Source organism: Ricinus communis, chromosome 5 (genome assembly GCF_019578655.1).
Source record: "Ricinus communis isolate WT05 ecotype wild-type chromosome 5, ASM1957865v1, whole genome shotgun sequence".
Classification (NCBI taxonomy): Eukaryota; Viridiplantae; Streptophyta; class Magnoliopsida; order Malpighiales; family Euphorbiaceae; genus Ricinus; species Ricinus communis.
In genome coordinates, this window is record NC_063260.1 from 25,661,119 (window position 1) to 25,718,141 (window position 57,023).

General features: G+C 31.9%; 7 protein-coding genes across 7 annotated transcripts; 5 read left to right on the forward strand and 2 right to left on the reverse strand.

Annotated features, from left to right (window-relative positions):
* Positions 1-5,199: 5,199 nt before the first annotated feature.
* On the forward strand, positions 5,200-5,958 carry LOC8287424 (protein SPIRAL1-like 5). The gene is made up of 2 exons (XM_002509803.4): positions 5,200-5,504; positions 5,642-5,958. The coding sequence occupies exons 1-2, from the start codon at positions 5,277-5,279 to the stop codon at positions 5,714-5,716; spliced, it is 303 nt and encodes a 100-aa protein (XP_002509849.1). The 5' UTR covers positions 5,200-5,276; the 3' UTR covers positions 5,717-5,958.
* Positions 5,959-11,165: 5,207 nt separating this feature from the next.
* Positions 11,166-14,332, forward strand: LOC8287425 (probable polygalacturonase). Its single transcript, XM_002509804.4, has 6 exons — positions 11,166-11,430; positions 11,587-11,919; positions 12,727-12,847; positions 12,936-13,110; positions 13,186-13,256; positions 13,438-14,332. Exons 1-6 carry the CDS (start codon positions 11,398-11,400, stop codon positions 14,145-14,147), a joined length of 1,443 nt encoding a protein of 480 aa, XP_002509850.1. The 5' UTR covers positions 11,166-11,397; the 3' UTR covers positions 14,148-14,332.
* Positions 14,333-14,439: 107 nt separating this feature from the next.
* On the reverse strand, positions 14,440-17,914 carry LOC8287426 (mitogen-activated protein kinase homolog MMK2). The gene is made up of 6 exons (XM_002509805.4): positions 17,526-17,914; positions 16,941-17,070; positions 16,301-16,438; positions 15,861-16,193; positions 15,083-15,266; positions 14,440-14,982 (listed from the first exon to the last, which is right to left on the reverse strand). The coding sequence occupies exons 1-6, from the start codon at positions 17,726-17,728 to the stop codon at positions 14,807-14,809; spliced, it is 1,164 nt and encodes a 387-aa protein (XP_002509851.1). The 5' UTR covers positions 17,729-17,914; the 3' UTR covers positions 14,440-14,806.
* A 3,518-nt stretch (positions 17,915-21,432) lies between these two features.
* Positions 21,433-24,528, forward strand: LOC8287427 (heat shock protein 83). Its single transcript, XM_002509806.4, has 4 exons — positions 21,433-21,833; positions 22,092-22,233; positions 22,317-22,597; positions 22,755-24,528. Exons 1-4 carry the CDS (start codon positions 21,690-21,692, stop codon positions 24,297-24,299), a joined length of 2,112 nt encoding a protein of 703 aa, XP_002509852.1. The 5' UTR covers positions 21,433-21,689; the 3' UTR covers positions 24,300-24,528.
* A 55-nt stretch (positions 24,529-24,583) lies between these two features.
* Positions 24,584-33,418, reverse strand: LOC8287428. The gene is made up of 8 exons (XM_048373614.1): positions 33,271-33,418; positions 33,026-33,155; positions 31,602-32,334; positions 26,733-26,792; positions 26,572-26,620; positions 25,972-26,251; positions 25,620-25,752; positions 24,584-24,856 (listed from the first exon to the last, which is right to left on the reverse strand). Exons 1-8 carry the CDS (start codon positions 33,401-33,403, stop codon positions 24,779-24,781), a joined length of 1,596 nt encoding a protein of 531 aa, XP_048229571.1. The 5' UTR covers positions 33,404-33,418; the 3' UTR covers positions 24,584-24,778.
* Positions 33,419-43,205: 9,787 nt separating this feature from the next.
* LOC8287430 (protein ROH1) lies at positions 43,206-45,021 on the forward strand. The gene has a single exon (XM_002509809.4). It carries the CDS (start codon positions 43,352-43,354, stop codon positions 44,528-44,530), a length of 1,179 nt encoding a protein of 392 aa, XP_002509855.1. The 5' UTR covers positions 43,206-43,351; the 3' UTR covers positions 44,531-45,021.
* Positions 45,022-51,601: 6,580 nt separating this feature from the next.
* On the forward strand, positions 51,602-56,580 carry LOC8287431 (monodehydroascorbate reductase, chloroplastic/mitochondrial). Its single transcript, XM_002509810.4, has 17 exons — positions 51,602-51,779; positions 51,862-52,030; positions 52,119-52,218; positions 52,370-52,447; positions 52,663-52,734; positions 53,042-53,160; positions 53,243-53,327; positions 53,582-53,671; positions 54,190-54,291; positions 54,420-54,509; positions 54,628-54,708; positions 55,076-55,147; positions 55,216-55,310; positions 55,477-55,565; positions 55,668-55,730; positions 55,850-55,890; positions 56,090-56,580. The coding sequence occupies exons 1-17, from the start codon at positions 51,770-51,772 to the stop codon at positions 56,213-56,215; spliced, it is 1,482 nt and encodes a 493-aa protein (XP_002509856.1). The 5' UTR covers positions 51,602-51,769; the 3' UTR covers positions 56,216-56,580.
* The last annotated feature ends 443 nt before the right edge of the window (positions 56,581-57,023 follow it).

A 57,023-nucleotide genomic window follows, 5' to 3' on the forward strand; every position in this document is an offset into this window, starting at 1 on the left:
AGCTGTGAGCTTGGATTCTCTATTAGGAATGGGCTACTGGTAACACTTTCAGTAGTCTCTGAGGCAACGTAATAATACTGCAGGCCTATCTGGTGTATTGTTTTGTCTTTAAAAATTTGGATTCCAGCTAGCTAATATCGTTGTTGAATTTGCTTATTATTATTATTATTATTTTAAACACCTCTAAATAGGACTTCAAATAAATCAAGCTGTCGTTTACTAGATCGTGAATTATTTACGAGCTCACAAGTTGAATTTAATTTTATATCAAATTTTTAATTAATTTATTTAGATTTTAGAATTTAATACATATGATATTTTATAGAATTATAAATTTTATAATTACATATTTGGTAAACTCTAATTTACTTAATGAGTTTTACTTTGAATTTGAATTTAAAATTATATACGAACCGAATTTGAGTTTGGCTCATTTATATAAATATTAAAATAATTATAAGCCGAGTTCGAACTTATTAAATTTGAGCTAGAGCTAAAGTTAAATTTTAAAATAAAAAATTATCAAATTTCAACCAAGTTAGAGCTTAATTAATTTTATTTTAGCCTAGCTGGGCTCAGTGGTTTCCATCCCTGCCTTTAAGCCACCACCATAACTTATTAAGGGAACTCTAATAAGCTATAGACCAACGCCAATCAAAGATTTGGACCATTTTCTTACTCTCTATCTCCTATCCTAAGCTAAGAATAAAACAGTACAACCATGGCTGGCAATCATAATACCTTCAAAAGCTGTGAATCTCGACGGAGAAGATATTAAAATATTATTTTCAATTTTATTATTTTTATTTAATTTTTTTCTCTCATGTATTTTATTCAAATGAAATGAATTCTTAAATAAACTTTAACTAAACATAGCATTAGAATTTATTTTCTTATATTTATAAAATTAATTATAACTAAATAGAATTAATTCTATCAAAATTGACAGATCATCGAATGAATCCCCAACTTATGATTTTTTGCTTGTTATTATAAAAATATTCCTGATTCAAGACATACCTAAATTAGAACATAATATATATGAAGAACATTTCTGAAAATTTAAAATCTTAATCTAAATTTCATACATAAAAAAAAATACATAAAGTACATTTTATTTAAAACGAATTTTATATTTATCATACAATATTCCAAACATCAAATCTTATTTTAAAAATGGTTCTTCTAGAACTATTTGTAATTAAAATAAAATTCATAATAAAATTCTGAAATAAATACAATCTAAAACAGTGATTTCTTTTGTATAAATACGTTAATTTGATAGAAATGATTTAATTTGGATTGAATTGGAGTGATTAATTTTATATATTATGTTAAAAACGTATGTGATATCACTGAAACAGAAAAATAAAATAAACAATTATCTTGCATAATATTTGAAGCTGTCAAATAATTAAGAGAAAAAGTATTTCACTTATTAATTTATTAATATTATTGAGTCGAAATTACTCAAATAATTCTATTAAAAGTTTATTTGTAAGTAAAATAAATCTGCCACATAAGAACTAAACATAATATATAAAAAAAAAAAGTGATTTCCTTATGCATAAATACGTTAGTTCAAAATTATTAATTTCACTTGGATTATATTGAAGTACTGATTGATATCATCCGAATTGAAAAACAAATATATGATTTTTGAAGCAGTCATAAAATTAAAAGAAAAAAAAAAGAATTGTACTTATTAATTTCTTAATATTTTTAAATTAAAAATAGAAAAGTAAAACTCAAATTTAAAACTCTATTTCAGTTAATATATATGTCTACCAATCATATTAAGCCATAAATACTTTTGTTGATGTCAAACTAATATTATTTTTCCAGCAGGGATCGAGATTCAATGCTAAATTATATATAATATAACGTTTAGATTTATTTTTGTATTAGGGTGTTGAATTTAGGTAAAAGGGAGTGACTCACCTAAAAAGTCTTATACCCACTTTAATAATTAGTTGGGGAATATTGTCAAATGACAAATATAATAATGCTTAATCAGACCGACATTAATTAAGTTTGGTGTTTTGGCTGTGGTGTTGAATACTCGAGTTGTGTTCGTTCCTGTGGTGGCCTGTTTGGTACTGGTCTGCTCTATCCTCTTTTTCTTCGTTTCACTGATTACATATTTATATATAACCGAATCCTTTACTTATTTCATGATCATCAATATGAGGTTTGATCTGAGCATTAATCCTATCGGCTTTTGCTACTAGATTTCCGATTTCCTGTGAAGCTTTTAGTAAACATGGCCTAATTGAATTATAAAGAATCACTCTAGGCGTAGACAAGTTTCATAGTTAAAGGGTAATTAGTTTTGAAAGATTCGCAGACCTGGCTCAAAATCAAATGGAAACTTTATTTATTTTATTTCTAAAAGGCTAGTACATAAATAGAATCATTTTGAAGTACAGAAAAAGATTACTTTTTAGGCGGACTAGGAACTGTTGAATGGCATTTGAGGTTGAATCTTAACCCCACTGGCTCGGCATTTCAATCACATATAAATCTTTATAGGGCCATAGACATCATAATAGTGTCTGTTCCATCACATTCACCCACTGCGAAAACATTTCAAACACATAAAGCCATTCACAACCTGACTGGACCTTAGACATGCTTTATGGGGCTCTCCTTTGTTGGATCTCTCTCATTACTATTCTTGGAAAAAAAGTTTGATAGATTCTATATTTAATCATTTAGATTTGAATGTATTGTTAATCTATATCAGTTTACCTTTTCCATCTTGTTTTCTTTGATTGCCACATGTATATATTGTGTATCACATTTCTTGATGAGGATCTTTATGTTCTAGCTAATGGCTATAATTTCTTGATCAAGCTAAAGATCAAAGGTGCCGCTCATAACCAGAAAAAATAATAATAATAATAATAATAATAATTCAAATTAAGGCGTTGCCAATTAAATGTATTAAAATATATTCTATAGTCTTACTTCTCTTTTTAATTTATAGAAAGTTAAATAGTCTTAAATACTCAACAAATTAAAATAAAATAACAGTTTACAGTGGTGGACTGAGGATAATTATTTTTGCATTTAATATCTTCATCTAACTCTTAATTTTTATTTAAAGATTTCCAAAACTCATATATAATACAATGAAATTTACAAAATAATCAAAGTAAGAATAGATCATTCTCTTTATTAGAGATTACTCTAACTCTTAAATTATTATTATAATATTTAGGCTCATAGAGATTACTTGAGCTAGGTGAGAATTTTCTGTATTTATATATAGAACTTGTTCGAATGAGACTACAATGGAGAATAATATTGTAAATATCAAAAAATGTATATTTTTCTATTTTATTAGAGGTGAAAAAACATGGATCAATAACTCTTCCATAATGAGTCTCTTAACTCATCAAGAATTTCATATTAACTCGTCAAAAATTTCAGGTTCGAATGATTAAGTATCAATGTTCATTTATAAATTTAGTAAATTTCTAACTGCGAAAGCATTTAAGGATATTAGTAGCATTCTTAAAACCAACCATTTGTTTCAAAAGGATTCCTTTGGCCTACAAGCTCCCTTCCAACCGTACTATGTCTATCTAAATTGAGGTATAGTTCACTTCTTTCTTCTTTCCTTTTTATTGATTGAGGAGTCCAAGTCATTATGGGTCCAAGTTGGAACACCAGGGCCAACCAAAGCTATTATATGACTTTAATGTTTCCCTGTTAAAACCGCATATTAAATTGTTAATCTTTTTTTAACCCTGCTTAATTGTTTCTGTTAACTCCTAATTAACGTCGTTTATCCCAAGCCACATACAGCTTCTTTCCTGTTGTTTTCTTTTTTTAGATTGGTGACAGTTAAAAACATAGTTCACAGTAATATTCACATGAATAATTTTTCTTGTACTTTTCATGGTGAGGTTGCATCACCTTTTACGTATGATTAATTATAATTTGCTTGATTAGACTGAGAGTTGCACGATCGCTAAGTTCTGGCTATAGCTACCTAAGATGCCAAAGCAATATTTGCAGCAGCAGCCAAATGGGTCCAGTGGTAACCATGTATGAAGGAATATCTGTATAATAATTGATGTTACTTAAACTAGGGTTAATCAATTTGCTACTTGTCCGAATCAGATATCCAGTCCACTGATCTCAAAAATTATGGTTGACAATTGCTCTAATATCATATTGAGCCCACCAGAAATTTGACAGTTAACCAACTTATTCCATGCTAATCAATTGTTACAAAATCTTTTTTCTTCTCTCATGTAGTTCAGTAGTTGTGCGTAATTACTTCAAAAAACTTGTTGCTACTTTCATGTCTAATATACCTGGCCAAAATATAAAGTGACAAGAAATTCATGAAAGGAGAATATCAAGAAATTTTATGCTAACTTCTTTTATTACAATGCAAAAGTTAAATGGGATCACACGATGGCAAAAAATGATACAAGAATACATGCGATATGTTTCTTGTTTGGTCTAATGTGGCAAGTACAACTACTATGGTGGCTTTATATGGACACATCTTCATTCATGGGTCTATATTCGTTTTTGAAAATTAACGACCAACCACTATATTGCCTCTTCATGTTTCAGTTAAACCTACAACTAATTCATTTTCTATTTGTTTTATGAACAATCCATTAGCAGCTAGCTTCTTGGTAAAAGACAGTGTGTATATGCATATTTATGTACATTCATATTCTTCTTTTTAGCTATAACTAAATCAAGGGTCATGATTTTATCTCTCACTATAGCATAAATTTCTCACAGAGCATTGGAAAATTGTCCTTAATTAAATTGCTGCTTGCACCTAGTACATTACAAAGAAACTAAACTTATTTTAGCCAGTTCATGGAAGCATTGTGGAAGATCCACTACAATCTGCTTTGGTCTAATTTAATGCATGGTTAACTACTGTATAATGGTTCTCGTCGATGTTTGTATGTTGATATAGAAACCATAGCACACATGAAAAATAGATGACGATGATGCCCTCTTTAATGGAAAAATAAAAAAGGAAGCTAAAGTCTTACCATCCTTGTAGTTAGGTCTCACTGTGCAATAATGGACATTGATGATCAATTAGGTATATGATCAAGCGTATATCATATCATGAGTCATGATTACCACACATACACATATCTCATATACTACAGCTAATAACACATACAAACTCCACTATATATTAGGGTTAAACATCTTCCCTTTTCTTTCTCTCTTTACTTTGTAGTTGGTATTACATATCATTAACAGATCTTGATTACTAATTAGCCATGAGTAGAGGTGGAAGCTACGGTGGCGGTCAGAGTTCTTTAGGCTACCTTTTCGGGTCTGATGAGAATCCAACTACACCACCGCCTTCCCAGACTGTTAACCTACCTCCTTATGGTGTTGATGTGATCCCTGAAAAGAATAATCCAAATAATCTTTCTGCTGAAAAAGGCAAGGTGTCGAACAACTATCACCGAGCTCAAGGCCAGAATACTGGCAACTTTATTACTGTAAGTTAAGCTACGCAAAAACTCCTAATTAATTGTATCTTTCTAAGTTTTGTATTATTAATTGTCCCTGAAGATGATTGTGGTATCCTTACTCTTTTTAATAAATGTATTGACCTAGCTAATACATGATTTATTAGGATCGTCCGTCCACAAAGGTGAAGTCTGTTCCCGGAGGAGATTCATCTCTTGGGTACCTCTTTGGAGATAAGTGAGGTTTTTTCCTTTCTTTCAATTTCTCCAAACTTTAGTAAGGGAATTAAGCCTCAGTAGCATGTGGGTTTCAAGTAGAAAGTGAAAATAAGGAATTATCCATTCCCGTCATTGTTGAATTTGTAACTAAAGTGTAGCAAATATGCTGTCTTCTTCTAATAGATGTAGACTTATATGCAAATCAGTCAGCTTAATTATGTGTGGCTTTGCTATTATAATAAGAGAAGCTAGTTGTTTCTGTTAATGTGGGGATTCCCAAATACTCTCATTTGCTCAGTTATGAAGTTTGAAGTTTATTTTTCATGCCCAAATTAGGAAATGGATAAAATAAAAACCTTCCCATTTATTTGTTCCCGGCCGATGGAGATTTATAATTTCAGTAGTCCCAAATTTTTGTGGATTTAGATGATGACACATTAGGTTTAGGCCATATAGATTTGTTAATTCAATACTCAACATTCTAAAAAGAAGAATAAAGTAGCATGCCCACTCTCAAATGGTATTGAATTCTATGTTCTTTGATTCGGGTTGCTGCTCATCACCATTCAGCATCAAATAGACAATAAATTAACTTATCATAACACATTAGTTGAGAAATTCCAATTTCAAAACACTTCTTCTCTTAATTTTAACTAAATGTGTTGTTATAATAGATTAATTGTCATAGTCTTGTGCCAAACAAATAAGAAAACTGCAGTTAAAACTTGGTACTCTCTTTCAAGGGAAAGAGTTTATTGTATATATAGATTTTTAATTATAACGATTATCTGTGTGAAATAAATCAATCCAATTTAAAAATCGTAACTATATAACATGTGCCTAATGTCAAATTAATATATATTATATCAAACTCTTCAACCTATATGTTTTCTTTCTCCAATTTGGAATCTGTTATCTAATATTTCTTTTATCAGGGGGAATAAAAGTTTTGGATGGGAATTGAATCAATTCTTTATACCACCAAATTATGTTTCTTTGTACGTTGAGACATAAAATATATGTATGAAACATAAAATAAGCTATCTCTAATTTGCACATAAATATAAATATAGACTATAGAGGTTCATCTGTCCCATTTGTGTTTTTGACAAAGCAATATGCAGGAATTAATGATTGAGGCTGTTCTATTTATATTATATTATCACGACTGCATGTTCTTATTGTTAATGTCAGCATGGTTGAGATAAATCATTTTTGAAAATACTTCTTTTATAAATTTCTTTTTTTATATTTTGCTCTAAAATTGAATAAAACATACAATAAATTTCTTCTGACGATATTATCAGACATCATTTCAAGATTGATAAATGTATATATGAAATGAAAAATCTCAAACAAATCAGCCAAGTTTTGTTTATTGATATGTGGTTCTTGATTGGAAGAGTATCAATGGTAACTCCATAGAATCTATGTAACATGAAAGAAGGTAGAGGAACACCGAACTGTTATACCTAACCATTACAGAATAATAAAATATAGACGATTCAAATAGGCCTCTTTGCTGTCCTTAAACTAGTGATGTTATACTAACTTATCAAAACATAATCCCTAATCCTAAGGAACCTCGTATTGCTTACTCATTGGATATGATTCATATTTCCTTGGAATTATTTCTTATCACCTGTGGAACAAACTTTATTACATTGTTGATTTAGATGTTCGACTATCATGAGTTCCTCATTAATTGTGGGAGAGTATTTTATATTCAGTGTATTAGTAACCTTTCATTAATTATAGAAATATTTATGTTCAGTGTGTCAAATGCCAAAGTATTCCCTTAAAATGATATGGATAAATATCTTTATAGCTCATTGACTAAGATAATAAAAGCATGCAAAACCACTGGTTTGAACATATGAAAGCACAAAATTTATTTCCTCAGCAGATTGAGAAACATTCACTAACAGAACAAAATGCTGTAAATGTTTTTGCAGGTTTTCCGTATAACTATGTGTGCTTAAATTTTAGGTAGGCGTCTAGAATTCTGTCTTTTCTTGCTATTATCGGATGCGAGTGTTTTCCTCTTAAAAACCTTGATTTACAACAAGTACAGAACGTATGCTATTATGAGTCATTTTCTGGGTGGATTTTGATTATATCCTATATGCTATTGTGTACCTGATCATGTATCTATATCTTGTTTGCAATCTCAATCTTTCTATTCGAAATTAGTATTTAAGAATGTTTTTCTTAAAAAAAAAACAAGTAATTTAAGGTTAGAAAATGAAATCTCAATCATTAAAGCATTTTGAGTTCCAGTATTAAGATGTGATAATTAAGGAGATATTAAAAGTAAGCACTGCATTCAATGAAGTGGGACTATAATAATAGTTCATCAAGTAAAATGGTGTTTTTTATTTAAATTGATTTCTCTATAATATTACCATGCTTATGGCACTTAAATGTTATGGTTGTGGCCAGACAGTTTCAGATTTATTAATGTTGTGGCTCACGTTGGCTTTTTTTCCTATTGTTTCTATTACCGGTAATAAAAATGTACTTACAAAAAAGAAAAACAGTAAAATGGTATTAGCTGTTGAGGAATTGAAAATGAGTATGTTTGCACTAAATAATCCTTGTACTCCTCTGTGGAAGTCAGTCCTTTCTTTAATTGTTATCTTTGTGTGTTTAATAATATGCAGAGTTAATACCCAAGAGTCATATATGATGGTTTTGTTTCCAGTGATTTAAGCCCTAATTGATGTCCACGCCTAAGTATATCTTATCTTATTACTAGTTCATTCGCATTGGATAATATTAATTGCATACCTGTGTATGTTCCATGGTTTCCAGTTTTAGTGTTTGTCAAAACAAAATAAAATTAATTAATTCGCTACAACTTTCAGAAATAGGAATGGCCTTCAAGATTGGTAATTTTGCTGTGGCAGCTGCTACAGAATACCATTTAAATGGCATATGATATGATTGACCATCGACATGCAAGTTTTTGTTTTACTTGCTTGAACATGGGATTAGTTGGGCTGGGCTGGCTCAAATGACACATTCGTACATTGAAGAGCTCTGCTTTGATCTTCATGTCCTAAACCCTGCATAAAGCCCATATTAGCACACCCACCAATATTAAGTATGGGACCAAAGTCCTGTGATATGAGCAGTTCTCCAAGCGAGCAAGTGCGAGACAAAAGCTAAAAAACTTTATGTAGAAAATCTAATATCCGTACCAAATGTTGGTAGGTTTGATGCATGTACAGCAAAATGATAAACAATTAAGCATTGACTAATTTGTTTTCAGTGTGATAATTGTTTTTTAATATGGAGTGTTGCCACAATGTAAATGATTGGATATTATCTTTGTTTCTGAACTAAATTGAATCATATTTGAATAGTAAATTAAAACAAGTTCACTTACCAACTGAATTATTTTTTGATTCTACGTTAACAAGGTTGAATTTCTTGATTCGAGAGATTCATATGGCAAATATTCCTCCCTTTCTAACCGAGAGTTTTATTGATGCAAACTGATAAGAGGAAGAATAGAGACATAACCCAAAGCAGAGGATGGGATCCTCCTTAAAACATGCCTTAAATGTCTCCTTACATTTTGTCATCAGCAGTAACCTATCAGAAGAAAGTGACGACAACCCAAGAAATATAAACAAGAAGAAGTGGGACTCGTGTAAAAGCACTAAAGAAAGCAACCTTATGCTTCACTATATACCAACCATCCCACTATCCATCTCTCAATATTTTGGATTTCAATTCTCACGGGTGGACTATTTGCTTACTCAAAACTTCTCCCTTTATGTTTTCTTTTGGCTCATTTTTTTTATTTTTTTATTTATTCATGAGAGACCAATAAATACTGAATTAATGCAGCCGTTTTTTTATGCTAGTTATAAAGGTAAAAACTCACTTAGTGAAGAGTTGAGATTTTAAACTTAAAATTTCTATCTTCCAAGAGCATGCACCCTTGCTATTTGAATTAAATTTCAAATATTGAATCATTCTTATTTTAGTATAAAGTAAAAATTTAAAATTTAAAAGTTAAAATAGAAAAAAAAGTGAAAAGAACAAAAAACATGGATATATATTTTTTAAGAATCAATTATTACTTCTCTAATATATTTATTATAGTGAAGATCTTTACATGGACTGATTAAGAAAAAAAAGAAAGATATTCACAAAGAGAAAGGGTGAAGAGAGAGTTTACCCCTTTGTTTTCAAGGTGGCTTCGCCCCCACTTTAGTCATACCTAAAGAAAGTAGATGCAAAATAACTTTCATTTTTACATACGCTAGTAATTACCAGTGTTTATCTAAATTAAAAACATAGAATTGTTGTCTTCTTGTCAATTCAAACAAGTAAGATAGTAAATTACTCAAATTATTACTATATATGATTTTAGCATTAGAAAAAAAAAAAGATTTAATGAGGCTTAAATATTAATTTTTTGCATTTAGACAATCTCAATTTTATTATTATTTTTATTGTAAGACTATAGAGAGGGAGAGAGAAATAGGTGGAGATTCATATTCTTTCAGTATAAGTAATAAGCAATAAATGACATCACGTGGAATTTTGTTTTCTTTCACTCCAAAAACATAGCCCGTGAAAGGCAATAATATTATAAGAAATATATATGTTCACGGGTTGCCAATTGCAAGTACACAATGGCAAAAGGTGGGGGATATGTATCGACCAAATGCTCTTCCAAAATCCCACTCATCTCCTCTTTTTTATTTTCTTTCTCGAGTGCTATTCTCTTCCGATAATCACTGGCTTCTTTCAAAAGTTGAGACACTTCACACCATTATCATCTTTGGCATTTGCTTTAGTGGAAGTCGGATAATGACCACCGCTGAAAGTTGGATAATTTCAGGCGCCACCATGGCTTTGTGTCATACTGCCATGTGGAACCCATATGGTAGAGAACTTGTACATCTAAAATTTTAGTTTCACCTAATGCCTACCCACAAAATGGACTAGAGATAGATAAATGGGGAAATCACTACCTCAAAATAGATTACAGTCTCTAACTAATATGATAAGATTACAGCATGCAGCTATAAACTAACAAAATTGGATTGTCAAGAAATGTGATTTTTTTTTTTCCAATTACAGAAAAGACTTTAATTTTTTAACCTCGAGTTAGAAAAATCCATTTTGTCCTGTTTCGATGTACACTTTTAAATTTTCTAAACCAACTTTACTCGCTAACTTTTGAAAAAAGAAGCCCTATAAAAAACTTAACTACCATGTGCCATGGGAATTCCATTTGTGGCAATTTACAGTTGGGAAGAAATAATTGTATTTAGTAGTCTAATCTATGGAGAGGCTTTAAAGCTTTTTTTTTTTTTTCTTGATGGACATATAAAATGTGATGAGTCGTAATATTTTTGTTTGGCATGAAAGTGATTAGTAAATATTGATTACAATTTATGTCTGTGCCGACCGGCCTTGGCTGCATGTACATTGAAGTTAAAGAAATTGACAATTTCTTTCTTACAAGACTCGCATCTGTTATAGAGTTTAGTTTGTTTCTAACTTCAAGCAATCAAACATCAAAACAGAAAAAAAGGGTTAACTTTGTAATTTTAGATCAAACATTTAAAGAATTGCTATTTATATAGACTGGTGCATTGGCCACATCGAATTTGTACGCATATATAAACAACATCCGCCTCCCCAACAAAATCAAAGCTACTCTCTCTCTTTTTGCACAATGGAGTTGTCGACAAGTCCAAAAACATCTCTGGTAAATATTCCTTCCGTTTTTGTTTCTCTTTTCGCACTCATTTATGCTGTGAATTGTGATTCTTTTTCTTGGTTCTTATGCAATGGAAAAGAATCATATTCTTGATTGTCTTTCTTGCTCTTTCTTTCTCTCATGTAATTCTTTGGACGGGGGCAGGTAATGGATACTATCTTAGTAGTTGGTCTTTTGCTCTGTCTTTGTACAAATGGAGTTGATAGCAGAAAACGTCCCAAATTAGCCTGTTTTGAGTATGCAGCTATAAGTTGCAGGGCTCATGAGGCATCATTGGAAGATTTTGGGGGAGTTGGTGATGGACAGACTTCAAATACTAAAGCTTTTCAAGCTGCAATTGATCACCTTAGCCAGTTTTCTTATGATGGCGGATCCCAACTTTATGTTCCTCCGGGAAAATGGTTGACTGGAAGTTTCAATCTCACTAGTCATTTTACTCTCTTTCTTGACAAGGATGCTGTTCTTCTTGCTTCTCAGGTTAGTAATTCTCATTAAATAATTGATTTGATGAATGTCTTTCTTTCTTTCTACAAAAGTTGTCTTTTAGTATAGCCCACAAGGCTAAGTCATGCAATTCTTGAGTATTATCTTTTCGTGCTCTTTGCTATCCAATATGACTGCTTGTTTATCGTAATATTGAAAGTGAGAGTGACAATCAGGATGCAAATCTCGCAGATAATGTATCGGAAAACTTCACCAGAATAACAGAGGGAATTAATTAATTTTCCAATGCTTCAATCACACACCTTTGGTGATAGGTAGTTAGATTCACTTTGTAAAAATGGGGCCAACGTCGAGCTTAGAATAGGACAGTAATTACTGAGAAGAAACTTCAGCCATAAATCTTGTGGACCTAAAATGAAAAGTGCATCTTGGAATAGCCTAACAGAAAAAGAAAATGGGGTCAGCTCCACAAGCCAAACAGTTTAATTGTCAAGGCCAAAAAAGTTATGTTTTCTACTCTCCTCATAATTCAAGTAGAGGTGGCATTTGAAAATGATCATAAAGACAAAGAAAACAAGAGGTGTATATCAGCCTTAATGATATGCTTAATTTGGATTCTTCTGATATGGCACTCTATACATTTCCTTTAGCCCTCTTCATGATTTCTGACTGCAATTTATGGTTTTCCAAACTTTGCTCAGCGAGAAATGACATTTGGTTCAAATACCATTGCAGGTGATACCATAGCTTTAAATATAAAGTGAGGGAAAATTGAGTAATTACTAAATTGTCATCTAATTATGTGCTTAACATGTCCCGCACTTTGGAAATTTTGATTAGGATGAGAGTGAATGGCCTGTGATTGAACCGTTGCCATCCTATGGTAGAGGAAGGGATACAGAAGGTGGAAGATACAGCAGTCTCATTTTCGGAACAAACCTTACTGATGTTGTAATAACAGGTAGGACCTTCTAGTAAATAAAATGACACTGTTAAAAAGCTATCAACAATCTCTTACATGTTGATTATGGACATATGGCTTTCTTTAGGAGCCAATGGCACTATTGATGGTCAGGGCGATCTCTGGTGGAAAAAGTTTCATAATGGAGAGATAAATTACACCAGGCCTTACCTGATAGAAATCATGTACTCGAATAACATTCAAATATCCAACCTTACGTTGATGAACTCTCCATCATGGAATATACATCCTACTTATAGCAGGTATCTTTGACCACCCCTACTGTCTTTAAGTTTGATTCTTGTGGACTTGTTCTGATTAAAGAATACGTGACGCAGCAATGTTGTTGTTCAAGGCATAACAATTCTTGCACCAGTGAATTCCCCAAATACTGATGGGATCAACCCAGGTTCGCATTTGGAATTTGATGCTGTTCCTGTATTGTAAAAATACTTTTTAATTCTTGAAGCATTGCTGAAATGCAGATTCTCTTTTCTTTGTTTCTTTCTGGCTTTCGCCAAAGTGTCATGTTGTGAAAGTTTGTTTACTTATGCCTATTGAGTTGACTATGGATTCTGTAACCTCTGCAGACTCATGCACAAACACCAGAATTGAGGACTGTTACATTGTCTCTGGAGATGATTGTGTGGCTGTTAAGAGTGGCTGGGATGAGTATGGTATTTCTTTTGGGATGCCTACTAAGCAGCTAGTAATCAGAAGGCTCACTTGCATTTCTCCGACCAGTGCAGCAATTGCACTGGGGAGCGAGATGTCTGGTGGGATACAAGATGTGAGGGCAGAAGACATCACTTGTATAAATACAGAATCAGGTGTTAGAATCAAAACTTCTGTAGGACGAGGAGGTTATGTAAAGGATATCTATGTAAGAAAAATGACAATGCACACAATGAAATGGGTGTTTTGGATGACAGGAAATTATGGATCTCATCCTGATAATAACTATGATCCTAATGCAATTCCAGTGATTGAGAACATCAACTATCGTGACATTGTGGCTGAGAATGTAACAATGGCAGCTAGACTGGAGGGTATTGCTGGTGACCCCTTCACTGGCATTTGCATATCCAATGTAACCATTGGACTCGCGCAAAAGCCAAAGAAGCTTCAATGGAATTGCACTGACATTGCAGGAATATCAAGTGGTGTGACCCCAAAACCTTGTAGTCTGCTCCCAGAGCAGGAGAAAGAGAAGATCGCAGACTGCAATTTTCCTGAAGATAGCCTGCCAATCGAGAATATTGAAGTCAAGATGTGCTCTTCCAGTAGGAAATATTTGTGACTTGGAAAAAAGTTTCTGTATAGCACTTGTTTTCTATATGTACTAGTTACACTTTAGTGCGAATTTACTTCATACTATTTGAGGCCATTATAATGATCTCAAGATATGTATGCATAAAACTCCATCTCAGATGATTGCTTTGTCCAAAATTCTTCAAACATTGAAACGCAGTTCAATTTCGAATAGCCTCCCTTAGCAACCAATTCGCCAAGAAGAAAGGCATAACCATCATATAGAATACTTAATAAACTAGGCAGCAAAAGACTGCAAACAGAATATATATACAACATAATTTTGAGACGAATAATCCTTATTATCTTAATTTTATTTGAAAAGTACGGAAAATAGAAATCAGATCCATCAGCAAAATGAACATGCTTAATCCTTGCTTTGCTCCTACTCTAAGACTCCAACTACTAGTACTTACAAAAGATCTGCATTAATTTTTACAATGCAATTTATGCATTAAGATAATATATAAGCACTGAGATATCTCAAGCAGCTACGCTTCCATGTCTTGCATATAAGGTGCCTTTATCTTTCAGGGTCTAGGATGCGAAGCTCACATACTCTCAGGAAATGTTGATGCCAAAGTAATGTGTTAAAGGGAACGTAGCTATCCCATTTTCCAATGTATTTCTGCGTCATATCCATTTCTCCTAATGGGTTGGAGGATCTGGATTGAACTTCATTGATTCCCTCCAGATAAGGTCCTTGATGTGCTCTTCAGTACATGATGGATGCTCAAAATCAAAATGAAAAGGCCTGGGGCAGACAGGCTCGTCATTGATATCATGAAGAGAAGACAAGTATGGATGACATAGTGCCTCCTCAACTGCGAACAGATGCATAAATATAACTACCCAATAGTGGAGAGAAACCAAAAGAAAAAATGAATGAAGAGTTGAATTCTAAATTGGAACCTTTCCTCATACCTGTAATGCGCTTGTTAGGATCAAAAACAAGCATTTTTTCCAGTAGATCGGCAGCCCCAGCAGACACATTAGGAAACCTAAGTGTGAAATTCTGCTTTCTGTATTGTGGAAGCTGCCTAACATATCTTCGAGCATTATCACTTCGGAGAAAACCAAGGCTAGCATCATCAGGTGAACCTATTAACTTTGGACAAAAAGAAAAAGTATGCTTGTATGACTTTACTAGTAACAACAGATTGAAAAGAATTAATAGAACTTTACTTTAAACCATAAAATATACATTAAAAAAAACAACATAAGCAGAAATTTGAAAAAGAAAAGGCGATTCTTGCAATATGCAATAAACCAATCTTTTTCCCTCTACAAATTAACAAGACAAAAAGACTTGCCACCAGGAACCTGATGCACACCAGATGACATTTTTCCTTTTATTTCCAAATGATGCACCTATAAGTAAACCATTGATCTAAAATAATTAAGTAACGACCAATCAACAAGCCACATGTCTCGCTGTAACATCATGCCTATCCATAAATACAACCAGTCCATTCAGATCATGTTTGGCCAGAGATAAAACAATTGTTTTACTTTTTGAGCAAGATAAAACAATTGTTCAGAAGCTATCATGAAAATAGGTTTTTTTCCCTATGAAGAGAGAAAACAGAAGAAGGAAGAACAAATTTCTATTTTATCCTTAAGAGGAGCAGGAAACACAATAAACCAGTTGTCTCCTTCGACCTAGTAAGAGCTATTAACATATTAACTCCAAACATCATACCTCTGTAATAAGCCTTAGCTGATGAACATAATCTTTCCCAGGAAACAAAGGTTCTCTAGTCACTATTTCACCAAGGATGCAACCAACAGACCAAATATCAATTGCAGCAGTGTACTCTGAACAATTAAGGAGCAACTCAGGTGCTCGGTACCAACGAGTTACAACATACTCGGTCATGAAATCTGTTTCAGATGTTGTCCTTGCCAATCCAAAATCTCCAATTTTGAGATCGCAATTAGCATTGAGAAGCAGATTGCTAGGCTTTAGATCACGATGCAGGACATGGGCTGAATGCACATATTTCAATCCTCGTAACAATTGATACAAGAAGTACTGTAAAGGTTTCATTGAGAATCTATCAGTCCCAAATGCAATTTCAAACTCAATATTTGTACCAACTGTCAAAGCTATCATGATTTATTAACTTGTGGGAATCAAACCTGACAATGGTCATCGGTCAGTGGTTGATCAGAACGAATAATGTGATGAAGATCAGTATCCATCAATTCATAAACAATATACACATCATTGAAAGCCTCCTTTTTTGGTGGTCGTATAATGTCCCTGATAGCAATAATCTGTGCAGTGGAAAGAAGTGAAATACTGAGCAAAATATAAGGGCCAGGAATGGAAAAAGTCTGAAACAGAACTGCCTCCAAACACAAAAATGAAGATAAATCAAAAAATCATACAAGGAAATGCATATAGAATATTCTAATGCAATTTTCAAGATCTCGTATATAAATTTCAATTATGGGTACATAGAAACTAGAAAGTATTCTAATTCAAATCACGGATTGGAAAAAGGTGCTTGAGCTGACATCCCATTTCAAGTGTCAAACTGTTGACTACTGCATATAACAAATAAATGCTTAGGAGCTAGGCCAGGCATCTTCTTTACTAATGTATAGCCATTTTGACCTGTATTCATATGATTTATATCAGGATAGTCCACAATTTTGTTTGCATATATTGAATTTGATTATTAAAGAAATGACCATCGCAAAAACAAGAAGGAAAAACAGAAAGTGTATAAAAGTTATTATAATCTGAAAATTTGAGGCAAAAACTGAAACTTACATTTTCATGATCCATATGTCGAAGAAGCTTAATCTCTCTCAATGTTCTTTTGGCATCTACTCTGTTGTCAAACGCATTACCAATTTTCTTAATGGCAACTTCCTCCCGTGTCTCTGAATTCACAGCAGCACTGCATAGAGTGCATTTACATATTACTATTCTTTCTACTTCGCATTTCGACATCTAACAAACAAACTGAAGGGAATTGCTTCATGGAATTTCTTAGTGTGAGAAGAGCATTTATAAATGGTTTCTTAAACATAAGCACATGGCTACCCTATCACATCATGTTTCACTAAAATCAATATGGATCAGAAAATGATAAACAGGTGAATAATTAAGAAGGCAGCTCCTCTACACATGGGTTCACCACCAGAAAAGCAAATCAAACAAGAAATATCTGAAAAAACATCAAAATCCACTTCACCATTAAAGAGAAAAACAATAATCGAAAGATCAGAAAAGAGGTTGTTAAAAAAATGAAACACATAAACATCAAAATACCCAAAAATAAAAACTAAACCAAAAGAACAGAAAAGAAAAAGACACAAGCTTTTAAAGATTAAGAAGAAAAGAAAATATTACCAGACAATGCCATAAGCGCCACGGCCAATGGGTCGAATAGGAGGAACATACTTACTAGAAACCTCAAACAAGTTACCATACGCATTATATTGAACATAACGACCTCCATGAGTTGGTACTCCTTTTATTTTATTACCATGACCACCACCACCACCCTCTGTTGTTGAGCTAGAGCTCGATTCTTTGCTGCTGGTTGTGGCCATTGTTTTCTCTTGTCTTCTTTTTCTTTCCTTCCTGATGGATGAGAGGATTTGATGTATTCTTGCTTCTTGTTTATTGTTAGAGAAGAGTATGAAAACCGTGAAATGAAAGGAAATGGGTAAGTTCTCTTCTCCTAAATTAAAATCGGGAGCTTTTTCTTTCTTTTGCTTTCAACTTCTGAATGTCCGTGAAATGAAGCTGACTTTTCTTCCCTTTTTTAAATTTCAAAAGGAATAAGTTCCCATTTGGCACCCAAACCTATAATAAAATATCAATTTAATTATTTTTGATCTTTTGGGTTCAATTTAGCACAAATTTTGTCATCATAAGATCAAATAAATCCATTTTTATTTTTGCGTTAGAGCATGCACAACATGCAGTAAATGAGTAGAACTTCTTGAAAAATCTATATTACAATTATAAAATTTTTCTTTCTATAATCTCATTTTTTTCCTTTTATAATTATCTTTCTTTTCGACTTAAAGTTCCTATTCTTATTCTTATAGTATTTTGGCAAGTTCAATTAGAAGGCTTCTCCTATATTATGGTGAGAATTATCTCACTCAAATAAAGGAGACAACATCGAATATGATGGTGAATAAGGTTTGTTTGATTCTAAAATTTGATAAATATAATTTATTTCATTATATCAGAAAATATAAAAAATTTATTTATTTTTTCAACGAGCTTGCACAAATTTGATGTGTAAAATTTAAGGATAAAAATATAATTTATTTTAATTTATTTCATTATAATCATGTATTTTCACTCATTAGCAAAAATAGATCGGTAGTTTATTTTGTGATAAAAAAAATTATTTGTATTTTACTCTGTTAATAAATTAGTGTCAAATATGTTAATTTCGTTTACTAGCTCTAATATTATTTTTATATTTTTACAATTTCATATTCTTTAACTTTTCTTTATAATATTTTTATATCTATAATTTATTTAATTTGTCACTTATATATCTCAATCAACTTAGAAAATTAATATTTATGATTTGACACTAATATAAGATGAACCATCAATAGTAAATAGTTTTATAATAGTATTATATTATATGCTTCAAAAATTTATAAATAAATTATAAATTATTTAAAAATGATCTTTTAATTAAATTATTAAAATAATATTTCATTAATTTCAAACTCAAAATAATTTAGTTAATCGTCAAATTATTTAAAAATCATTATTGTATTAAAATCATATTTAATTTGAGAAATATATTATAAACTATTTATCATATTAATTTGATTTAGCATTAAAGTATTAAAAAGATAAAATATAATATATAAAAATGTTATAAAAAAATTATAAGATACAACATAAAACTACATTAGAGCCAATAAACAGTGTTAATATGTCTGGCAGTAATTTTTGAACGATGTAAATTATAAGATAATATCTTATTATCATAATAAATCATAGACGTATTTTTGCAAATGAGTAAAACCACAAGGTTGTTTTTTAATATTTATTCCTAGAATTGATTTAATCTTAAATTGTAAATTTTATGCTAAACTCACTCAAGAGAGATGAAATTGATATTTTCATATAAGTTTAGAGGCCAAATTAGAACTTATTTCATTTTAAAACCTCTTACTATTACTAATTTTTTTTATTTGTTTTTAAAAATAAAGTGCATAATGTCAGAGGTTATCCGTCAACTAATCCCGACCTTGCACTGTTCCTCATAGTTATTAGTTACAGTCAAATTAAATTATAAAATGCCCAATCCATTAAAACCCTAATTGATAAAAACGAGATAACGCCTTCACTTATGAGCTGGACTGCCCTTAATTTATTAGTACAATTTACATCTTCTTTCACTCGCTTGGCAACCAATTATATTGCATTCTAGAAATAAGTTCAACTTCTTCTCTGTTCAAATAAAAACTTCTTCTCAAATTTATGTCATATGTACTATTTAATTTCAACTCAAACTTCTTTTATCATTAAGTTCCTTAAATATAAAAGATTTTTAGAAGTTTGGTCAGATTTTATGATTAATTAGTTACTGATTTTCTTTTTTATTTTATTATTAGTTAAATTTGATTAATATCTGTTTTGTGCTGACTGTCTGCATTCAATAATATAATTGTATTTGTCTTGAATTGTGAAAAAAGATTTTGTTTGGAATGTTTCAACTACAGCTTGTCCGATGGTGGGTTCTCAAACTATTAATTAACTTTTGCAAGTCATGTCTTCATACCAACTTGTAAATCAAAAGGCATAAAGCCTCCCTCCTCCCCACCAATAGGGTCTTGACAACATAATCTTAGTAAGCATGATATGCCAACATTGTGTGGTTACGATGTGAAGAGCCAAGTGAGCAACTTGTTGTATATATAATCTCAGGAGTGAGTCATCTTCATCTATACCAGCAAACTGCTTTAAAGATATGGTGGTTGCGCAGTCACGGGAGATCTGGGACACTTTCTCATCTTTACCGTCATCATATGTTTCTCCTTCTTCTTCTTCAAGAACCCTCTCAAACTCGAGCTTCCAACTTCCTTTTAAGTTTTAACCTGCTTTGTATACTGGGCACTTTGATGACAATTTTCCTTTCTACATATTTGGGTAACTAAGTTTGTTAAACATTGTGGCAGTTTTTATTTTGAGACCATTTTTGGAGTAAGTCGGTCAGGATTATGGATTTAGCCAGTATAATACTACTTGCTCGTTTTCATTGCTAAACATTGTGGCAACTCTCATCCCACTTCTGACTGTCAAGATTAAGATGAGGGCGCAACCATGTTTTTTTGTTCATCTGGGGAAGTAATTGGGTTGCCATCATTATCAATTTCAATGATTGTAATTCCAGACTGAGAGCTCGTAATGTTCCTTTCTCGTCTTTTCCAGGTTGTTATTCGTATTTCTTTTGCGTCACGTCGGACTGTCAGGAATTGAAAAATATTATGTATTGAAAACCAGCTAGTAATACGAATAAAAAACCCATTAAATTCCAAACAGTATTGGAAACCAGCAAGTAGTATTATAACATGGTGATGTCTGACGGTGCTTCCTCTGTGTGAATTGGAATTTGCCAGCCAGCTTATGCACTCTTTCGACAGGCCTCTTATCGTATGGAACCTCTGTATGAATTGGTATTTTGTCAGCCAGCTTATCCATATTCGAGAAAAGGAAAGTTATCTGTAAATGCCCTTGGCCAAACTTATCATTATAATGTTAATTAAAAAAGTTAAATGAATAACTGCAAATGAAAAGTTTGTTCTTCTTTTATGTACGGGGATATCTCGAATTTGTATATTTTCTAAATATTTGTACAAGTTAATCGCCTTTTCTATGCTGATAAAAAGAAGTTTGGAAGAGTTCTCAAAAGAGTTTAGTTTTGGACTAGATGACCTTACAGAGTGATAATGATTTTGGGCCCGGCCATAAAATGCATTCTTAGATTTCTGCCATTCTGTTCTGGAATAGTAAATGACAGCCAAGTCAAGCGAACTGTGAGTTTTCTTTTTTTTTCTTTCTTTTTTGACGAGAGGGAACTGTGAGTTGAATTAGACAGAGGTGACTTGTTGTTCGGTAAGCATTTTATACCTCGTTTGGCCACAGCTAAAAACAACAGATCCTAAAATTAGAACATAAAGATAAGAAGCACAAAAAGAACCGCAATATTTACCATAACATTCCCAATGAAGGTCCTAGAAGAAGCAGAATGTTGAGGCCAAATTTGGATTGATAATGGAATTTTGGAGCAAGACAGACTAGTCTAGAAAACGGCGAAAATTGATCCAAAACGTTCCACTAGTATCACTCCACCTTCTCCATGCACCTGCTTACTTGTATTGACACCGCTAGAATTTAACTACCCTTTCTCTCTTTCTGGCACTACATAAGCACCGCTTCCTTTGCTGTAGTCTTTCATACCAAAATTAAGAGCCAGTAAACTACACTAAACTCTATCAAGAAAGCTATTGAATCTTTTTCTATTTTCAAATGGCGGACATGCAGATGACGGAAACTGAAGCTGAGACCTTTGCTTTTCAAGCAGAGATAAACCAGCTTCTTAGTCTGATCATTAATACTTTCTACAGTAATAAGGAGATTTTTCTTCGTGAACTTATTAGCAATTCCTCTGATGTAAGTATTCACTTTTACTATAATTTAATTCCTCCGTTTATTTTCTTGATTACTTTTTGTTTTCTTTTTGTTTGCGTCATTTCATGAACTGTTACTGAATAAATGAAAAGGGTCTAATGTTATTTGCTTTTGGTTCTTGTTTTTGTTTCCTTTCGCCAATTTAAATGGTTAAGGTTTTGATTTTTTTACTTAGAACTTTTTTATGCTTTTACATCTATGGCATGTTATGATGATTTTTTTGAGTTTTGGTGGTTGTAGGCTCTGGACAAGATCAGATTTGAGAGCTTAACGGACAAGAGCAAGCTTGACTCTCAACCTGAGCTCTTTATAAGGATTGTGCCTGATAAGGTTGACAAGACCCTGGCTATTATTGATAGTGGCATCGGCATGACTAAAGCAGGTTTGTATAGATCAATCTTTTTTTTTGCTTTTGTATCCTGTTTTGAATCTCGTTAGGATTGAATATTATGATTCTGGTGTTAGATTTGGTCAACAACTTGGGTACAATTGCGAGGTCTGGTACAAAGGAGTTTATGGAAGCATTGCAGGCTGGGGTTGATGTGAGCATGATTGGGCAATTTGGTGTTGGTTTTTACTCGGCTTATCTTGTTGCTGAGAAGGTGGTTGTCACCACAAAGCATAATGATGATGATCAATATGTTTGGGAGTCTCAGGCTGGAGGGTCTTTCATTGTCAGGAAGGATGTTGATGGAGAACCGTTAGGTAGAGGAACCAAAGTCACCCTCTACCTGAAGGAAGATCAGGTAATTAAGAATGTTTACAACTTCTATTTGTTTTTCATATTATTCCTTGCAACTAAAAACCAGGTAGTAGAAGTTATTTTGAACATACCAGCTTACTAAAATACACTCCTCGTAATTGACATGGGAATTAACTTAAATGGATTTGTTGTTAGCGCAGTTCGAGTACTTGGAGGAAAGGAGATTGAAGGACCTTGTAAGGAAGCACTCTGAATTCATCAGCTACCCTATCTACCTCTGGACTGAGAAGACTATTGAGAAAGAGGTCAGTGATTATGAGGATGAGGAAACCAAGAAGGAAGATGAAGGAGATGTGGAAGATGCTGATGAGGATAAAGAGGACTCTAAGAAGAAGAAGAAGGTTAAGGAGGTGACTCATCAATGGGAACATATTAACAAACAGACGCCAATTTGGCTGCGGAAGCCTGAGGAAGTCACCAAGGAAGAGTATGCCTCCTTCTACAAGAGTATCACTAATGACTGGGAGGAGCCTCTTGCTTGGAAGCACTTCTCTGTGGAAGGGCAGCTGGAGTTTAAGGCTTTACTATTTGTTCCGAAACGGGCCCCATTTGATCTTTTTGACACACGAAAGAAAATGAACAACATCAAACTCTATGTCAGGAGGGTGTTTATTATGGATAACTGCGAAGAGCTCATTCCTGAATATCTAGGATTTGTTAAGGGTGTTGTTGATTCTGATGACCTGCCACTTAATATTTCTCGTGAAATGCTACAACAGAACAAGATTCTCAAGGTCATCAAGAAGAACTTGGTGAAGAAATGTATTGAAATGCTCAGTGATATAGCAGAGAATAAGGACGACTATAACAAATTCTACGAAGCTTTCTCTAAAAACCTTAAGTTGGGGATCCATGAAGATAGTCAAAACCGATCCAAGCTTGCTGACTTGCTTAGGTACTACTCCACCAAAAGTGGTGATGAGATGACCAGCTTTAAGGACTATGTCACAAGAATGAAAGAAGGCCAGCAACATATCTACTACATTACTGGTGAGAGCAAGAAAGCTGTCGAGAACTCTCCATTCTTAGAGAAGCTAAAGAAGAAGGGATATGAGGTGCTTCTCATGGTTGATGCAATTGATGAGTATGCTGTGACACACTTGAAGGAATACGATGGCAAGAAACTAGTGTCAGCAACCAAGGAAGGGCTTCAACTTGAAGAGTCTGAGGAGGAGAAGCAGAAGAAAGAAGAAAAGATGAAGTCATTTGACAACTTTTGCAAGAAAATCAAGGAAATCCTTGGAGACAGGGTGGAGAAAGTTATGGTGTCCGATAGAATTGTGGACTCACCTTGCTGCTTGGTGACTGGAGAATATGGATGGACTGCAAATATGGAAAGGATCATGAAAGCTCAGGCTTTAAGAGATAGCAGCATGAGTGCCTACATGTCTAGCAAGAAAATCATGGAAATTAACCCTGATAATTCCATAATGGAGGAGCTCAGAAAGAGGGCAGAGGCTGATAAGAACGACAAGTCGGTGAAGGACTTAGTTCTGTTGCTCTTTGAGACTGCCCTTCTGACTTCTGGTTTTAGTCTTGATGATCCTAACACGTTTGCAGCAAGGATTCATAGGATGCTGAAATTGGGATTGGGAATTGAAGAGGATGAGGCTGGTGCAGAGTATATTGAGATGCCAGTGCTGGAAGAAGAAAATGCGGAAAGCAAGATGGAGGAGGTGGACTAAAGAATTTCCAAGTGCATTTAAGAGGAAATGCGGCAGTCACCTAATCTATTCTGGGTTCATGTTAAACGTTTCCTTTTAAACATATAAATCTGTGAACTCCTAACTTTTGGTTTTGGTTTATCACTTTTCTTTACTAGGCTCTAGTGAGTGTTGGAGACCTTTTCCATAAATTTTGTACTTGTAGGAGCTACTTTAATTGCAATAGTTTATAAATTAATCAGTCATTTAATTTTTCCTTTTTTTTTTCCTCGAAAAAGAAAAGGAAAACAACAAACCGAAAGGGATGAGCACTAAACTTGACATTAGTTAAGGTCAAATTCATCAAAATATGGCAAAATTTAAAATGAATATTCAAGGACAAACAAACTCCCACTCTATATCAATCAGCGACTAGTATAAACTTCGAAATGCAACACTTCAAAATGACTTCCGCCTAGAGATGAAACTGCCAGAACTAAAATGCAAAAATCAACATTCCTTCAAGGGAGATTTGAGCTAGCAGGCCCTGCACCAAAACTACCAGCACCACGGCCAAAGCCAGGCCTTCCACCGCTACCCTGCATTTTTTAAACAGAAACATTTTTATACCGTGACAAAGGTGCAGAAAATGAAAATCCAAATCTAACCATAATCAATTTAACATGTTGCAAGACAAATTGCTAGCAAGTAACGCATGTTATCCATATAGGCCAAACCATTTTTAACAAAGTGAACATTTAATAAAATAATGAGAGTTTTGCAATGCTAAAATCCAAATGGAGAAATAAGAATGCCTAGAATGAAAATCAAGGTTACAGACCAAAAACTTCATAAATGAACTTTTCTTGATCCTAGCCTATTGAACAAGATAAAGTAATTAACAAGATGGTAAGGAGGCTGAACACCAGGTAAAGAATCTCATGGAGAGTTCATCTTGGCTAAAGATGAACGCTAGTGGCATGCTTAACATATGCAAATCAGATGGGAGGTAGTGTTTCCAGCGGCAGGCGGGTGAGTAACACATAAGAAACTGCTCTTGGGAGGGGAACAAGGGCTGGAAACAGATTATAATACTTGTAGGCTGAGGAGCAAAAGAAGGAATCCACCCAAACCAGTCATCAAGAAAATAGTACCCACCCTAATTGAGCTAACGCAAGGCTACACAAAGGTGCTAATATTTGGCAAAGGGAAAAGGTTCCAACAACTAGAGCTCACAACATTGGTCCTCTATCATCCATAGAAAGTGTATGAACTAAACAATACAAAAACCACACTAAGATAAAAAACAAAACAGAAGTAATGGGAAAAGGATATTAATAGGGTAATAAATCAAGTAATTACCCCATACGTAGGTCGGTAATCAGCAGGAGCTCCGCCCTTGTCACCAAACTCACCAGGAGGACCCCGTGGTCCTCCACGGTATCCATCACGATCTCCACCAAATCTCCTTTCTCCATCAAAGCGAGATGGGCCACTAAATTACATCAAAAGAAAACCAGATTAATAATTAATGCTTATTAGACAAACCATCTAAAATAAACTTAAAAATTAAAAACTAAAATGACACTGCAGGAAAGAAGACAGGGTGTACAGCATTAACCAACTAAGCTGCATAAAATACCATATTAATAACATGGAAAAACTAACTTAACAAACCAGAAATGCTATAAACAAATCAAAGTAAAAGAAATACCGTGGGCGATCGCCAGGTGGGCCACCCATGGGTCTACCAAGGGGTTTGCTTTGTTTCTTCAATGTAGCAGGCACAATTTCAGATGGCAAATTGAGGTAAGTTCTCAAGAACTCAATACCATCATTGGTAAGGAACCAATAATAATGCATCCAAGCAAAAGTCTCACGAACATACTCCTTTGACTTAAAGCTTTGCATCAGCTTAATAACCTGTAGATTAGGCACATCTATATTTGGATGCTTTGCGAGATTGAAATCTTTCTTTGCATAGCAAACTCCCTCTGTACAAAGTGCATAAAAGAATTTGAACCCAATTAAAAATTGAAACTCTAGCATGTGATGCAGTAAGATTTTCACGTTTGCAAAATTTTCTGAACATTGAAACACAGGTTAATCCACATAAATGCACTATATTTCAGCCAGTCCCAAATCAATTATAAAAGCTGGACCTTCAGCACGTTATGCAATAAGAATTTCAATTCGTAAAATTTGTTAGCGTTGATACACATGCTGATCCATATAATGCATAATTAATATAAAGATACAGTATTTTTTATGCATATGGGACTACACAAATAAAATAAATAGAGACAGAAGAAACCTTGAAAGAGGTACTTAGAGATCTCGCGGCGGTTTTTCTCTGGAATGATCTGTTAAAAAGAAGAATTTAAGTAAAAATATCAATGTGCTTGAATCTCTGCCTAATCACCCAGAAAATAAAATCACAAAATACAGAGATGGGAGAAAGAGAAAGGAGGTTACCATTGTTGACTGCGGGAGTTGAGATAAGAGGCGGCAATGAATTGAGAGTGAAGGTCTTTTTTAGCACTGAAATCTCAATTCGCTAAACAGCAGAGAAACCCTAAATAAGTGAGCAAGTCAATTTTATAGACTATTTTGGGCCTTGTTTTCTATGTGATCCTTTCGGGTTTTATTTGGGCTTTCTCTTTCGATTTATGTTCACAACTCTCTTTTCTTTTGAAATTCACAACATTTGATTTGTTTTGTTCTTTTTTAGGAAACAACCTTTCCTATAAGGTTAAAAAAATTAATATATTCAAACATAACAGAATTTTAAATTAAATAGGGGCCAAGAGTTGCAAAATACAGTAAAATATTCTTTTTACTCCAACTTTAGAACTAAATAAAATTTATATAACTTAATAAAGATTTAAGTATTAAAATTTTTTAATTTAATATTTAAGTTTTTTAGTTAAAAATAATAGTGACTGTAAATAAAATATATTAATATTATCATATTATATATAAATAAAATTAAAAAATAAAATAATTATATACTAATAAAATCTTATATAATATAGATTTTATTTTATTTATAATCTATATAATTAATTTTTGAGACTTAAAATTTTTTGATATATATGCTTAAGTTTTGTCACATAAAATTTTATTTTAATATTTATATACATTATTAATTTATGAGATTTAAAATTTTTTTTACACGTAGAATTTTTATTTTGACATAAATATTATTTTTAACACATAAAATTCAAGCTTATGTGCAATTTCATAATTTTTTTATTAATTTATTGATTAATAAATTATATTCTTAATTAAACACTAACTCTAATCTTAAATAATAGTATATTTATTATATTTTAATATTTTGTTAACTAATAAATAGTTTTCTAATCAGATAATTATACTGATTCTATTTTAAGAAAAAGTATATTAATTATATTTGAATATTATATTAATTAATAAATTAATTTTTTAATTAGATGATAATTTTAATTATAAAAAAATATTTTTAATTATTTTTTAAAATTATATTTAATAATAAATTAGTTTTTTAATTATGTAATAATTTTTAATCTAAAATTAGTAATATCAATTAAATTATTAAGTTATATAAATTTAAATTAATTAATAAAGATATTTAAAATAATTTTATATTATTGAACTAAAAAATTTTAAAATTTTAAAAAATTAAAGATATTTAAAAATAGTTAGTTTGCTAATATTTTTTTAAAATATTATAAATTAATATTAAATTGTATATATCAACTTAATTTTATAATCGAAATAATAATAATTGTTTTGTAATACACGGGTAAATGACTAGTGTTTACTTAATTTAACACATAAAATTCAATTTATAGGTAGTTTTATGATTTTTTATTAATTTATTTATTAATAAGTTAAATTTCTAATTATCAATGATTAATTTTAAAAAATAATATATTAATAATAAATTAGTTTTCTAATTAGATAATAATTATTGTAAAAACTAGTACATTAATTATATTCTAAAATAATATTAATTACTAAATTAATTTTATAATTAGATAATAATTCTAATTATAAAAAATTAAGAAAACTTTAAAATATTTTTTTTAAATATTGTAGAGCAATTAGTTAAACTCTTAATTTTTTTCATTTCTCCACCACTTCTGTTAAAACTCTCTCAGGAATTAAAAATAAATTTTTTATTTAATTTAGAAAAAAAAATGTCTTTCTATCTCATTATCTCTTTCAATTTCTCTATCAAATTCTACACTTTTTAAAATTTCTTTTTCGTCTTTTTAACATTTGCCCCCGTCAGTAATTTCTCCATCATCTTGTGTTATTTTCTTGGTTTTCATTTTTCTTTCTTTGTGTAAATGCTTTTATTCATTATTGTGTAGTAAGAAGTTTGGATAGAATTTAAAAAATTATTTTGTGATTTGGCTCTTTTATATTTGAAGGATATAGATTTTTTTTTTTTATCAAATGAGTAATTTGTATTTTATTTTTTAGTATTTTTTAGATACATTTAATATATTTTTTCATTTTTTAGATTGTAGAAATTAATAGAAATATAAATTTTTTAAATAAAAATATTTAAATATTTTAGTATCCAATTAAATATTTTAATATATTTATAAATTCTATGGTATAGTATTAAATGTCATGTTGCTTAGAAAATTATAATTTAGTAATTGTTCATGTTAAATATATATAAAATTATATAAAAAATAGTTAAAATATAAATATATATTTAAAAATTGCTAAAAAAATAAAGCATGTGCTATTTTTTGATATAAAAATTATCTCCGTCCCTCAAGAAGAAAAAAAGAAACCATATGATAATTTTTAAATTTTTGTCTGAAATTTTTTCTCTAAACCTGTTTAATTCAGTCATTTATGTTTTCCACTTTTGGATTATTTTGACTATAATATATAGATCTTCTTCCAGAAAGTGTTTATGTTTATGGTTTTCATCAAATGCACGTCCCATATGGAAGTTTTAGAAAAAGAAGTTATTGTTATATACGTATTATACGATAATCTTGAAATCTATTAATCAAGTTCATTGAAGCCTTATGATGATTTAAATTTTTCATATATTTTTTTTAGAAGAACGTTCTAATTATCAATTATTATTTATATTGAAACAAAATATTTTTTTGAATTTATCTGCTTAATAGTCATATTCTGCCTAAGAAAGTGGTTAATTGCACTAAATAGGGGTTCTCTATAGAAAAAGAAAATTAGAAAGAAAAAAACTTGTAATTCATATCAAGAATTATTATAATCTTATCAAATGAAATATTTATTATTGAAACAAGTCAAGTACTCTAATAGTTTTGTCTTTAAAAGAAAGATACTTTGTTTTTTTTTTATTTCAATTCTATTTTTAAAAATAAATTAAGAAATAAAAAACATAATAAATACCAACAATAAAGTAAAAATCACTTGCAAAATGAATCAGTAGCCTCGAAAAAAGGATTGGCTCTGAGGGCTGGGCCTGGGGGTCTCCATCCTGAACCCGTCAGCTGTTGGCGGACTACTTGAGTTGCTCCCGTTGTGAGAGCCGATCGCTGCGTGTCAGCTGGGGAACAAACTAAGAACGGCCTCTTCGGGAGCCTTATCCGGGCGTCGAATAGTCGACTCAGAACTAATACGGACAAGGAGAATCCAACTGTTTAATTAAAACAAAGCATCGCGATGGTCCTTGCGGATGCTTACACAATGTAATTTATGCCCAGTGCTCTGAATATCAAAGTGAAAAAATTCAATCAAGCGCGGTTGTCAATTTCAACCAAACAACTCTTAAGTATATGGGATCTTAGATATATTTTAAAATTTATTGTCTAGATTTTATTTATACATCAAACCGATAAATAATTGATATATATTAATTAGTTTTAAATTATGGTTTATGTATTAATTATCCAATAGCAAAACATAAAACGCTTAATACATATGTGTTATTCTCCTATTAATTATAGTGAACACACTAAACTTAAATAAAAAATTTCCTAATGAACATACATTTTTTTGCCATAAGCATGTACCATTAAATCCGTGTAGGGAGGGTAACCCATGTTAGGACGAGACCCACATTACAATTACTAGTTAAGTATGATTATTAGTGGTGCCATTGTTGTTCTAGCTATAATTATTCTTACTGTTATCGGATGGTGCATATGTACGTGATTAACTATAACATATAGGTGATGATAGTGATGATGAATAGACATTGAAGGCAAATTTTCCTTAAATTGAACTATATGACCTCACACACCATGTTGGGTCATAAATAAATAGAAAAACAATTCATCCAATCCAGGCCACTAACAAAAGTGAACAAGTTTTAATTACAGCTAGCACAGCAAAATTGAACAAGGAGAGTACTAATTTTCCTTTTACAAAGGAATATCAATTTCAGGACGACAATGGTTTCTAAAGCTATTATTTCAAACTTTGACACAAACACAAGACATAATCATTAGCCTCCTTAATTAATTAACATGAAAATGCGTCATACTATACAAGTTGTGTTTGGAAATTTTGCCCCTTCTCTAACGTAATTCTCTTCCTATCGATCAACGGTTTACATTATTAAACAGTAAATTTCTTTTCATGCATATATATGTATATATATATTTAAGTATATATAAATCACCATCATTCTCAAAGTGTATACTTTAGTCATGATCAACATATGTATAATAATCAATAATGCTGCATTGATTAGTGAGGGAGTATAGTATTTAGCAGTATATTTTTCTTACTGTGGGTAAAATAAAAGACTGAAGACCAAAAAGAAAAAAAATCAATGATCCCTTAATTCATTTGTCAATTAAATTACACATCTTTTCTCGTTTGGTAAATTTTTTCACTCTCTAAGAATGTTGTCATCACTAAGATATACATGGGAATCCATCAAGCCTGTTATTTTCAAAAGGATTAAAGGGGGCAAAAAGAAAGGAAGAAGAAGAAGCAAAAAGCCATCAACAACATTCACCACCATCAACAAACAAAGTGAAGGATTGAAGGTTAACTATCATCACCATCATCACTATGATCGTATCAAACTCTGAGCAAGTTGTTGCATTGTCTTTATTCTTTCCTCTTCTGCTGTTTCCAAACAACAAAAATAAAAAACACTGCGTGCAATACTTTATGAAATTTGCATTTTTTCCTCACATTTTTTCACAATCTCACCAAGTAAAGTCATATATATCGAAAAAAAAATTAAAAATGGTAGGAAATTAAGTAATTAACAAACTGTATTTTCAAAAGCCTGGACCATTTTGAAAGCTCTATGAAAAACGATCAATCAATCGAGAGAAAAGAAGGAAAAGTGTCTTTCATCACCATCATAAAATATATATGATCTTATAGAGATGAAGGGAAAGAGGAGAGTGTAGCTGCAGCTCCCATACTTGATGGATTAGTTGGTGCAATCTCTTCTCCACCAAGTACTGAACCATCAACATTATCCCAAAACAGAAAGTTTGAACATTGTTGTGACTCAACCCATTCGTTAAGTTCTTGCCTTTGTAAGCAACCCAATGCTATCTCTCCTTCTTCATCGATGCTACAAGATTGCATTTCTATGGGTACCATATTCTCCATATTCTCAATCAATGGAGGTAGGTAATTTGTATCCATTCCAATACTAAAAGTAGCATGTGGGGGAAAAGATTGAACTTGATGATGATGGTGGTGATGATGAAGATGATGTTGGTTGGGGTTCCAATTCTCTGTGTTCAAACTTGCTGGTTCATGATAAAGCTCGCTGCGGACATTACTATCCCCAATTGCATCTAGAGATGTAGTAGTAGTTGTAGTAGTAGTTGTAGTGCTAGTGTCGAACATAAATAAGGGAGCTGAAGATGAAAAAAGGGTCTCTTGCACCTGATGATGAGGTCTTGTTGTCAAATCTTGATGAACTAAATCTAGTTGGTTTGAGGCATAAGTTATGTGGGAATGGTCATGAGTACTAGTTGCTGCAGCTGTTGCAGCCGGAGGCACTGAAGGTTTTCTTATCTTTTTCTTAATCCATGAATTCCAGTAATTCTTTATCTCATTATCTGTTCTTCCAGGCAAGTGACTTGCTATATGAGCCCACCTACAAATCCATAAACATATATAAACTTGCTAGAACATAAAATATCTTAAAATATCCAAGAGTCTAATTAATCAATTCAGCTAAAAACTAGCTTATTAAAATGTCTAATATAGAGATGTAGTGATCTAGAAGTGAACAAAAAGAAAAAGTTTAATTGTATTAAAGAAGGAGAAGGAAGATGATGGGGTTGAAATATCTGTACCTAAGCATGAATTTAACAATTAATGAAAACACGTATTACACCTTCTGATATTGCCTACTTAACGTCTACTAAGATATGCAGTTAGTAGTTTGATAGCTACTTAAGAAACATTAATTTTCAACAATGTGTGATTGCTTCAAGTGAATATTTTAAAGAAAATGCAGAAAAGCACGACAAACTTGTTTTTGAAGTTTTCCTATGAATTTTTTTATTTTTTTTTTAGAAAAAGAAGTTCAGGCGGAGATATCAACTTCTTCACTAAAGTCTGATTGCAAGTACCTTTTCACTCCCTTCAGAAAAAACAAAAATAAATCCCCAATTTAGAAAACAATATTCCCCATGTCATGATTCTTGCAAGTAGTCTCAGATGAAGAACCCTAGGAAGTTTAAATCCAGTACACAAGAGCAGACAACTAGAGATGCGTTAATTTGCAACTTTGGCTAGTAGAAATTTGAGATACGTTATATAATAAGATATAAGATATGAACCTGTTGCCAACAACTCCATGAAGACTGATAATCAACTTCTCCTCTTCTGGAGTAAACCTTCCTCTTCTAATATCTGGCCTCAAATAATTAATCCATCTTAAACGACAACTTTTGCCACACCTTTGAAGCCCTAAGAAATTGTTCAAAAGAAATAACAACCATCAAGGATGGAATATAATCTACTTAAGTAACCATAATTAAAAGGGTTTTAAAAGAAAGAAATGAAGAAGAAGAAGAAGAGAGACCAGCTTTTTCAGGGACTTCACTCCAACAACCATAGCCATGAGTAGTGATGTATCTGATGAGCTTTTCATCTTCTTCAGGTGACCAAAGACCTCTCTTAACCTTCTGTTGATTGCAGCAAGAATGGTGACCCATTTCTTGAATTGAATAAATCTTCTCTCTTTTTGTTTTCTTGGTTCTTGCTTTTATTAATTTTTCTGGGGGGATTTCTTGTTTCTGGGTAATTAATTAAAAGAAGAGTTGATATGACAAAAAATTAAAAACAAGTAGCTTAAGCTTAGCTTTTGGCTCTGGGCAAGGAACTATTGATCCGTCTCTCCTCATTTAAAAGTAACACAAAGTACATAAGAGCCGACATTGAAATGAGATGAATGGGGTCCATAAAAACAAAGCGACCCAAATTTTCATCTAACCCTAAAACGACATTTCATCAGCTATATATTATTCTCATCAAGATCATCAAAAAAAATTTTGTTACTATTCTCTACGTACATTTGTATTACGTAACCAAAACCTTTTTTCACGTACCCTTAAAAAGACCCTTTGCCGGTTGTTTGAACACAGACCCTTAATGTCTTTCTTCTTCTTCTATTCCTTCTTATATAATTCCCTCATTCACTCACTCTCTAGGTTTTGCATTAACCTTTCTTGCACTGTCCCATCATCTTATATTTTAACTTCCAATTATAAGGTGACACATATTGTTTTTAGTACATGATTGAGAGAATGTATCTATTATCAGCAATGATTTACCCTTTTCTTTTCTTTTTTTCCTTTTTTTTCTGATTTTCTTTTTGGTAGAGATAAATATGTGTTAATTATGTGTAAACTGAAACTTGCTTAAAATGATATTTTGCTGCTGCAAGTTGGTCTGCGGCAAAACCTTTGAAATGTGACAATTTTTCCTATACTGAAATAATTAATATTATGTACCTTGAGAAAATTCCAATATATGTGCTATTTTTTCTTAGTTGTTCATGACATTTTAGCTTTCTTGAATTGTTTTTCATCTTGCTTTTTCTGTTATGCAAATACAAGTTGTAATAGAGTTGCCAATGCTCTTGCACAATGGGCACTCTCTTTGGTTGAGGTCCAAGTGCTGATGGGGGAAGTTCCTCCTCATATTGGTCCCCTTGTGTTGGATGATATTCTTATTGTTCAATGAAGTTCCTTTCTTTGTAAAGACAAGAAAAACTTAAATAAATTGAAGAAAAAATCTGAATTTTGATGACTCAATTACAAGATGAATTCTAATGTAATGTTTCAAGATAATGATATAAATAAGCACCTAACTTTGCACTTAATTTTATTTTTATCACAAAATTTTAATTTATTTTATTTTAATTATTTAAATTTTATTGTATCTCAAGATTTAATTATTTTGTAAATGAAATTTTAACATATTACTAATGATAAAAAAATAATTAAGGGAGATAAAAATAACGTACCAATTTTTTATTAACGATATATGATTAAATTGTAAGTAAACTTAATATTGAATAATTAAAAATTCTAAAATTAAATAAATTAAAATTAACTGAGTAAAATGAAATAAAGTATGATATTTAATTACTATCTATATCGTCATATTTTCTGTAATGCTTCTAAGTTTCTTATCATATCAACTATATTATAATTAATATTATGTACCTTGAGAAAATTCCAATATATGTGCTATTTTGTCTTAGTCATTCATGACATTTTAGCTTTCTTGAATTGTTTTTCATCTTGCTTTTTTCTGTTATGCAAATACAACTTGTAATAGAGTTTCCAATGCTCTTGCACAATGGGCACTCTCTTTAGTTGAGGTTTTTTCTGTTATGCAAATACATCTTGTAATAGAGTTGCCAATGCTTTTGCACAATGGGCACTATCTTTAGTTGAGGTCCAAGTTGTAACGACTTGAGACCGAATCACATAAAATATTGTTTGTCTTGGCCTTCATTAGGCTCACGGTTTTGTCTCTTTTGCGGGTTCGAGAACTTCCCAGAAGGTTTTCTATCCTGAAATTTCTCTGAACCAAACACGTTTAACTTTGGAGTTCCTGCAACTCTACAGCCAAACAACCAAAAGGCGTTTCATGTGATTAGTTCCAACTCTTTACATATATGTTATCAAACATTCCTTGCCCCATTTCAATATGCAATTTGATTCATTCATGTACCTCGTATCTTAGAGTCTTGTCATTCTAAAATTCTGCCAGAAACTTGTTCAGACATCCTATTATTGCTCTGGTGTTCACATCCTGCCCTCGTCAGACTGCTTTTCTAGGCCAGGTTGTCACACAAGTGCTGATGGGAGAAATTTCTCTTCATATTGGTCCTCTTGTGTTGGATGATATTCTCAATGAATTTCCTTTCTTTGTAAAGACAAAAAAGAATATTTATTAACTTAAATAAATTGAAAAAAAAAATCTAAATTTTGATGACTCAATTACAAGATGAATTCTAATGTAATGTTTTAAAATAATGATATAAATAAGCACCTAACTTTGCACTAAATTTTATTTTTATAATAGAATTTTAATTTATTTTATTTTAATCATTTAACTTTTATTGTATCTCAAAATTTAGTTATTTTGTGAATGAAATATTAATATATTACTAATGAGAAAAAAATAATTTAAGGGAGAGAAAAATAACATATCAATTTTTGATTAATGATATATGATTAAATTGTAAGTAAACTTAACGTTGACTAATCAAAAAATTTAAAATTGACTGAGTAAAATAAAACAAAGTATGATATTTAATTACTATCTATATCATCATATTTCCTGTAATGCTTCTAAGTTTCTTATCATATCAACTATATTATAATTAGAATAGCATAATGTTATAATATTGTGCCTGTATATAAAGAAGTGCAATTTTTTTATTTCCTGTCTTTCTTTTAATTATAGAAAGGGAAAAAGAAAAAGAACATAACAGAATACAAATCATACTTCATGATAAAAAAAAAAAAAAAAAAAAGTTTCTTGATTTCCTTTACTGATAGTTTCAATTGTCAAATATGACATCTCCAAGTGACAGCATACTTGCATTTTAGATCCATAATCCAAATCTACTTTTCATATATATATTTTTATTATACTCCATGATAAGGTTTTTTATTATTATTATTGTTAATGAGACATTTTACCATTGAATTAACTTATGTGAAATTGATGCTGGATTCTGCACTATGTATGATAATTTGATTAATTTTAGGATTCTCTTAGGTAAATTGTAAAGGGTTAAAAATGTACTAATTATTATTATTATTATAATTACTTGCACTGGACTATAATTAATACGAGGAATTTTTTTTTTAATTTTAGGCTTTTATAAAAAGCCTAAGAACCGTTTATCATCAAGAGTACCGATGTTTTTAACACAAGGAATGATTATAACCACAAACTTCTTAATTAGTTAGAGGACATGTAGAGACCTGGTGATAATGAAATCACTTAATATTGATTTTTCTTAATAGTTACTTATAATATTATTCATAATCAACTATTCAAAGAAAAGACCTCGTTTCTAATTTTTGTAATTAGTTCAGCAATAATATTTGCAGTGACGGTTTCCCCACGAAATCAAATCATATATTATATATATATACTCGACAGTGAATATAGCATATCATTTCAGTTCCTAGTTGCTAATTAAAGAATTAATGATTTCAAGGCTTTTCTCTGATAAATACGAAAAATAAAAATAAAAGAAGAAAAAGAAAGACATTGAGAAGGACTTCTGATTTAAACGTTACACAGTTCGAGTCTAATACACTTTTAATTAGTTTGACTAATTTTTGTCTTTGCTTAATTAACAAGAAATATTATACTATAATTGTGTAGGATTAACGTCTGTACGTAGCATGGTTAACGTCACCAAATCCAATTGGTTGTTGATTCTACAACAACTTCTTGATGAGACCCATTAGCCATGGCCATTGCCATGGGTATCTTACAAATTAATCATGAGTTTCTGAAATTCCATTTGTGACATTCTGGGGATTATATAGTTCTGGAAAATTGGTTAGCAAAAACTGCAGCCACAGTGTATCTGCGGCCTTCTAATATTCTTCTTGTTTATTGACTTTAATCTTTGCTTTTTAGTTTTTCCTTTCGTCTTGAATTTAGTGAATTGTAATTACCAATTTTCCAAAAAGAAATAGGCTTAATTATTTTTAAGGTTTCTATTCCTGTTTTCTCTATTTATACTTAAACAGACTTAATAATAATAACATTTATTTGTATTGCTATTCATTGATCGAGTGTGATACCCTGTAAATAGATAAGAGTTAATTTTCTAAAATAAAGTAGAAAACATGTGTTAATAGGATGGAAATAGAAGAGCATATATGTCGCTCTTACTTTCACTTTGTGTTATTTTTTTCTCAAAATCATCGACAATACCTTGACAGTTTTTGGAAAAGTGAAAACGATTTGTTTATTGATTATGCCAAATACGGTATAGCACGTTCATAGAAAGCCATATATAATATAATTATACATGAAGTGTACAATACTATATAGTCAGTCCACTACAAATAAATTCATATACACAAGCGTGCTATAGAAACAAAGGTCTTTATCTAGTGAGACATGTTAATGAATTAGTTATAGAACCCCAACACAACAAAGTTTAAATTAGGTATAAAAGAATTATATGGGCTTTGATTGTGGTGTTTTAAACGTTTTATACGTAGATGAATAAAAATAAAATAAATATATGAAGAAATAGAGAGAAAGGGTTGTGTAGAGATCGAAAATGAAAGGTTTCTGTTGATTGATTTAAATCATCTACCATATTTGATGTGAAGAAAATAAAAATAAAAATAAGAAGTGACTTTTGCTTGGATGGATCGCAAGCTAAACCTTTGAAAGTAATGTACAAATCATTTTTAAAAAAGACCTTTAAGAGAAGGGGATATTGAATGATTATACTTAGCTTTAAGGAGGAGTAATGGAGTGGCGATGGGCCTACCATTTAAAATTTGGGGATTTTTCAGCACAAGGGATTAGTGAGATAAAATATGGGACTTTGCCTTTTAAAAGCATGGTTGGTTAAGTTATTAATCATCGATGGGATATCTTTACCTTATTATAATAAGCTCTTTTGCCTAAATGTGCTTCTTATGCTTCTCTATTCCCTTTCTTTCTTTCTCTCTATTATATTTACTACAGTCTTTTTTTCTTTCATATTTTCGTGTTCATTTTTATTAATAAACTCAATGAGTCATGAGTTGTAATTATAAATCATATAATAAGAAATGTTTTATTTCTATAAATATTTTCTTTTTCTTTTTCTCATTCTCTAGTATAAATAATTGTATTAAGTTTGATAAGTTGGTTGTAATTGATTTTATAGAATTTCATTAAGGGATTTGGCCCGTCATGCCCCACCATGAATCTTCTTATGGACCCTTTCTTCATCCATATCGTGTTCATCTTCTTCCTCCTCTTTACTAATGAATCCTCTCACTTGGGTCGTTTTCCCTTATTTAGAATTATAGCTTCAAGTTTCTCTTTGTCTGCAGACCCCACCCCACCATTACCCTACTACAAATAGCAAAACAATGGTGATTCCAATTAAATAAACTTCAATATTTAATACCGTTTCCTTTCTTTCCTCCGACATCAATATTCTATTAGCTTATTTAATTGCGTGCAATTCCAACAAAAACTTCACATAAAATTCCCAGAGTCCATGAAACCTTTGGGTGTATCTTTCAAAAATATAATCGAAATTCGAAACCCATGGATAACAATGACAAAATGTTCGGTGAGAAAGCATATATGAAGCAAAATGATAGATTCTCCAAATTGCTTAGCCAATGTTGGATAGTAATCTATATTTATAGTGATCTTTTTGGTCGGATCTAAATGTGAATCTACATGGCAATTATTGTGATTATGAGATAGGTTGTTCTTAAACTTTTGTATGTATTTTTATTTTTAATTATAAAATCGGTTATTCAATTTAGTTTTGGCTATAATAATTTAGTCACATTGTGCATGAGAAATTGAAATATTTTTATTTTTTAATTATTTATTTTGTGTTGGCTATTTATTACGAGTAATATTTATGTCCAAACATTTTTATATGTATACTTATCGAAACACATAGTAATTTTTTAGATTTATATATTTATTTTTGACACACAAACATCACGCTAATGTGTAATCTTTAATTTGTTATATTATTATTTTATTAATTAATAAATTACTCTTTTAAATAAATGATATTTTCTATTTTAAAAATAGTATATTAAACATATTGGTAATGTTGTACTTAATTATATAATAATCTCTAATATAAAAATAGAAATATCAATATTTGCAACTTTTATATATAAAGAATTTAATTAATATTTTTAAATAATTTTTATATTCACAGCATTAAAAATTTTAAAATATTAGAGAATTCATAAAAAATGTACTTTAAAAATCTTATAAAATATAATATATAATTATAAAATATTGAAAACTCTAATAGATTTCTTATATAAATTTATTTTGTGTTGTTATTTATAATTAAAATAAGAAGAAGAATTATGTAATGAACGAGTGAACGACCATTGTGACTCAACTAAAATTAATAATTGAATAAAATAAATTAAGATTTTATGATAAAATAAAATAAAGTATAAAATTTAATAAATATTTATATACCTTTTCTGATTATGTTTTTAAATGATATATTTTACTTTAAAGAAACTGCTAGTGCTTTTACATTAGAAGCGGACAGCATTTGAACCTCACTCATCTATTGAAGGCCCAAACAGAAAAAGATTATATTACATTGCGATCTTCATATGAAGTTGGTTTGGGCTGAAGATAAGGCAAGCCACTTATAACGCGGCCTAGATTGCCACTCGAGATTTTGGTTCAATTATAATGAATATCCAATCAGATAGTCTCATTGGCCACGAAACGTCTGGCCATCCCCTCAATCTGATGAGGTCAGGCTAATTGGTACTAGGTGGGTCTTACACCACGCAATCATTACACGTGGTAGGGGCCTCTTCAACTGTAACTAACGATAACAACGGCAATTAACTAAAAAAAATAGTAATAAGGATTAAAGAAACCCACTGCCCATCATCTTCCCCTAAGACTAAAGTGGCTTTACAAAGTTCAAAACTTTAATTTAATTTAATTACCTTAGAACTTCGCCCATGGTCGGCTAGGTATCGTTACCACATATGTCCATGTGCACCATTTTTTTGAGAAAACAGAAGAGACAAATTTATTGAGGATGACACAAGTCCATCCCCTCTTTCGTGTCTTAATCACTTTATATTTATTTCTACTCTCTTCTTCCCACAATTAACGGTAATGATAGTATCATTGTGTTATGTGGCATGATGAACAGATACATCTCTCTGGCATCAGAAACAAACTAAAATAAACCTAAACACAATCAAATAAAAGACACTAATATAACGACAGTTTATGCAATGTACACATTAAGTCATCAACTAAAATATAGCGTTAGATGCCAAATTGCCTGTGTACTACATAACAAAAATTGTTAGCTCTATTATAAAATATAACTATTTCAAGTAAAAGCCAGCTAGATCCTCTTGCATGTATAAGAATAGTTAATTGCCAAGTGTGGATTATGTTTTAGTTTTAGGCGAACTTAATTTTATTAGAAACTTGTCAACTATGGCCATGAATCTTCATATCTAATTGGAGAATACTGGTCTCTTTTTTAGGTTTTATTATAATTCACAGTCAATCCAGGTGGTCATAGCAATATAGTGTGACCAATATAAACACCATTTAATATCAAATCCATTATCTTTGATGACACCACCTTGTGCAAAAATTCATTGTACTAGTGGATAATCATTTTTGTAATTGATAAGTAATTACATTAATTTTTCACAGCAATCCTTAATGCACCACCAATTCAAATGGGTTATAGTGCAATTCATATTACAATTTTGGCAATAAATTATTGTTTGATTAATTTTCTTTTGACAAGTGAAGTTTATGAAATTTTGAAATGTTCTTATCATTCAATATATATCAAAATAAAAGATTCTTAAATTTCACTAATGAAGTTAATTTTCATAAAAACAATAATCTTTTATGTATATACATACAATTATACAAATTCATTAGGTCAAGAGGTTGTAAAGAAAAAATCGCTGTGCCTACAGATTAGGGACATGGAATTACATAGATATAATTATTTGTCGTCCTGTTTTTCATTTATTTTTCTCCTGTTTTCTCCATATGATTTGAAACATTGAAGCCTGCAAATCCCACAAAATCCCAAATAATGAACTAGTAAACAAGTGAAGGAGGCACAGTGACCTTAATCTGTGTGGTTACCATTAGGTTAGGCAAGTATAAGTGAGGTCAGTGTGGCCCATTTTTACTTTATTTACTCTCAATTAGGTGAACGTGACTCCTAAAGTAAAGTCTAGATATTGTAGGGTCCATCATGATGACAAACAAAGTTAAAAAAAGAAAAAGAAAAAGAAGATCAGGTGGACGGCCGGCGACGAGGGTGGATCACAAGTAATCGTGCGGTCGCGTAGTAGGGAATCGAAGAGAGAGGAATCATATATAATATGATGATGTGAGACTGTGACTTAGTCAAAGAAGGCTTTTTTAACCTTTTTTTTTTTTTTTATTCAATAATTTCTTCTTCTTCTTTTGTTTTTTTTTTTGTCTTTTTAATTTTCTTAATAGCGTTTGCTTGTTTTATTAAATTATTGTTAGTTATTCGTTTCTCTGACATTTCGACCGGACTAAATTTGTATACCTGGCGCGTAAAGACGCGGCCTACTCTGCTATAAATAAGAAGCTATATATCTGACACAGCAAGTTAAATAGACTTTTCGAATTATGCCCTTGTTTTTAATATCATATTACTAAAATGCCATTCTAAATAATCGAGTGTTATGTAACTCTGAAAAGGAAGAAAACTGAATAAAAATTCAATGAAGTATTAATTTTTTTATACTCATTATAAAATAATAAATTTCTGCCAATATTGATGAATACTGATGAAAAATAATTAAACTTAATTTGTTGAAAGATTCTATAAATAAAATAATATAAATCAATTTAATCTAAATTGATTATTTAACAATTAAGAGTATATAAAATTTATCAGTATTTATATTTTTTTATTCATAATATTAATTTGAAAAATGTTGCATTTATTGATATTCTTTCTTTTAAAAGTAATATATTTTTATTTAAATAGAGAATTACAAAACTGAATTGACCAAAAAATTATATCAAATATAAATGACTTCTAATTATTAAATTATTCATATTAAGAACATCTGATTATAAAAGATGAAATGTCATACAAAGTGTGTATATTTTCCATGGTGCATATTTACAAATACTTTTACCTACATTTGAATTCATGTTTAATTTATTAAAATTTACTTAAAGTTTTATTTATGATAATATCATAATTTTTGTTACGCTGTTAAAAATATATATCAATTATTATTATTATTATTAAATGACATAATTAATTGATGAGATTTATTTTTATTGATATATATATTAATTATATAGTAGATAAAACTAATCTAGAAATTTGTCCTTAATTGAAGAAATTGGAGCAATTTCAAGTATTGCTCCTCATTTGTAGCCAAACAAAGTAACAATTGATATAAACTTATGGTCGCATTTAACGTGATTTATCATTATATGGTTACTCAGAAATAAATGATGTTTTCGAAAAATCAAAATTAGTAGAGTTGTCACGAATATTATAAAAATAGAAATCGCTAAACATTTTCGCCATGAATTTCGTGAATATATAAATCCAGGATGGGCAACACAGGAACAAAATAAATTCCCAAAGCCGAGTCAGCGTCCCGAAGAAAGGAGAAGAACCGGTCTCGTCCAGCAAAAAGCCACAATAAACCATGTATTTCGCTCGTATATATATATAAATCCCCTTTAACAGTCTCTCCATCTTTAGACCTATCCTTTTTCTTTTCTTTTTTTATGACTTCTTTCTTTCTTTCTTTTTTTCCTTTCTGACATTTTAATCACTCTCTTCGATTCTTGATTTCGAGAAACTAAAAAGTAGAAATCCTTGTACCATCAAAATGCCTGCAACAGAGTACCAACCTTCGTTTCTTGGCAGAATTAGCATCCGCCGGAATCAGGTTATCTCCATGGACGGCAATCATGAGCAAGAACTAGAAGACCTTGAACTTTTCCAGAGGCACGTATCTGATCGTTTTTCAGATTTAATTTCTCCACCAGAAGATGTTGCTTATAGCGAGCCTCTGCTATCCATTTCTTGGTTGAGAAAACTTGTTGATGTTTTCTTGTGCTGTGAAGCTGAATTCAAGGCTGTTTTAATCATGGGTCGCGACCCATCCCAGATTACTAAACCACCACTCGATCGTTTAATTCCTGAGCTATTAGAACGTGCTGTTAAAGCTCTGGATATCTGTAATGCTGTTTCTAGCGGTCTTGATTCTGTTCGTCAATGTCAAAAATTTGCTGAAATTGCTGTTTCTGCTTTCGAACAGAAACCATTGGGTGATGGTCAAGTTAAGCGAGCAAGAAAGGCTTTGAGTTCTTTGCTGGCTGCTATGACGTTTGATGATAAAGAAAACAACCATTTTAAGGGGACTGAAAGAACATGGTCTTTTGGTAGAAGAGGAAATAGCAATTCGAGTAAAGAACGAGTTGCTGGGAATTTTAGGTCTTTGTCAATGATTGTCGCCAAAAATTGGTCCGCTTCGAAACAGATTCAAGCTATGTGTTCTAATCTTGTGGCACCTCGTGGTGGAGAACCAACAGGACTGGCTTCACCTGTTTACGTGATGAGTTCGGTTATGGTTTTTGTTATGTGGGCTCTAGTGGCAGCAGTGCCATGTCAAGAAAGGAGTGGATTGGCGACACATTTTCCTATTCCGCGACAATTGGCATGGGCACATAGTATGATTGGGTTGCAAGAAAAGATTGGTGAGGAGTGGAAAAAGAAAGAGAAAAAAGGGTCTGCTGGGTTGCTTGAAGAGATGCAGAGGATGGAGAAATTGAGTCAGAGTTTGATTGAATTTGCTGATGGGTTTCAGTTTCCTGTGGAGACTGAGAAGATGGAGGAAATGACCGCTCAGGTGGCGGAGATGGCGGAGATATGCCGGAGAATGGAAGAAGGGCTGGTGCCTTTGCAGATGCAAATTAGAGAAGTGTTTCATAGGATTGTCAGGAGCAGAACTGAGGTTCTTGAATTGTTGGATCATGCTGGCAAAGTTTCTCAACCTATAATATAAACTGAGGTTAGGAAATCATATATAACATTTGCTAAATTGCTCTAATTTTTGTGCAAAGTAGTAATCTTGAATCTTGAGATTTTGGGGGGTTCGAAATTGTTCATTGGTATGTGAACATGTAAATGCTGAACCTAAAAGACGTGGATCTCCATACAGAGTTTTTTCTTTTCTTTTCTTTTATTTTCCTCTTTGATGTTTAATAGATATATTGCTTCAACCAACAAGCTTTTGTGGCAAATGATGCATTTCTAGACGTGAAATGTACTCTATTCTTCTTCTTCTTCTTTCCTTTGTTTTGCTGTTTTTTCATGACCTAGGTTCCTATCTTGTATAGTGTGCATAATCTTTTTGTTCAAGAGAAATGTAAACACCTAATTGTGGTCCTTTTGTACTTTAAAGGGATTGTCAGAGTTTTTTTTTTATTTGTTTTTGCTCTGAATTTGAATGTAGTTATCTTATATTGAATGAAGGAATTGAGTTTTCTTAGGCTATCTTACGAAGTTACGATGATGTCAAGGCCACTAATAAAAGATTTTATTGTCAACAAAAGAATTTATTTGTTATATAAGTTAGCAGGTTCTTACATAAATGATAAACTGGGAAGTGAGCTGGTCCTTTGGGATGCCACATTAATTGTGAAAATTATACTTGAGTTAATTATATATTTTTTAAAAAAACGTTTTGCTTTTTCTGAGAGCAAAATATTAATTCATCTTTATAGTAAAGTCAGGCTTGCTTTTTTCAAAAATTCTTAGGCAGAAATAACGTATAGGAACGAAGAAATTGAATTTGCTCTAGGCTATCTGTAAAAGTATTTGACCTTTTAATTGCAGAACAAGGTATCAGTTCATATCTAGAGTAAAAAAAAGGTCTTGATAAGCTTCTTGATAGATAGATAGTGGGGAATTCATCATGCATAAAATTGCTTATTGCAAATGTAATCACCTTTCCAATCCTGTACTTTCCATTTTACGCTGTAAACCCCACCCCTTAAGAAAGCTGATTAGCGCTGCCAATTTGCCATTAAATTACCTAATGAAAGAGAAAGAATCCTTATCAAATAAGCGTTTCTAATGTCAGCTTCCCATTTTTAATACAATTTCGCTTCTTTGTCAATAGACATTAACCAATGGGAAAAGTTTGACAAAATTAGAAGGAAAACAATCTGATGGACAGGTGCATGTTTTCCACACAAGTTTCTGACCACCACAGCATAATATAGGCACGTATTTATGAAAATCTGATGAAGAAAATCTTTTACCAAGCAATTGTATGTGCAAATTTGTGTATTAAATAAATGCCCCGATAAAAATAGATTGAACGAAATGATAAAAGAAGAGGAATCAAACATTTATATACTTTCCCTGTGAATTTTTAAGATATGTTTTGCTCTCTAAAAATGATCTAAATAGGAGACAAAATGTTTGTGGAAGTAATCCTCCCACCTATATTTATTTGTACACTGCTCCATTTTGGCACAACGCGTTTTTATTAGTCCCACTCCGTGTCTATGAGTACATCGCAACAACATAAGCTATGGCCAATAATCCGCACCTATCTAAAGATAAGAAAGCGAAAAATCATATACAGACCTGCCTGTAAGCAAACCCATGTGTTTGTCCTTTGATTTCAATCATATTTGTGTCATTAACCATTCATTATTTCCCCATGCTACAGTTGGGTATATATATATGTGTCCTTGTTCAAAAATAAATTGATTCTGCTTCAACGGTTTTACCTGAATTCGAATATAAACAACTATATTACTATAGTTGGCAAATGGGTTTTTCTTTATATATTGTATATCTTAAAGCATTGCATACATCTATGTTAGTATAACTACAAGTTACAATTAGATGCTAATAATTTGTGATTACATGTGAATCCAGAAAAGTCCTAATGCACAAATATAGTCCTGCACGTGGAATAAGCTATCCTTCTTGTAAGTTTTGAATCTAGTCTATTCATGGTGCTCTTCGTCAATTCTACATAAAAAGGAAGAAAGTCAGAAAGGAAAAGGATGTGTCCCACAACGAAAGGGATTATAAGTATAAACATTTTGTAAAGAAAGCTATAACTGCTTCTGTTCATTTCCTAGTTTGCCAATTTGATTTTCGAGAGTCCAAATTGAATAGTTGTTAGGTAATTTGTAGTGAATTTAAAATCGAATCGACAAATTTCTATCACTTTCAATTCTGGAATAAATTTATAAAATGATTTTTCTTTTTTCAAAATTATTTTAAGATTGCATATATATATATATATATATATCACTTTGTGTGCCTTCATGAGCTTAAGAAGATGATGCAGTCTTATATGTTTATTTTTTTTTATTAAATTAAGATAAGATTTTATTCTAACAATAATAATTAACTAATATTTTTATATTTGTTATAGTTTTGGCATAATTTAATTGTAATAGGATTTTAATATTCTCATATAAATAATATATGAAAATTTTATATAATCTAATTTTAAATTATTGAAATAAAATAATTTTAATTTTTATTATTAATTTTGTTAAATACTAGCGTTATAATTTTGATAAAAAATCTAAAATTAAATCATATATTTTTTTAATAATTTAGTTCTTTAATTGTCATTTGTACAATGCAGAAAATAAAAAATTATATGAGAACAATTAATATATTAAATAAAAAATTAAGAGAATCAACCTTCTTTTTTTGAAAGATGCATTTAATCAACTTTGTTTTCCATTTTTTAATGAAAATCTTACCTTTTAATATAAAAATTATAAATTGACAAATAAAAGAAAATAATTTCAAATACCCAGAAGTACTAGTGTAATATAGGGGTAATTTACCCAGCTGGTACCAATCATTGACACTATATATTAATTTGATACCAAGACTTTAATTTGAATCAATTTGGTGACAAACATACATAAAACTATTTCAATTTATTTCCAATGTTCAAATTCCGACAACGGTGGTAGCGTGGCATGCTGAATAGGAATATTTCGGGTGTTTTGCCCGCTCAGCATGTGCCACGTCAATTAATGAAGTTGACTCAGTAAATCCCCAAATTAAATCCCAATTCCCCTAATTTTCTCCCAATTTCTCCTAATTAAACCCTAATTTTATTCCTCTCTCTTCTATTCCCCTCTCATATCCTATTCCCCGTAACTCCCGTAACTCATGTTACCCCCGTAACTCATGTTACCCCCACTGTCATAGCATTCTCGTATTCAAAAATCTGTCCTTTTTTGAATAACTGAAAATTTATCCTATGTTTAGTTCGTTCTCGATTGTTCGTTACCACATAAGCTTTTTCCATGGATTCTCCACCTGCTTAGCTTCGTCAGAAGCCTTAACAAAGTGTGGCAGTTTAGCTTCGGTTAAAATATTGGTAAGTTGTATTTTGTTCTTCCATTCTGTATGTTAGTTGCAAAGGATGTCCTTCTGTTGTTAAGAGTTTTCTATCAATTTGCGTTTTCTTCTGCTATGAATGTGTGATGAATCTTTAGTTTTGTGGTTGTAGGCTTAGAGTTGTGACTGAATTAGCATAGTTGAGCCGACTGAATTCAAGCTTAGACAAACTTGGATTGTTGGTTGTAGAGTTAAAGTTGGTACAGTTCTGTTTTGCAGTTGAAGAAGGATGTATACTTTGTAGTTGAAGTTGTTTTGTGGTTGTATACTTTCATTAAACTAAAAGCCTCAACTGGAGACAACGATAGAGGAGTTAGCAAAAATCTGTCTTATGGATAGGAGAGATTGGATTGTTTGTTGCAGTTGGTATTTTTTTTTTTGTAAGATGTTTGTGTATACCGACTCAATTGTTAGTGTTGGTGTTGTAGCACCTTTTGTTAATGTTGTAGCACCTTTTGTTAGTGTTATAACACCTTTTGTTAGCTGTTTGTGTATAGGAGAGGTATTGTTAGTGTTGGTAGTTTGTTTTGTAGCACCTCTTTCACAATTGTAGTGTATAACTACAATGATTTTTTATTGTAGTACCTGCTATTAAATCAATAAAAGAAATATTTATTTCTATTTATATATGTAAATAATTCTTAAAATACAAAGGCTGAAGTGGTATTGTTGCAAAAGTATTAAGTATTGCACTTTAAGTAATTACAAAATAACAACTTGTATTAAGTGTGGAACACAAGAACATGACAAAATAATTAAATGATTCGGTGGTCCTGATAAAAAAACAGTTTTGACACTGAGTACAATAAACAAGCATGTGAAATCTGTCTTAGAGGACTACAAAAGCATTTTTAGTCCAAAAAATAAAAAAATAAAAGTTCCTACACATAAACAAGTTCCTAATGTATTAAACAATCATAATGCCTAGCTAAGGCTTACTGTTGTCTCCAAGACCTGGAGGCATCTAAGGCTTCTTCTTGTTTGAGGTTGCAGTCTCAACATTTCCTTTCCTCTTAGCCTTCTGAGTTGTTACTTGCACCTTATCTTTCCCCTTTCCCAAACTTTCATTTGGAGTAGGATTAGATCCAGAAGCTTTCTTTGATGCTGTGGAAAGAGATGCAGATCTAGGAGGCAGAAATGGCTTATTGCCCTTGTTCTTCACTGTCTTGCCCTTGCCCTTCTTCTTAACTGTCTTCATATTACTCTGCTGCTAGTCTTCATTCAGGCCACTTGATTGAGTTGGAATATCAATTAGCAACTCATTGATGCTTATTGTATTTTGATGAGGTCTTTGTGTTTCTGCAACAGTTTGGGACAAACTTGTCCAATGAAGATTAAAGTCATTTAGATCCACTAGATGACCAGGTATGTCAAACTCAGTTTGGCTTGACAGTGAATGAGTTACATTTTGCACCTACATAAGTTAAAGTAAATGTACATTAGGTTATTACAAATACATTTAATTAAGTAAATAAACTTATTACTTGTGTAGTCCCAATTGGATCATTTTCTAAGTATTGGGCATTGGGGAGTTGGTCAGTGGGGTCATTAGGGAGTTGGTCATTATGGAGTTGATCAATCTTATCATGAGGAACTTCTTGGTTGCAGCTACTGTCTATCTGGTTTGCTCTTCTTTTTACCTAGTAAAATACAAAAATAATATTGTTCATTATGTTTTAAAGAAACTTAATGCACAGAAGCTTCATGGAAATGTGGTTAGCATTAACATGTATGTTATAATGCTTTTTAGTGCAACTGTGATCAAACTTTGCAAACTTGATTTGCACAGTGTTCTTATTATCTGTCTTCAAGTAAGCCCAAATAAAAAATCCACATCCTTTTTTGCATTTTGCTTTACATTTTATTTTTGTATTTGGACCAAAAATAAATTGATTCCTGCTCCTTATTAAGTAGTTCTTCACTACATCTTTAAATTACCTAAAAGTACTAAACAACATGCTTATCTTCAAATTAGGGTTGGCCATATCTGTCTCCTCATTAAAAATTGGCCATTTTGTCTTCCTTGAATTAATATCACTTTCATCAGATAAGGAGCATGATCTAAGCTCATCACTTGGTGCATAAACAGTCTCATCTGAACCCTCACCACCAATTATTTCTTCATTAACCCTTGTTCTATCCCTTTTTAACTCCATATCAACAAATAATTCATCTTCAGCTTCATCATGCAAGTCATAATCAGAATCAACAAATTCAGGGTCCTCCTCATCAGCCTCACTTTCAAACTCCTCACTATCATCATCCCCATGACCATCCTGTTCAATCTGTACCTCTTCTAAGCTAGTGTCATCACTACTTAGCATTCTTACTTCCTGAGATGATTCAATATTATCAGCATGCACAACATTCTCAGTTGGTTCTAAATGATCTTGTTGCATATTTACCTTATCCCTAGCATAAACATGAATCACTCTTGACTCATCAACACTTAAAGATATCTCAATACTATCACTGTCATTATCTAAATTTCTCAAACTATTTGTGTCACTTTTCTTTGGATGCTTCCAAAATATAGAAAATGATACAGGTACCAGACCCAATTCTCTAGCCATTGCATCTATCTCTAATCTTGACATCATATCAGCAGAATAAAAATCTATGCTCCCAACATCTCTAATTTCTGGCCTACCCCTACCATCTACCCCAAAACAATGCCATTTTATACTGAAGTACTTTGTATGAGGCACTGCATATGGTAAAATAGATAAAACAAATCAATTTTCTCTATATTACAGTCACTCAATGCAAACACTAAGCTAGGGTTTCAAAACACCAAATACCACAACAAAACACAGAACAGAAGATCATCCTTTGCAAGTTACCAAAAATCAAGCACAACCATCAACATGCAACATAAAGAGCACAAAAACAAAATGCAAGTTACCATTATTTTAACTGAAGCTAAACTAAAATATAAAATGCAAGTTATATGACTTACAGTATACGGGTTGCCTTTTGCTTTCTTCCCTTCATCTCCATTCAAAAGATATTGTACGATGCGATCAACAATGTATAATATAAAACGCACTCTGCAATGTGAAACAATCGACAACAAACTAAAAAGAAGGACAGATTTTCAAATGCGAGAATGCTGTGACAGTGGGGGTAACATGAGTTACGAGAGTTACAGGGAAAAGGAGAGGAGAGGGGAATAGAATTAGGAGAAAATTAAGGGAATTGGGATTTAATTTGGAAATTTGGTGAGTCATCTTCATTAATTGACGTGGCACACGCTGAGCGGGCAAAACACCTTGAATATTTCTACTCAGCATGCCATGTCACTACCGGTTGTCGGAATTTGAACATTGAGACTAAATTGAAATAATTTTATGTACGCTTGTCACCAAATTAATTCAAATTAAAATCTTGAAATTAAATTGATTAGCTGGACAAATTAGCCGTAATATAGATATGTGCAAGGCGAAATACCTGGCAAATTTTAGGGGCCCAAATATGGATTTTGCTTTTACGAGAAAGCTTAGAACTGATGGCAGAAACATGATGCGCCTGAAACAAGATTCGAATAAATGCTAGGGCCCTAGAGCCCATGCAATTTAAAACGATAGCGTTTTACCGAACCATAGCGGTTGAACGGAATTATGCTAACGGCCTCGAATACTGAAACTGAAACATCTGGTTAACGCCATTACCAGAACAGCTCTGTTAACCTAAACCAATTGCATCCAAACAGATGCACTTTCACTACACTACACTTTATTCAAATATTTTGACGCCATGCCCATGACCATGACCTTTGGCCCTTTTCTAGAGCCAACTCCATGATTAGTTTTTTAAAACCACCTACTTATATTATAAAAGAAAAAGCCTAATGTCTCCAGGTTCAGCTCGCTCTCTCTCTCTCTATTTAGCTGCTTTACTTGACTAAATCTGTAAGCCTAAACTCGTGATCTATCTTTACAGTACGGAAATTAATGGCGACGATATCAAATTCACTTCCTCTTAAGCACGGTCTATCTCTCTGGTGTCCACACTCTTCTTCTCTTAATCGAACCTTCCACACTCCTCCCATCGCTTACCGGATCGTACACCGTAACTACGTCGTTTCCGCCTTCTCTAATGAGAATCGCGAGTCCGTTTCTCGCTTGATTACTCCATACAATTTTTATTTTATTTTTACTTAATATTTATATGTATATATTTTTTAAAAATTGGTGAAGGTTTGTGATCGTTGGTGGCGGGAATGCTGCCGGATATGCTGCACGGACATTTGTCGAACATGGAATGGCAGATGGAAGGCTTTGTATTGTTACTAAGGAGGTCCATTTTTATATATTTATTTATTTATCGATCTCTTAATTTGTTAATTAACTGTTAAAATGTTGAATGCTGGATTTTTTAGGTTTCAATGTTATATTTTAGTTTGTAATGTTTAAATTTCGGTTGTATTTTTCTTAAATGTTATTTGTAGCCACATGCACCATATGAGAGACCAGCTTTGACTAAAGCCTATTTGTTTCCACTAGATAAGAAGCCAGCTCGTTTGCCTGTAAGTGTTATGTTATGATTCTTTATCTAGGTTTTCTTTCTTTTTTCATTTTGGGATTTTTTGAGCATACATTTTAATTTATGAGTTGATATTAGAGATTATCAGCTTAACTTCTGCTGTAAGTGAAACTTACATCTGCAATTTTCAAAATTGACAGAGTTAATTTTGACTTCATTTATTATATCATGTTTTTTGGTTTTGAATTATGGTGGTAGGGTTTTCATACTTGTGTTGGATCTGGTGGGGAAAGGCAAACTCCTGATTGGTATCAAGAGAAAGGAATAGAGGTGCTGCTCTTCTTATTTATTTATTATTTTGAACGACTGCTTCCACTAAAGAAGCTTCATAATGTCTTTTTCATTTATTTATTTTTTATCTGGTTTTTGCTTTAATTTGTTCCTTGGTTTAAGAGTTTCTTATTATCAGTTAGTATAACAATTATAGAAAGAAACAGACAAGGTAGATGCTGGGGAGAATAAATTGGGAAGCAATGCACAATGGATTGACATGCATTATTTGGGGTTCTGATTATCTTTAGCATCTGCAACGCAATATTTAAGAACACAACCTTTGTTTTTGGTGTTTGATGTTTAGATGTTGTATGAAGATCCGGTGACAAGTATTGACATTGAAAAGCAAACTCTAGGAACAAACTCAGGCAAGCTGCTCAAGTATGGAACTCTTATTATTGCCACAGGATCTACAGCATCAAGGTAGCTTAGCATTTGTTTAATCTATGGTTATTGGATCTCTTTTCTTTTAGAAATTTTGATTTCTTGATTGGCATGGTCTTAGATTTCCAGAGAAAATTGGAGGAAGTTTACCTGGTGTTCACTACATCAGGGATGTGGCAGACGCCGATTCCCTTATATCATCTTTGGTAATTTTCCTGGCATCTGATTTATTTGTTATGCTATGATAATTTGTTACGCTGTTCTAGTTTATATTTCCGTTATTATTTTTCTTTCTTATATAAATGAATAGATATACCTGAATTTCAATGTTGATTCTAGTTGAACAATCTAACTCTAGAATTTGCATCTCATGAACTGCATTTCTTCGTTGAATTTTACTTAGTTTTTGGAGTTTGTTGCTTATTTCTTGTCATGACAGAGATTTCCTTTCTGTTTGTAGGATAAGGCAAGGAAGGTGGTTGTCGTTGGTGGAGGTTATATTGGCATGGAGGTCGCTGCAGCAGCTGTTGGTTGGAACCTGGATACTACAGTATGTATTCATAATAATCTTAGAGCTTTTGTAGGACTTGAGACTAGTGAAGAATATGATGTTCTTCACAATAGAGAAACTTCAACATTTTGTTCATTCATGAACTCATATTACTTAGAATACCATGCCTGCCATCTCTACACTTTTGAACCAAATTTGCTCTGAATACTTTATTATCCAATTTCAGTTTGCTTTTATTTTTTATTTGGTTTGTCTGATGTGCACTTGGTGGATATCATACGCGTTTCACATGAACTGCTACAGAATGTTCTCTTCGCTCATGGCATATTATAGAATACGTCTAAAATTTTGTACTGAATTGTCAGGTGATGCGTGGGAAATAAGTAAATTGATGTTCATTTCTTTCTAAATGTGAAATAGTGCTTCATCGATTGACTAGGAGAATAAGCCCTATCATATGGACGAGAAATCTGCTTAATAGACCTTCAGTGTACATATCCTCTTGTTTGCTTGTCTTGGATCTTCTGAGCTTGTGTCTTTTTTATTCTTTGAAATAGATCATTTTTCCAGAGAAGCATCTCTTGCAAAGGTTGTTTACTCCTTCACTTGCCCAGAGGTATGAGGAATTATACAAAGAGAATGGTGTCAAATTTTTAAAGGTTTGCACTCCATCTCTTTCTCTCTCTGTGAGTTTTTACTATATGTTCATGGGTCTATCTTGAGGTCAGACCAATGTTTGAACACAACTCTGCATCAGACATTTTGATTTTCTTGTATTTCTGGCTAGGGTGCCTCTATCAAAAACTTAGAAGCTGGTTCAGATGGACATGTAGCTACTGTTAAACTAGAAGATGGATCTATTATAGAAGCAGACACGGTTAGAGATCTTAATGTTTGACAATATTTATACATTTCGTAGTTTAGATGTAGTTCTATTAATTCTCTGAGTCAAAAGATTGAAGCAACTAATGGGTCTTTTTTCCCTTTTTTTGCAGGTAGTGATTGGAATTGGGGCAAAGCCAGCTGTCAGTCCCTTTGAACAAGTGGGGTTGAATGCTACTGTTGGTGGAATACAGGTTACCATCATACTGAAAATGTCTTGGTGTCTTAAACTAAAACTCTTCTATGCATTTTCAGTTTTGTACTCATGTGTATTGCTCTAGATAGATTTAAATTGACAACCTGTATCATGTCTTAATGGATCATGATTTTGTGTAATTTCCATTCCTGCACCATGTATTTTAACTGTTTTGGTACTGATAGAACATATGGTTGATTCCAGTGAATTGGTTGTATATATTAGGGTTGAATTAACAATGCATTAACTAATAAGTATTGAGCATAATCCGATTTGGATTTCCATCTAGTTTGGGAACTGTTTCTACCTTTTTGCTTGAACATTTATGCATGTTGTGTCTGAATACTTACAGATTTGTGTCTCAGGTTGATGGTCAGTTCAGGACAAATAAACCTGGAATTTTCGCAATTGGAGATGTTGCAGCGTTCCCATTAAAGGTATAAATCTCATAGATCAACCTAATATATTTGATAGTCTTATAGTACACATGGTTTACTGGGTGCAGATGTATAACCGTACGGCCAGAGTTGAACATGTAGACCATGCTCGTCGATCAGCTCGGCATTGTGTTAAAGCATTACTTAGTGCTCAGACTAGCACGTAAGTATCAATCCTTTCAATGGGAGTCAGTTCTTGGGCTTAGAATGTGCTCCAATTGCTCCAACTATGCTACCATGCCCGCCTCACTACTACTTAATTAATTAACGGCTAAGCGATTTTATAACCTAAGGTTAAGAATATTAATAATTTAATGCTTGATGTTCAGATATGATTATCTCCCATACTTTTACTCAAGGGTCTTTGAGTATGAAGGGAGCCCAAGAAAAATATGGTGGCAGTTCTTTGGAGACAATGGTACGACCCTTGTTACCAGTTATTATTATATTCTTGTGTAGCATTACAATCTCTACATTTTGTATGTTATTGTCACTCACTGTTAACTGTCTACCTGACCAGTTGGAGAAGCAGTTGAGATTGGGAATTTTGATCCTAAGATTGCAACTTTCTGGATAGATTCTGGTAAAATAGATTTGAGGGTCTACTCTCTTTCACAGGCACACATAAATCTCACCTTCTGACATCCATGTGTATTTCTTTCCCAGAGAGATAATTTAAATTAATTGTTGCTTTTCCTCTAGGTAAATTGAAAGGAATTCTCCTTGAAAGTGGAAGTGCTGAGGTATTCTTTCTAATCCCATTTGGACTTGGTAGTTGCCGTATGTGTAAAGTTAAAAGTGTCACCAGCATCAGTTTAAAGCTCCTCTCATTTCTGTCCTGGCTTTTGTTTGTTTGTGGTTTTCTAAAGATCCTGCGGTATTTTGTTTTTCATAGTTCTTCTCATTAGGTTATAAAAGTAAAACTGTTAAACAATGTTGTAGGAATTTCAACTCCTTCCTAAACTCGCAAGGAGCCAGCCTAGTGTTGATAAATCAAAGCTTCTGAAAGCATCTTCAGTTGAGGAGGCGCTAGAAATTGCTCAAGCATCCCTACACACTGCTGTTTAGTTGAGAATTACACGGCCAATTTCAGAATGCTCCCAGATACTGCAAAAGTTTAGTTCTTCAATAATTTTCTTGCAGGGCGAATTCTTCCTAGCCACTCATTACCTGATTTTGTCTAAATCTCTGGTCATCTATTGTGGAATAATTTAGCCAGAAGATGCTTAAGATATATATATATATATATATATATATATATATATAGAGAGAGAGAGAGAGAGAGAGAGAGAGAGATGCATTGCGAAATTGTTATATAATGTTGCTGGTTTTTGTAAGTTAGAGAGCTCAATAGCAACAGATAAATTGCTATTGATCACTAAATGTCTACATTCTGCAGAAGAAAATAATTTAGCTAGACTATTGATGTCCTATTAGATTAGTCTTAAAATCTCAGCCAAAAGTTGTTAATATTAGCTCAGAAAGTAGAGTCTTCTTCCTCATTGGTTCCAGCAATAAAATGTGCATAATACAGAATAAGGAATATCTTCATATTATTTGACAAGGAACATAAAGAACTGACAGCAAAGAACGTCTCCAGTCGTTTAAATATGAAATGATGGTGCAAGGGTGTGTGTGGAGAGAACAAGTTGATTTCATGATTTGGTAGTCGGCCGATCATACAATTCTTTGTAGGGAGGAAGAGAAACATAGGAGTCTGATGGATCATAGATAGCAAGTGCCAAGCAGCCCGAGGATTTTATTTCTCTTACATGTCTTATAGTAAGTAGGACTTAATGATAGCTGATTTTGTTCTTTTGCTTGTCGATATATATGTGTGGTTAATATTAGACTGACTGGTCGGAAAGGAAATTAG

Coding starts and splice junctions, on each gene's coding strand:
- LOC8287424 (XM_002509803.4), top strand. CDS start 5,277: ATGAGTAGAGGTGGAAGCTACGGTGGCGGTCAGAGTTCTTTAGGCTAC. Junction 5,505..5,641: donor ATACTGGCAACTTTATTACT/GTAAGTTAAGCT, acceptor ATGATTTATTAG/GATCGTCCGTCCACAAAGGT.
- LOC8287425 (XM_002509804.4), top strand. CDS start 11,398: ATGGAGTTGTCGACAAGTCCAAAAACATCTCTG. Junction 11,431..11,586: donor CAAGTCCAAAAACATCTCTG/GTAAATATTCCT, acceptor GGACGGGGGCAG/GTAATGGATACTATCTTAGT. Junction 11,920..12,726: donor CTGTTCTTCTTGCTTCTCAG/GTTAGTAATTCT, acceptor AATTTTGATTAG/GATGAGAGTGAATGGCCTGT.
- LOC8287426 (XM_002509805.4), bottom strand. CDS start 17,728: ATGGCCACAACCAGCAGCAAAGAATCGAGCTCTAGCTCAACAACAGAG. Junction 16,439..16,940: donor GACATATGGATCATGAAAAT/GTAAGTTTCAGT, acceptor TCCACTGCACAG/ATTATTGCTATCAGGGACAT. Junction 15,267..15,860: donor AGCTAAGGCTTATTACAGAG/GTATGATGTTTG, acceptor TTTTGTCCAAAG/TTAATAGGTTCACCTGATGA.
- LOC8287427 (XM_002509806.4), top strand. CDS start 21,690: ATGGCGGACATGCAGATGACGGAAACTGAAGCTGAGACCTTTGCTTTT. Junction 22,234..22,316: donor CATCGGCATGACTAAAGCAG/GTTTGTATAGAT, acceptor TTCTGGTGTTAG/ATTTGGTCAACAACTTGGGT. Junction 22,598..22,754: donor TCTACCTGAAGGAAGATCAG/GTAATTAAGAAT, acceptor TTGTTAGCGCAG/TTCGAGTACTTGGAGGAAAG.
- LOC8287428 (XM_048373614.1), bottom strand. CDS start 33,403: ATGGGTCACCATTCTTGCTGCAATCAACAGAAGGTTAAGAGAGGTCTT. Junction 26,252..26,571: donor CTCTAAGTACCTCTTTCAAG/GTTTCTTCTGTC, acceptor CACTTTGTACAG/AGGGAGTTTGCTATGCAAAG. Junction 25,753..25,971: donor CCACCTGGCGATCGCCCACG/GTATTTCTTTTA, acceptor GATGTAATTTAG/TGGCCCATCTCGCTTTGATG.
- LOC8287430 (XM_002509809.4), top strand. CDS start 43,352: ATGCCTGCAACAGAGTACCAACCTTCGTTTCTTGGCAGAATTAGCATC.
- LOC8287431 (XM_002509810.4), top strand. Junction 52,735..53,041: donor ATCAAGAGAAAGGAATAGAG/GTGCTGCTCTTC, acceptor TTTGATGTTTAG/ATGTTGTATGAAGATCCGGT. Junction 55,311..55,476: donor CTTAGTGCTCAGACTAGCAC/GTAAGTATCAAT, acceptor CTTGATGTTCAG/ATATGATTATCTCCCATACT.